Source organism: Ambystoma mexicanum, chromosome 5p, assembly GCF_040938575.1.
Source record: "Ambystoma mexicanum isolate Mex_15411 chromosome 5p, UKY_AmexF1_1, whole genome shotgun sequence".
NCBI lineage: Eukaryota > Metazoa > Chordata > Amphibia > Caudata > Ambystomatidae > Ambystoma > Ambystoma mexicanum.
In genome coordinates this window covers 977,259,998-977,332,086 of record NC_090930.1, presented here as the reverse complement: position 1 = coordinate 977,332,086, position 72,089 = coordinate 977,259,998, and positions in this window count along the sequence as shown.

Genomic DNA, 72,089 nt, shown 5'->3' with positions numbered 1-72,089 from the left:
AGGAAGGTGATGCTCTATGTTCGTGGTTCAAGTGCACCAATGAGGGATAAGAATGGAATGTGTCTACAGTTTCACACCAGTCAAAATTAAATAATGTACGTTTTACATACATGGGATTACAGATCAAAGACTCAGTTGTCATTCCAATTTTTTCTAAGATGGCCTCTGATCGATCCCTTAAGGAAGTCAATGTACTCGAGTGATTAAGGTTTCTATCTAGTAGGTGATACAATGTGTTTGGTACTCCAGTTTTAATTTTTGCGTACAGAGATATGCAAGCCCACTGTACCCGAGCCCACATTGATACAACATCCAATTCAAATCTAATTGCAGAGATTGGGATTGCATTTGGCATATATAGCAATCTTCTAAAGATACGGCCCTCAATACGATTAAGTGACTCACTCACTCTGTCTGGAGCCAGTTTCAGGTCATAGATCAGTTTGGGAATCATTTTCCTCTCATAGAAAATCAAAGCAGGCTTTAGAGAGAATTTACCAAACTTTCGATCAATCCTGACCACCTGTGCTTCTAACAATTTTGCCTTATCTAATATAGATTCCATTAAAGGCTTAGAGCCCGGGTAGGCTGAGATGTTAAAACCCAAGTATCGCACAGACTCAGCCGATTTCAAAGGAGTGTCACCCAACTTACCAATAAAGCCTGATGTCTTGCCCTTTGCTTTTCTAAAGGACAGAATTCGAGTTTTGGCGGGATTAATTAATAGACTGTTGGTTTTAGCATATGCTTCAACATTTCTTAAGGACCATTGCAACCCCACCTGCTTATTAGTGTCTGCAGTGGGTGATCGCGCAAATGGAGTGTGGGTGAAGGTAGGGTTCCCAGGAGTGACGATAGACAGTGACCGCCATGGTGGAGCCTCATTTAATAATGTGAGGGCACAGGTGTGGGATGCAATTCGGAGAACCTTCCCTGATACCCCTGACTTACGCTCGGTGATGCAATGCACCATGGGGGACGATGAAGATGCTGTGCAATACATTCTTCTGTTTCAGGACATGTGGAGGGCGGAGACAGGCATCCCTTGGGACCATTCTACCTCCCTCTTTTACTTCATAATTAAGAGAGGCCTCCCGAAGGAGGTACAGAAGGCCTTGGATAAAATTGCTGGGATAGAGGGTTGGCCAGAAATATAAAGCATTATAGTACATCACTTTAGGAGGATCAACGAAAGGGAGAAGGAAATTGCACAAAAAAGATTAGCAGACGATGCAAAGCTTGTACAAAATAAATTGGTGAAGGTCGCAGCAGTAGCAACTGCCATCCCCCCAGACAAGCAGGGGGACGGGAGGAGGGGCGGGTAGCATTACAAGTGAGAATGACAGCAACTTGGGCAGCAAACAGACAGGAACAATGGACTGGAGAGGAGCAGTACGGAGGGCCCCAATAGCAAGGAAGACATGGAAGAGGAAGAGGTGGGTACCGAGGACAGAGAGGAGGATACGGAGGACAGAGACCCCAAGGGGGGTACAAGGAGTATGTTGGTTATGTGGGAGACTCCAAGGGGGGTACAAGGAGTATGTTGGTTATGTGGGAGGTTGAGCCACTTTGCACGGGAACGTTGCACTTGTCCCATGGCATATTATCAAAATACACAAGGGTTAAACAACGAGCAGCAGTATGGCCATCCCCACCCAGGCAGCCCCTATGGATTACCTATGGGGGGATACAGACAAGAGGAATAGGTCGACACCCACCATATACCAGAGCAGAGAACACTGCTGCAAGGGATACAGCAGTGATTAACACGTCAGAACCAAATGGTAAACACACACAGCAACCCTTTCATCACTACTGCTAATGGCGCGCCAGCACCTTTTCAAGGGACGGCCATGGCAGGGGAAAATGTTTTTTCTTTTCCGGGGACAAATACACATCCAGACTGGGACAGCCCACAGAGAGCACTTGCGTGTCCAATCTTATTGACTACCCTACGTCCAGGTGAGGAACCACTGGTGGGGGCAGAGATAGGTAATAGACAGTTCTTCTTTATGGTGAACTCGGGGGCAGAAAAATCAGGCCTAACGGAAGGCCAGTTTCCGCCGTCAGACCGGAAGATGGAAACACAGGGTTTTTCTGGGGCTGTGGTCACGGTTCCATACACTAAGTATTTTGTCATCACAGTGGGTGGGAAGACAGTGCAAGCACCCCTATTCGACCATGATGACTCACCGATTAATTTGCTGGGGTGGGACCTTCTTAGCAAGCTCTACATGACTATCTCCTTTACAGAAAGACGCATAGTGTGCTCGACCCCGGGAATATGCCCCCTCAGGTTGATGTAGTTAATTGACACAATTGCAAATGAAATAACTGTCAGGGGAGTGTCTGTTGATGGAGACATGTTTGTGTATGGAATACAGGTTCTGGCAAGAGAAGTGCCAGAGATAACTCAACAAGAATGGAGAATACCTTATGACTTTGTTTTCTGCCCCATAGCTGCCCCTGAGGTGGGTCCTGGGACCATATTGTCCCTAGATTGCGCTCTGCGATTTAACAGATGAAGAGCTATTCACTGATAATGATGGAGAGATAATAATGGAATATTGTATGCCATGAGAAATAATGTATCAGCACAGACAAGTGACAAATCCTCTCATGGCCATTGTCAGTGCACCCCCAACATTTTTTGATGCAGACATGTAGGGCTCTTGCAAGAGGTGACGCCCGTTAAAATCAAACTCAAGCATGGTGCAGTGTTGCCCCGAGTGAAAATATACCCCCTGTCATGAGAAGCAGAGGAGGGGATAAAAGAGACAATACATGCATTATTACAATAGGGCATCATTGTGCCATCAAATTCACCTTGTAATATGGCCATTTATCTGATTAAAAAAGCAAAGGGCGGGGCTTGGAGGATGATACAGGATGTATGCCCACTTAATGACGTCATACAGAAAGAGTTTCCCCTTGTGCCAAATCCCACATCCATTTTGTGCAGCATTCCAAAATCTGCTACATGTTTTACAATGGTAGACTTGAAAAATGCTTTTTCTCAGTACCATTTGATCCAAGCTCACAATACTTGACTGCCTTTACCCTGGCGGGAAAGAGATATGAACATTGCAGGCCACCCCAGGGTTATTGTGAAAGTCCAAGCATTATGAATAGAACCCTACATGAGGACCTTGGCGTAGGGCAGACTCAATCACATTGTTAAATTTATTGGCACAAAAAGAGTACAAGGTAGCCAGAGAAAAGTTGCAGTACTGCTTAACTGAAGTATTGTACTTAGGCCAACTGATATCAAAAGATGGCAAACGGATACTCCCAGACAGAGCAGCAGCAGTGCGTGCCACTATTAGACCTTGCACAGTAAAAGAGATGCAGAAGTTCCTAGGCATATGTAACTATTGCCGGGCATGGATACTAGGCTATACATCATACACAGGGCCCTCGTTACAGGCACTAAAAGAAGCACAGCGAGAAACTCAACAATTACATGGACACAAGAAATGAACACCGCCTTTGACACATTGAAAGAGCTCATTTCCACCGCCCCAGTCCTAGCTACCCCAGACTATGAACGGGAATTTTACCTGTTCTCACACTGTGATGGGACTCTTATGACAGCGGTCTTGACCCAAACGTCATTATTAGGGCACAAACCTCTGGCTTACTACAGTGGCACGCTCGGCACTGTGATGCAAGAACACTTTGCATGTGAACAGGCTCTTGCGGCCGTAGCCTTTGCAATTAACAAAAGCGCCACTATTGTGATGGGATGCTCGGTGCCACTGTTCGTTGAGCACTCACTTGCTATTCTCAAGAGATCCAAGTCCACACTGACAACACAAAGGGATACAGCATACGAGATTATACTCTCCAGCTCCAACATTCATATAGTACGTTGCAAAATAGTTAACCCATCTACATTTATTACTGAACCATGCACAGTGTAAGACATGCAAAATCATAGTTGTGCAACATATGAAGGAGAGGGCGATGACATTCCCAAAGCAAACGAGAATTCCCTAGAGGAGGGTGAGGTGTATTTTTTGGATGGGTCAGCTTCAATGTGTCCAGAGACAGGGGAAAACACGTGGGAGCGGCAGTTGTGAGATTGGAAGAGGGGGAGTATGAGACACTCGTACGGAAACGGTGGCCAATTCATTTTTCAGCACAAGTTGCAGAACTTGTAGCATTAATTGAAGCATTACACACAGCAAAAGGGTGTATGGTGACGATATATTCTCATTCGGCGTATATGACCACAACAGTATACAGTGGGTTGTCAAGGTGCAGAAGAAGAGGTTTCAGAAGGGCAGATGGGCCCCAGTTCAGCACGCAGAACTCTTGATAAAGCTCATACAAGCCTTAGCAGAACCATCAGTAGTGGCCTTAGTGAAGTGCCAGACCCATACCAATAACAATGATATCATATCATTGGGAAACGCTGTGGCAGAGCGGCTGATGCCACTGCAAAAGAGGCAGCATAGTTTCAAAAACTCCAAATAGCAGAGTTAATATTGAAAAGAAGTGTGCAGGAAGAGAGAGATTTGGGATAGAATTCAATGCCAATTTCACAAATAATAGATTTACAGAAAAGAGCCCCAATCGAAGAATAAGAACCGTGGTCAAAGAGGGGATGCAACAGTCCGCGATAGATCTCCTGTGGCACCAAGACAGCACAGGAAAAGTAGTGATGCCATTAGAGCTTTTACAACTTGCATTTCAACAGTTGTACTTCACAGCACGTACGGCAAAACAACACATATCAGCAGATATACAGGAAGATTGGTTTGTTCCACAACTGCAGGAACACATAGGAAGATTGACAATTGAACGCACAACATATAAGACATACAACTCTGGAATGACTTTGAGAACGCAGCGAGGAACATTGCCGCGGCCCATCGTACCCTTCCGTGAATTGCATATTGGTTATGCAGACATGGGGGAAAGGTGAAATGGAGCAAGATATCTCATTGTGGTGCTCTGCCCCTTTTCACGCTGGGTGGAGGCAGGGCCATGCGCCCACCCATATGCGAAATGTGTGGTGAAGTTTTTAGTAAGAGAGGTTTTCCCGCAATGGGGCGTTTGTGATGTCATACGCTCTGACAACACAATGCACTTTGTGAACGACCTATTCAAAGAAGTGACGTCCGTACTAGGAATAAAAGACAAGTTATGTTCCATTTATCACCAGCAAGTGAACGAGGGTGTAGAAAAATCAACGTCCTCTTTAAAAGTAGGTTGTCAAAATTGTGTCAGACCCTTAAGAAAAATTGGGTGTATTGTCTACCCCTAGCGCTGTTTCTATTGCATACACAGCTGAGTAAAGACCACCATTTGTCCCCACACAAGAAAGTAACAGGGAGATGCATGCAAACTTCAATCTCTCCAATTCTGCATGCATTCGACGCACATAGAACAGCCACGATATTGGGTGAAGAGTTCAAAGATTATTTGACCCAGCTCACACATGCAGTAAGAAGCATAGCAAAGCAGGTTGCACCCCCTTCACACGAGAAAGTAAAACTGACACAAACACTGCAGCAGCAGATAGCCCCAGCACACAGCTAATGCCTGGGGAATAGGTATATATTAGAAGTTTTGTAAGGAGATGGAATTCTCCAAGATTTCATGGCCCTTATGAAATAGTCTATTGTACACCATTTGCGGGGAAGTTTAAGATCCTGAAATATTGGATAGACCTCTCCGATGTTAGAAGAGCACACAGCAGTACAGTGCCAGAAGATGAAGAGCAAGGGCAACAGAGCATAGCTGTACCCTAAGGGGAATTAAAAGTAAGTCGGTAAAAAAGGACATAGAGGGAAAAGAACTGCAACATGTGTAAATATGAAAGATATGTAAATAATGACGGAAAAAGCAAGATATTATGATGTTTATATAATCGCCAAATGTATACGTATGAGTTGCCTCCCTATTTCACCTCCCTTTTCGTCTTGTCTCTAAAAACTGCTTTTACTATAATTTTCACCTTCCCTGCTATCTCCATCCTCAATGTCTCGCTGTCTTACTGGTTACGAGACGCCATCCTTTTTTCTCTGAGGGAATATGAAAAGGTCAATTGATGTAAATGAATGTGTACTTAAACCATTATATCTCACTCTGTAGGTACAAACATGGCAGAAAGGAGGGCCCTCAATGACAACGCTACAGCTGTAGATAGCAGTAGGGGAAATATTAGGGCCACCAGGACCTATTCCATGAGTGTGGCTTGTGTTTTACGGCTATTGTATTCTCATTAATATTGTTATGTTTAGGACTGTAGTGGGCAATTCTTTTATTACTGAAAGCCTAAAAGAAGGGGGCAGGGGCTACAACTGGTACAAGAAGGTACCCAGCTAATCTGGGATGGTTTTAAACTGATTTGGGCTCACAATGTTTCCACAAACCTCACTACTGTGCATAAAAATATAACTATTAAGGTGCCATTGGTTGAATACTCAATAATCAAGGAAGATGACAATGAATTTAATGTATATAATAAGGACAATTCAATTCCTGATGTGTTACTATTGCCACACGATAATGTACAGACAGCCTTAGAACCTACCTCAAGCGGCAATTACATGCATTTCGGAACTCAAACCCTCACCCCACTTACCTACCCTACCTCACATTATTGGCAGCCAAGTTACGAACAAAGTGCAAAGATGATTGCTGGCATTTTCCCTATTCGACAACAGAGGATAATGAAGGTACATAATAACGTAGGGGGGAGAAGCAGGAGAAAAAGGGGGGCAGGGTGAAAAATATATGATGCATACTATGGTCTTGGCCTTGATGCAGTAGAAGATCGATGCCACCCAGACCAATCTAATCGATGGTATGCTGACATGAGTACCATGGCTAAACAAGCAACTAACGAGAGTTGCTATGTGTGCTCCTTGACACCCCACACCTCGGGAACACCTAAAATCTTAATACCCCAAGAAACGCCTATTGCAGATGCCCAGTGTCTTATTCATCTTGCACTGTGTTGAATTTGGAGTACCTTCCAAGCACACACTGGGCCTCCATACCGGGTTCCAGGTCTGAGTCCTGCGAAAGGGGACTTACCAGGCCATTCCAACCTTGGAGGGCCTGGTAAATCCCTTTCGCGGGACCCAGTACTTCCTCATTCCCATTTCAGCCCCCATAGGGCTCAATGGGAATGGGGAAGGTGCTAACAACGGGCCTGTTAATAAATGGGGAGGGTGTTAATAATGGGCCCGTTGTTAGCACCCTCTACTGCTAGCAGGTCCCACTGCAGACCTCGGAATAGGGCAGCCCGTAATGAATGGTGCCAGTCCCGTACCAGCACCGTTCATTACGGGACCACTAGGGTCCTAATGAGGCCCATTGTCTCGTCACAAATGCTTGAAAATTAGAAAACCTGCCACAGCAAGCCCCAAGGAGTGATCTGCATAAAGGAACAATTTTTTGTCATAAAAGGGACAATGTTCGCAGAGAATATATGGCAAGAAGAAACAGTCATGTGTAAAGCAGAAGCATTGTGAGCACTATCTGATGAAAAATGTCAATGGGTTGAAAAAATATGCGCTCCAACCTGCTCTCAGCACATTGCCAAACTGACCTGGGTAACAGCTCTCGACATCAACATTGAACGTGAACTACAATATGAACTGTGTTTCCACAGAGAAGGGAAAGTGCCCATGGGTGCAAACAAACACTGCAACAAGACACTTATCCTGCCTGACATGAAGAAAGGAACAGCAACTTTAATGGACTCTTACTGGGTATGCTGCAAACAGGCATACTTGCACCTCCCGCCATCATGGAGAGGTACTTGTGCCCCGGCCATGCTGCCTTTCACCCTGATGGTAATTCCTGAGAGCCATATCCAAGGGGAAAGGGTGCCAGCCAAGATGTCTCTAGCACCACAGTCAACAACCGAAGAACTGCCTACGTATGTCGTACTGTTGGAAGATCAGCTGCACAACACAGAGTCTCGAAAAAGGAGGGCCTCGAATTACATCTCCACAGACTCTTCTAAACTCTTGGTGCAAATACCTGACAAATGTAAGCTTTTCACATCAGCAGAGACATTCTTTGCATCACTTATACCAAGTATCCAGGCTCAAGCAAACGACAAGTGGTTTCAAATAATCCGCTGGGAACTGATCCAATTGGCAAATGACACTGAAGAAGGATTCAACGTCATCAAGGTGGAACTTAGAGCCCTAAGGTTGATGACCATGCAGAATAGGCACGTGCTGGACCTGCTCACATCAATGGACAGTGGTGTTTGCCAAAAAATTGGGAGCGCATGTTGCACGTTTGTGCCTTCTGCCGATGCTGACAATGAGACATTATCACACTTGATAACTGCAGTACATAATCTCGGTGAAAGGATGAAGAATGAGGGTGGCGTACAGTCTAGCAACTCGTTCGACGCACTTTTTGAGTGGGAACCCTCGTGGCTTGGGTGTAACGCTCCCTGATTCCCACGGAGGCGCGGGTCTTGGCAGGAAGCTGTCTGTGACTCGAAAAGTGATGTGCAGGACTCGATTGGCTTCTGGGGTCGAACCTCTTCGCACTGTGTGTCGGACTCGAAGAGTGAGGTTTCTGCAGGTGAAAGAATATGGGGGTTAATGGTCTGGGTTGTTGAATGTCCCTCTCTCTCTCTCTCTTCCCAGCTTTTTCGTAGACCCCCCAGGTCAACGTGCTCACCTTATATAGGTGAATGCTGGGCTCTCCATCTGCGTCTGGTGCAGGGTGCCGTTGCCAGTTCCTTCACTGGTGAAACATAGGCCTCTTGAATTCAGAGGATGGTTACCGTCGTTATCTGCACGAGCGGTGAGTTTCTGGACACCTTTTGTCTTTATAGTCTTTAAACGCGTGGCACGTTCATATGCAGACTCTGTATAATGCTTTTCCCTTATGTATTGCAGGGCTCTTGAGATGGAAGATGAAGGAAGCGCCTGGAAGTTCGTAAGTATGGCAAGCGCTCTAACTGTCTCTTTCCTTGCAGCTTAGTTCGTGTTAAAGAGAGGCCGGAGTATTTGCAGGCGTTTTATTGCGACGAGCGTGATGGGCGTAAGTAAATACCTGCTTAATGTCTTTTCTTTTGCCTTTCAGATGTTGGTTTGCAGCGCCGGAGTCCGCGGAATGCCAGTAAGTTGTTAACGATATTTTGTCTTTACAGGCGGCGATGCAGAACGAAGAAATCCGGAATTCACAGCGTGCCGGTAAGTATGGCAATGCTTTTGCCTTTGCAGGTGGAGATGCGGCGTGAAGAAGCGGCCGCAGCCGATGGATCAGGTGAGTAAGTACTGCGGGTAAAGTTCACCTTGCTAACCTGTTGTTTCTGTTCTTTGCAGGTGCTGATGATGTCTGGATACTGAAATGGTAAGTAGGATTCTTGCAGGTCCAGGATCAGAAGAAGAAAAGCCGGAGCAGACTCGGTGAGCGTTCTGCTGCAGATGCAGAATAACGCGAAGCACGCTTCATCTATCGGGTGTGGTTTAAATAGCCTTGGAGTGATGAGGCGTCTTCTTCCACGGCCCCGCCTAGGTAATAAAAGAGTTCCAGTTTCCAGAAGAGTTCCAGTGCTGTATCCAGGGAGTGGAGCTGCCCCACCCAGGTAAGAAAGTAGTTCCTGTTCTTAGATAGCTTCTAGGTGGCTGGTAAGTAAGCAGCATGGTCTGCTGCAGGTAAGTCCACCCAAGCTTCCAGTGCCGGGACCAATGGTTTTGATGATCCTGGTGCCACCGGCGCCAGGACAAGGTCCAAAAGGTCCCAGTGGGACCGGCTGGTGCCTAGGATTAGGGTTAGGGGCCTGCTTCCAAGGACGTTGGGCTGGTCCTGGCTCCTTGGAAGCAGTGATCATGACATTGGGACTGTCTTGAAGCTACTTATGCCCATCGTAGTATTTTTCCTGATTTTTTGTGTGTGCCAGGTAGGGCTTTGATGTTGTGCAAAATCAATCCCCATCAGTGCAATGATGATGGTGACAATGGGCAGTCCAGCAAAGGTGCCACAGGTTGCAAGAGATGCCCAAGTACAAACAGGGGAGAACCCTGAACCTAAATTTCGAATGAATGCAGTGTATAACACAGGAGACAGGGTAGACGACCTACACCATACCACTATTAAAGAACTACAATGGTACAAAGAGGTATGGATGGACCTGGCTGGGGATGGGGGTGCATTTATATGACATGCCCCCCTGACAAGACGCCAGAAGAGGACAAAGCTTGAGATCTGTCTGTAGGGCCTGGATGCCCATCGACGGGACCCCTGCCTGGGATGAAGCAGTGTTAGAGGCAGAAGAACGGAAATGTTTAAGGGCCCTAGCATCCTTGTTACTTTAGATGTAACAAAAGGGGGGAATGTAAGGGAGGATGGGTCTTTTTGACCCCCCTACATCCCGTATGAAGTGGAAGTTATGCTCATTCAATTGCTGGAGATGTCCCTATGTCCGGGTTGCCGGCCACAGAGCTTGGAAGCCATTGTATGACACATAACAAACTCAATTTCGTCAGTCCCTAGACTACATTTTGTATTAGGCCAACTCCATCTTTTGTTAGGCCGCACTGCGATTCCGAATAAGCCCTCTCTCCCCTCTTCCAGCACCGCGTACAGTTAACCCAAGCACCCCCACCCCAACTCCCCTGTCTGCGCTGCAGCTGTCCAGTTCTCACGGAAGGTTGGGCGCAAATGGTTGCAAGGTGACAATGTATTTCTTCTCTTCCTCTGAGATCATTGCCCTGTGTGTGACCGGGCCGAAGCCTGGCTTGTGAAAACCATGTGTCTCCACAACCATGCCCCAGCTCCTTCAAATCTCCCACCTTTAGGAATTATTGCCTGAATAACCTCGGCCCCACTGTGTTCCTTTCATGTAGCAGTTGGTAGGACCACTCCTCATACGGGCCACCTTAGATTGTCCCCCATATAACTAATCTTGCGTGATCATATTTTCTCCCAATACTAACACCTATCAGTCCTTTCATTTGAACCATGAGACACCAGGCAAATTAATCTCAGAATGACGCATTTAGATAAGGCTCCTGGACCACCGAGTTCCTGTCCCCACTGAGGCCCAGGTTAAAAATGTGCACCTTTTGCTACAATTTATAGACAATCCTTTATTATTTGCATACGTTTTATGCCTTATACCAATCCCTGCATGTCAGTAATTACTGTGCAGTTTAGATTAGTTAGACAATCGACGGTGTGGACTCAGCCTGACCTTCACCCCTCCCAGATGAGCCCAGCTGACCCACATGCCACAAGAAGCAACAAGTTCAGCATCAGCCAATCAAGCAGCACCAGCGCTGTATGGTGTATAATGTATTAGCTGAATGAACCAATGAAGTGGCACCATGTAACACATATAGAAATCGTCATTGATGACGTGTATTGTGGTTAAGATTTCATGTTTCTGTATTGTTGGCAGAGCGCTCTCAGAGCAGCAGAGTCCTCTGCATGCCTCACTTTACTATTACATAAAGCATACTTTGACTCGCAATCTTTCTCCTGGTCTCTTTCCTTACTGGGGTACGTCCATTTGTTCTGAGTTTTGGGATTCGCATTTTCGGGGAATGACCACTTTCAGTAGCGATAGTAGAGGCATTACTGCAACTACCAAATTCATTACAGTTGTCGGATTAAAGTGTTTTCCTTCCTTAATTTGCAGTAAAAATGTTGAAGCTGGTAGATTTCAGAGAATGAGCCAGCCCAAGAGATTCCAGAATGGCACAAGGGGTGGGGATTAAAATGTTGGTTCGCGATATGCATATGCACAGTTATGCTTTGTGTCTTTTTGTTTCTCATGATTCACCTTTTTTATACTTTTGATCCAAATAAGGCAGAGCAGAAGTCTGGTTGATTCTCCATACTCCAGGAACTCTTGTGGATTTGCCCATTACAGATGAGCCGAGTCCCTTATGTTGTCTTCTCATCATACTGCTGCTTTAGAATTGTTTCCATGGGCTGCTAACATTTTGAGAGGGAGATACAGGAGAAGTGTAATAGACAATGATGGGATCAACACATATCTAGATAATTCAGTACAAGTGGGTAATAGCATGTGGTATCAGCACATGAGAAGGGTAGGAGAGAGAACATCTAAGGAGAGCTGCTATGTGTGTTCCCTGATACCATATGCTATGGGGACCTCCAACATATTCATAGCTACAGAAGTACCAGTGCAAACAGCTCATTGCCTGACACATCTCGACGCTGCCAGACAAGAGGACAATTCCAAGGCAGCATCCCTAGTACAGATAACTAAGGAGACATCTCAAAGAGAAGATAGCTATGTGCAAGACTTAAAGACAATAGAGAAACGAACGGCCTGGAACAAATGGATCACATATCAGGATGGAAGATAACAAGATGCTAAATTGTCAAGGCAAGAATAAAGAAGAGATACAGAGATGCTGGGAAAGAGGTCAATTGCAAATCAAAGGAACAATGCTGACTCCAGAAGGATGAGCTGATGGCCTGATTGTGTTTAAAGCAGCAGCATTAACTGGATATTTCAAGACAGTTATAGACACTGCAGAAAATGAATGCAAGGATCACTGGTCGAAGATTACGAAATTATTGACATGGGTTGACGAGAAAGGAGGACCATCACAGATACTACCTTTAAAGCGTGCATCCTTGTGTGTCAGAAATAATGGTATACGGAAGGTTGGAGAAAATCACCAGTGTGGCTAAATATTTGATATATCAGGTATGAAGGAAGGGGCAGTCATCTTGATGGATCATTATTGGGCTTGTGGGTCCAGAGCCTACATGAAGCTGCCCAAAGATTGGGGAGGAATGTGTTCCTTGGTATTGATCCATGTTCCAGCGTTAGTGATTCCTCAGAGTGACCTGAACATTGGTGAATGTCCAAAAGCAGCTGCCCATCTGAGGAGAAGATCACTTGAATGCCTCAATCGAACAAATAGGGAGAAATATTTCTCAGCAAAATCAATAGAAACCTTTGATGCTATTCCATACGAGCACAGACTGTTCAGCAAGACTGCTTCAATCTTCAAGACTATCTTTATGCCTGGGATCCAGACGATGGCCAATGCAAAGTGGTTGTAAATCACTCTCTGGGAGCTTTTGCAGACAATCAACACTACCATAAAGGGATTCAGTGCTATCAGGGAGGAGTTGAGGGCCATCCGACTGATGACCCTCCAGAACAGATATGTCCTTCATATGATCACAGAAATGGATGGAGGAGTTTGTGCCAACATCGGGCAATCATGTTGCAGGTTCATACCTTCTCACGATGACGACAATGGGACCTTGACAGAGGCCATAACTTTGTTGACGAACTGCACAATCAGATGGAAGATGAGAAAGAATACGTTCCGGAAGATAGCTGGTTTGCATCTATCTTCTCATGGGTTCCACAATGGATGGAGAATATCTTCAAGTTCCTTGGACAGTGTTAGTGATGGTGATGCTTGGATTCTGTGTGATCAGGATAATAATTACACAGTGCAAGAGGACAGCAAAGAAGGCAGTAGGAATGAAGATCATGATCGATGTCGAATCAGGGTTTGGACCCAATGAGTTGACAAATGAAGAGATCAGAAAATATTTAGAGGCCAGCATCTTAGCACCTGAGGGAACAAAGTTCCTGCATCCAAGAAATCACAAGAAGTATATGGGGCAATGAATCTATTGTAACCCGAATGGACAGTGAAGCTACATGACCTCTATTGTTGATGAACATGTAAATTCAGCAGGATCCCTGAAGGGAGTAGTGAAGATCTGTACTCCAAAGAAGCACTTCTTCAAGAGAGGATACCAAGACATGAAGATCGATGAAGGAGTTATTGATGAATCAACGAGAGTGACAAGTGTAGAGGAGCAGCTGAATGCCTCTGCAGGAAGTCCCGCCCCCATCGTTCCTATATGTTGGGAGCCAGACATCGCAACATGCAGAGCACCAGTGATTGTGCCTATTTCACTGAGAGCCTTGAAGAAAAGGTATTCATTGAGAAAACCACAAATGATGTATCCTCGTAGAGATGACAATCTCTTGGAGGAGATCCCTGAAGGAATATAAAAATGAGAGAAAGAGAAGATAATGATGTCACACAAAGCAAGCGTGACACACTGAGAAGAGTGGCTGAAGAAGAGGATGTATGGCCCTTATAGAATCTGAGGACGAAATAACGAATCGAGTAAACTTTCACATGCAGAATGAAGATTGCACGTGTCAAGATCACTGCAGAAAATGCAAGCTGTTTTATAACTGTACAGATACATTAACACAAGTAGACTAAGTGATCTTAAAGAATAGCTATACGTAGTGAATAGACTGCAGGTGATGCCACCATTATATAGAATTCTGAACATCAGTGTCATATATTTAGTAAGCTCAGACCCACGGAGAAGGAAGGTTCGGAAAGCTGTGTCACAGCAACATGAAGAGAATGGAAAGGCCTGGAAGAGCTGTCTGGCCTGGTGTCAAAGGATGAAGTAGCCATTAACTGGTTATCTATCTTTAAAGAACAGGAACCATGAAACGTTGAATCATCTTGTGTCAAGGTGCAAAGATAGAATGCCATAAGTGCAAAGTTTTTTAATTGAAGACAATTAAATGCTGAAAAACAGGCCGAAATACGGTCTCCAGTCACGTGAGTCAAGGATGGAAATAGGAGTTGGGCATGCAGAGCAGAACTGTGATAAGAATGTTATATTCCCAGAAGCAAGGATACTTTGCAAGACCGAGTTCAAAGACAATCTGAATGGCCGAAGGCATGAGCGATGAGACATTTGTGCTAATTGGGTGGGGAGACACAGTCAAGTCCACCCACTGACACCAGGGGTACCAGCTTACGTGCTGCTAGTGAGCCAAATGTTCCAGAAGGGTACAAGCGTGCCAACAAATTTTAGAGGGCCATTTAACTAAGGGTCTTATAGTTTGAGAGCCAATGATAGACTGTGTACTTAATAACTGATGAATATTACTTGCACTACGGGTGGGCATAAATTGTCCAGCTGACTGTAGAAACCCAATCACAAGCTATCCCTATATAGAAAGTACACTTACATGTTCCCCTTAAGCCAACACAACCACTCATAGGTTTTTATAAGTTTGTCACGTAGTATGATGTCACGTATGACAAGTTTTTGCTATAAAAGTTTACTTTTTTAAAAAATGTGTTCCTTTCTGAGTTGGTCTTATTATTTGGTGCAAGCATTATTCTGCATCCCATCAATAGATGATGCGTTACTGATTTAAGGGCCTCCTGAGTTCAAATGCTTCAAGGGTTGACAAATATGAATTATTTGTATATAAGTAGCACAGGTTTTATGAAGGTTGTGAAGAATCCAGATGAGAGATATGGTCTAAAAAAACGTTTTGGTATGCCCACCAGCAAAACTTACATAATTAAAAAATTCCTCTGCAACAATGCAAATACATTTTATCAGGTCTTTTGATTGAGACAATTTTTTGGGTTGACATGTTAACTTATACACTTATTAACATACAAATCTCCAAATCGCAAGTTATTATAAGTGAAATAGAGTTTATTGAGTGAGAGGATTAGAGTTACAAACCCATGGTGCATGTTGATAAGTCTAATTTCACAGGCAATGAAATGGACAAATGTGGGCCTTAGTGACTGAGGCCAGCAGTACATTGACAAGGTGAACTTTAGTTCATTGAATAATGAGATATGAATCACCAAATTGAAGCGCATATCCAGAAGATTCTTTATGTTCCACTTCTTTTTTAGGCAATCGAATGGATAACTAGGATACCAATTTGAGGTGTTCATTTTGAAGTAATTATTTTTTTCGGGCAACTGAATGGACCAATTTACAGTCCTCATTGATAAACACTCCATTATTTCATCGATTAAAGGGTGTTATTTGGTGAGAAATGCAGCAATTTAAATAAGTCCACAAGGTGGTTTGAGAATGTATAACATAAAGTGGAAGTAACAGTGGATTAAAGAGCACAGTGAGATACTAAATGATGGCATGTAGCCGATCACTGTTTTCTTGATGTGTGCCTTAGCGCCGGTTTGACCAACTTAGGGTGCTCATTGATTAACAGTTCAGTGATCCAATGATGAAGTGTGTTATTTGGTGAGAAATGCAATTTAAATAAGTCCCCAAAGCGGTTTTAGAATGTATAGAATAACGTGGAAGTAAAAGCACTGTGAGGTATGAAATGATGACAGGTAGAGGATTAGCATTTTTCTTGATGGCTGCCTTAACGCCGGCTTTAGCTACAATATCAGATGCTTGAAATTTTGATTCTGTTGAAATGATAGGCAATATTGTGAGAATCAAGAGACACGTTCAGGAGATTGTTGTTTTATGGTAATTGGGGGCTTGCTCACGTGCTCTGACACGCCATATACCGAGACTTTAAAATGAGGTGAAAAACAAAATGCCACCCTTGCACCATGCGGAATGCCGCCCAATTGTAAATGCTGGAACATTATAGGTGAGCATTGGGGGACACATACCGCTTAAGATTGGATTAGATTTGTATGGACTAGATGTTATCAGTAATGAGGTGTGGTTGAAAGATGGGAGACTTGATAAGAACAGTATGGCTTAGGTGCTACTACTAAAAGGTTTTGTTAAGGGAAGAGTTTATACTGTAACTGCAGTATTGTAAGTTATGTGGTTGAGTTGAATGGGGCTAAGTAACCACTGAACTGATTATAGGAATTGCATCTCAGGATTACTGTGAAAGAAGTCTATCTTGTGATTGATTGGAACGTTGAGAAATCGGTTTGGAGACAGAGGCGCTGAGAGAGTAGCTAAGGACTGTAATAATTCCTTTGTTGATACTATAACACGAGTAAGGAAGGTAATATTAAATTTGATCTAGAGATTTGTATGATATTTGATTAGGTATCAAGAAGTGGAAATAATTGTGAAGACTACTGACTTTACACAACCGTGTTTAATTTGAAAACACTAGGTAAGGAAAATGCTTTCCAAGAAAAAAAAATGCTCTTTTGAGAATCTGGGTGTTATAAAAGCAGTTAAAAGGCATTCAGAGAACTAATATTGTCTGCACATTATATTTAATTCAGAATAGGTTGGGAGGTTGACACAAGAAGAAGTAGGAAGATTAAGAAATAAGCAGCTTAAGAACAAATTAGAAAGTCTTTATGAAAGATGTCCTTATGGTAATTATTGATATAAACAATAATAATCCAATTGAATTTCACAAGGATGCGTGTTAAATCACAACAGGGGTGGGAAGTAATAAGATACTGCCTTCAAATAATTTAATACAAATAGAGTGTTGGGGTGGACACTAAAATAGCTTTAGGTTAAGGTAGTTATAAGCCAATTTGAATAAGGATATGGTTAAAATGATTTAGATTTGTATATGGAATGTAACGAACTAAAGGGTTGTGGACTAACAGTGGAAATGTATTTGTCTTTTCTCTTTTTTCATGTGCTTTACATTTATTATTTCTTCACTCCTCTACATTTTGACACATCGCTGGCTTGCTACTGGTCTGCATTTAATTTGATTAATTTAATTTAATTTGATTTAATTTTGTTCAAGGTCGAAACACGTGTCGGCGATGTCTACATGATAAATGGAAATTAAACAATATCCAATAAATACTAACATATTTGAGTTGATAATTTTGATTTGTTGCGATTCATTTAATGGGTACGGGCGCAGAGGGTTAGCACTTTGTAAAGGTTTGAATCTAAAACAGGGTTAACAACAGTCTTTCCAATTGTCATGTAGGAGGGTGATGGGTTCTGGACCATAATGGGAGTCAATCCCAGTGAGATCCCACTGCAGAGATCGCTAGGGAGGGTCTTGCTGAGCTGGCTCACCTCCCTATGGTGGCGACCCTCACCATCTAGTCTGATCCTGATGGGTGTATCTGTATGGAGAAGCATCAACATCTTCAAAAGCCTTGCTGGTATGTTCCAACTCATAAGCTTTTTCCATAAATGCCTCTAAGGACAGAATCAAATGCAGCTGTGAAGTCTATAAATGCTGCATACACTTTTGCATTCCTTCTTTCCCATGTATATTCAATAGAAGATACCAACACCAACAAGTTGTAAGCCATATTTGAGTGTTTTAAAAAAGCCCATCTGATTTGAAGGCAAAATCCTGTTTACTTCTATCCACTCATTCAATCCGATCAGCAAGACTTTAGCGAGTACCTTTAACGGTACATCTATTACTTATATTTAGTTGTCCCGAGGATTTCAGCGCCCCTTGATTCCAGTTCCTGTGTTCCCTTATGTTTTCCCACAGAGAAAAGGCGGGATTCCCAAGAATCAGTGAAAATGGACCCAGACCCAGGAGTGTCCCACATATCAGTTTTGCTTTATTCCAATATACTATTGAATTCTTAGTTGTACCCAACAGGGAGCCCCACTGCAGTGCTTCGTTAAATCCAAGAAAGGCAATTGGGAAAGGGGTGTGTTAATCATCACATGTTCAATTTCTCACCATTTAATATGGGATTGATCCCTCTTCCAGTAAAAAGAAACTGCAAAATCTGTGCTGCTAGGTTATATCTATTGATGCCTGGGACACCCAGACCTCCATGTCTAGCATATCTCAGCAGCACTTTTTTAGATACCAGATGTAATGAAATATTTTTTGTTGCAAGAGGAGTAGGGCATGATCAGAGATTTTGATTGGGAGAACCTAGCACATGTACAGACGTCTGGTACAAGATTCATATTCATCGCCGCAACTCTCCCCAACCAGGAAATCTCTTGGGATTCCAGCTATCTAGGTCCCCTATAAAGTCTGCAAACAATGCTTGAAAATCGAACTTATATAGCGTCCTCGGTGAGGCAGAGACGTGGACACCCAAGTAATCAAAGCTAAATTGGTCCATTTTATAAAGCAAATCGGGTTTAGATTCTTCATCCTCTCAGGGGGTAATAGAGACACATAAATCCCTAGATTTGTGATAATTAATCGTGAACTCTGAAAGTTCTGGAATTCCTTCATGAGGGTAGATGACAATGTGATCAGCTCAGTTATTGTAACCATAATTTAATCAGCATACTGTAATATTTTGTATTCCGCTCCCCCTATTCTCACCCTTTTGATTTCTTCATTCCCCTTACAAACCTATCAAGTGGTTCCATTGATAGTGCGAATATGAGGGGGGACAAGGAGCAATCCTGGCTGATCACCCGAGAAGTTGGCATTGTTTGTGTTCATTTACCATTTAACCAAATATTTGTGTTTGGAGGTTTGCCAGGAGCATGGTCGGAAATAAAACAGTCCAACATTGATTGGTTGGAGTAATTGCCTAATCAACCCCCAGTCAACTTTGTCAAACGCGCTACTAGAGTCGTAGGAGATTATGCCCATTTTACCTTTCCCCCTCAATCCTCTCTCAATTAAATCAAGGATCCTTCTAATTTTGTCATATGGGCTCCTGTCAGTTTGTCTTAGTGAAGGGAGTATTTTTGTCAGTCTAGTGGCCAAAACTGTCCGTATATATTTTGGAATCATTGTTCATCAAGGCCTATTAGAATCACATTCTTTAGAATCATTCTGTGGCTCGGCAATAAATATAGTGGAAGTCTCCTCCATAGATAGAATGATCATACCAGAGGCAAGGAATTAATTAAATGTCTTAATCATTAGCCTGATCAAATGAGCGTTAAAGCTTTTACTAAACAGAATAGTAAACCCATCTGGTCTTGGGGATTTCTCTTTTGATATCAAATGTCACTTTCAACCTCTTCTTCCCATATTTGTCATTCTATCTTTTCCTACTTATTCAAATTATTATTATGGTATATATTGAGTGCAGACCTAGCTTTGGGAAGCAATGTTATTCTGGGCATTGCTGCTCTAGCAATATATTATTTTGTGGTTTCTGATGTCCTCTTTCCACCTTCCATCATCGAAGCAAATTTCTTTTGGAGTATTTCTGCTTTTGTGTCATCGTAATGTGTTGCCCCCATATCATCATGCAGGGTCCGAATGTTTTGTCGTGTTTGTAGTTTTGTTAAATTCCCTCGCAATATTAAAACTGTTTTGTTTTTTGATGGATTGGGATGTTCTCTATTGCGATATGTGTGTCCATTTTTGATCTGGCTACTCTCAATTCTCAAGTCGATTTGGGGCATCCTCTTTGTGCGCTTTTTTTTAAAGTTTCACCTCTTCCAATAGTTGTTCATGAAGCCGGATTTGGGCTTTTGTATGTAATGCCAAGTAATTTATTATTTTTCCCTGTATCATCACCTTCATTTTTTCCTAGATACAGGCTAATGAACTGTCCCCTACATCATTATCTGTAAAAAATTTACTTATAACTTCCCCAAGTTTTGATTGTATGATAGGATTCTTTAAGATGGGGTCATAAAGTTTCCAAAGGGCAAAAGATCTGTCTCACCAAGAGAGATAATTTCACTGGTGCATTGTCAGAGAGCACCATAATTTCAATCTCTGTGTCAGAGATGAATGGAACCAGGGCAGAGCCAGTCAATACCAGATCTATCCTGGAGAATCCCCTATGTACATGAGAGAAATATGAATAGTTCCCATTCCCCTCATTCAAGAGCCTTCATGCACCAATTATTCCTAGTTCTCTTACAAATCTGGCAAAAGCTAGTTGATGTTTCTAAAATCTCCCCTAGTAGGAGGGGGTGATTTTTCAACATTTGGGTTAAGGGTTAGGTTAATTTCCCCAAAGATTACTAATGTGTCTTCATTAGATGCTGCAATTGTTGGAAGTATGGTTGAGAGGAATTGGTCCTCTAAATCATCTGTGCCGTAAAATATGATAATTCCTGTTGTATTGATTTCCTCTTCATGAGTGAGTTCAATCCCTGAGCATTGCACGTGAAGGAGTTGAAGTCTTCCACCCCACTCCTGGTGTTTCAGGTAATTCTGTCATAGTCAAAGCTCTGTCTTCTCGCGGCAATTAGTCCATCGATGTGGCTAAGGTGAATGTCATTATGAGTGTTATACAAAGATGAACTGAACTTGCTGCTGGCATAGCCACTGTAAAACCCCAAAAGTAACACCCTAACATCCTTCTTCTGGGTAATCCAGCTCCATTGGATTGTGTTCATAATTACATTTTTGAATTAGGAGCCCCTGATTTCCAAAGCTGCAATTGCCTGAGGGCAGGGGTTCGAACATGAGTTATGGACTTTGTAGAGTTAGTATTCACAGGTTACTCCAATGTAATCATCATGTTAAGGCCTGCTTCCCATTTTCTCCTTTGTTGGCGGGTCATTGGGCTTCTGGGACTTATTTATCCTAGAGTTCCGTATTTTATGAGATAGTTTTTCTTGGGGTCAAGTTTAAGCATCCACAGTGAGAGACTCTACACATTCTTGAGGGGGGAGAACTGGTTCAGTCTTTTTCATTGATTTGATTGTCAATTTCTTCCCCTCAAATCTAAATTCCAGAATAGTTGTGAAGCCCATCTGTATACCATGCTCTTTTCCCTCAGTCATTCTGTCATAGGCCTTAGGTATTTCCTTTTAAACAGAGTTACAGCAGCCAGATCCTGAAATAGCTAAATTTGAATCTCACAGGAATTCTTTACAGCTTTCAATATGTTCTCTTTCATGGAATAGAATTGTACACAATGGGTCATTTTGCAACTAATCCCTTTCGGGTGGAGTCTTCAGACACGCTCTGTGCATCCTATCCAATTCCATGATACCATCATAACGTAGGTTGAGGATGGTCCTAATTAGATCGTGAAAAAAAACCTTTTAGTTCCTCATCTGGAAAGTGGCCTGGGAACCCTCTAAACTGAATGTTGTAATGTCAATTCCTGTTTTCTGCATATTCTTGTTTAGCTTTGAGTGGGCCACAACAGGCCTCCAGGACCTCCAAGAGATGGGCCCATTAAGCAGTTTTGTATTTTGTATTTGTATTTTATTTAGTTTTATATAGCGCTGTAAACCAAAGCGCTGAACATAGGAGTAAAAACAGTACAAATAATGAAATTAATGCTTAAAACAAAAAGTAGTACAGCAATTGCAAAAACCTTCGTCAATCAGATAACAGAAGATAGGATTTTACAGTGACCCGAAAAGATGAGTAAACAGAGATAGAACGAAGAGTAAGTGGGAGCAAGTTCCAATTTAGAAGTGCCAAGGGAGAGACAGAACGGAAACATGATTGAGCACAAGCAGGACGTAGAACTATAAGAAGATAATGAGACGCCAAACGAGGTGAACGAGAAGGAAGATGAAAAGAAACAAGCAAAGAGATATAGGGAGTATCAAGACCATGAAGAGTTTTAAAAACTAGACATGAAAAGTTATTTTAGACGGTGATGAAAAGAAAGCCTTCCAAGTTTAATGAGAGAAACCAAAATAGTCACGAGGAGCAAGCAGACAAAGAGAATGGATAGAGGCATTGAAAACTGATTTAAATGGAGCTAAATGAGAAATAGGAAGTCCAAAAAGTGCAGAAGAACGACAAAAAATCAGTGAAAAGATTAGAGCAGACACCAATAACTTTGTGGCATTAAACATCATGAAAGGGCGAGCTTTGTGAATGCTATATAGATGTAAACGACAGGAACAAGCAGATAATGAAATATGATGCACAAAAAAAAGATCTGAGTCAAAGAAATTACCTAGGTTATGAGCCGCTGATGAGACTGGTAACTGAGCTGGAGGAAAGGATATAAACGAAGGTGAAATAGAAGATGAAATATTAGAGGCAGGAAAGAACATCGCCTCTGTTTTTGCAGCATTAAGAACTAAAAAGTGATCAGACATCCATAATTGAATAGCTAAAAGACAAGCGCTAAATTTAAGGTGAATATCATCTGTGAAGTGATGAAATGAAAGAAAGAGCTGTGTATCATTAGCGTAGAAGTGATGTGAAAACCCAAAAGAAGAAATAACCCCTGCTAGCGAGGAGGTATAGAGAGAGAAAATGAAAATGGCAAGAACTGATCCTTGAGGAACACTGCAAGTGAGTGAATGTGTTTGAGAAGAAACCCCCGCCCAGGAAGCCAAGAAGGTTCTGTGGGATAGATAAGATTGAAACCAAGTATGATTTTTTGCATATAGTAGTTTCCAGCTCTTCGATATGTTTCTTGGATTCCTCCAGCCGCCGATCGAAGGCAGTTAGTGTTCAAGATATTTCGGCGCTACTGTTTTGGATTTCACTTTTGATTTCAGGCAGTAAATATTGGAGATCCAGTTTAGATTCAGATAGGGTTTCTGACTGTAAATCACTACATTCATTGTGTACTTATGACACTACTGCTTCCATTTTCTTCCCTTTATCATGTCTCTGAAAAAGTGTGGCAATGTCAGCAGAATTACCCCTTTCAATGTTTTGGCCATCTTTTTCAATTATGTTTCGTGTTGCAATCGATGTCACAGGAATTCACCTGGCGTCTCTGTCTACTGCTTCTGAGATGGCGCTCATTTAGATAGGTTGCATTCACCCCTGTGGCGAATTAGACAAAGAGAGCTCAGCGGAGCAACACCTCCCAAAGATGATCTCAAGACCACCCTGTAACACATTCAAAAGGCTCACTGAGCTACAGAAATCATGGTGTTGTGAGAAGCAGGAAAAGGGTAGTAAGAGAGGCCAGACCATTCAAATTTCCATCAACCACTTCAACGCCGATGCCCAATCTTCTTGTCACACCCTATAATATTGAATATCATCATTGTACACCGCCCACAGAACATCGAGCATTAACTATCATCAACAATCTCCCGGCGAGGACCTCTTATGGGTCACAGGCCAAGCAGCCACAGCATCATGAGTATCACATGCAATGCTGGTCTGAGACTCTCATGGCCTCCATCTTGTGTTTCCTGTGGCTTTGCTCCTCATCACCTGGAAGCTCCACCCTTCGCTGCATCTAGTCAATAATCAGTGCTAATCTAGGACCTGCAGTCTCTGCTGAGTGTGGTACACATCAGCAGGGATTCTGCAGTGTTGACCAGGGGTTGTTATAACCTTGCACTTCCCTGTTGGAGCAGGAAGCACTCTTTGAACCATCTTTCTCTGAGGCTTCTCAGGCCATGGCCCCATTGACAGAGATTTTAACCCTTTTCAGCTAATGGGCTATCCAGAAGTTGGTCTGTGTAATCACACCTGTCCCCTGGCTTGCTAATCCACAGCATCACAATTGTGAGTTTGATGTTAGGTTTTACTGTGCCACAATGGCTACATACTCGTCTGTGATGGTTGGTTGGCAGTTTTAACAATTTAGAAGAGTAGAATGCTGAATATCTCCACTACTTTTGTGCTAATATTAGGAAGTGTATATTGCTTGATTATTTTGTTTTTAATGCTCATATAGTAGCTCTACAAGAGAATACATTTAAATACACACTAAACAAGAGACTGAGAGCATTATTCATGTTTTTCAATGTATATGTATGAAAGACAGTATATTGCAAGTGTGACCACTTGTTGGTTTTGTGATATTGATAACACTGCAGGAGTTAGGGTTGAAGAGGAACAAACTGTGGCACTCTAATGGGTTCCTGACTCGTCCCACCAGCATTGGAAGAGAACTATAAAGTGCTTGTGGAGGATAGCTGTTGTCTGGCCATGAGCAGCGAGCAGAGCTGATAAAAACTGAGACTTTATTATTATTATTCTTTTAATGGTATTTATTGAGTGTGGCCCCAGCTTCGAGAAGCTACAGAGTGCTTTACCGAGGTATACAACAATACAGATACATAACGGAGCACTTTTCAGAGGTAACAACAGAACAGATATACAGCAGGAGATAAGATACTGAGGGGCAAAGAACAGGGGTACAGCTGTACAGGGTGGGGAGATGGCCTAGGTATTGAGGAGGAGAGATTCCCTGAAGAGGTGGGTCTTGAGTTATTTTCTGAATTGTAGGAGCTTGGGGCGGGTCTGATGCTGATGGGGAGGAGGATCCACAGTCTTGGGGCATACGCAGAAAAGGCTTGTTTTCTGGTCCGATTTCAAGTCTGCATGTGTCCTGGCTTCTGGCAATGTGCTGACCACCAGAGATGCTGAGTTTCTCTGTGAGGTAGCTGGGTGACTTGAGAGTGACTACCTTACAGATGATGTAGCAAGACTTGAAGGAGATTATTCTGTTCAGTAGGAGCCAATGAAGGTCGATGAGTGCCGAGGTGATGTGCTCGTATCTGCATAGACCCTTGATGAGGCATGCGGCTGTGCCTAGGATACTTCTCTGGGCAACAAGGGAGGAAGTCACTGAAGATGGTAGATGGGATTGACTCTCTACTAAAGAAATGCTCCTGTCTTGAGGAAGGCCAAAACACTTTTTTGATAAAGAGCACTAGAGATGTTGAATGTTGATGAGACTAGAATTATTTAGCCTTCTCTTTTGAAATCTTACCAGGTCTATTTAAGACCACCTTAGATGAATGTGACTGAGAAACGATATGCATAAGTCTGTTAGATCTGCAGGAAGAGAAACATGTTAGAAATTCTGAAAGTTTCTAAGTAACAGTTTGTGTTTTATTAATTTTGCTGTACCAACATCAAACTGCAGAAGATCAGTGCCATAGTCTCTCATTAACCCAATTTTGTTTCAATTTCATGATTCTTTCTCTGCATATTTCATCAGGAATGATGTTGTTTTTATGTATTCTTTATTTATGAATAAAGGTATAGAATACATTTACAAAGGAAAACAAATATTTTTTCGTGGCGGAGATAATTTATTGATTAAGATTGGTAAAAGATGTTATTAAAGTGTTGCTAGCATAAGACATTTGGGCGAAGAGAGGGGTAATCAGTTTTCCACTTTATTTTCGACTTTACCTTGTATGTCATGGCCTGCCCATAGATGTAGCCAGCACCAAAGTGCCCCCCAGCGCTTAACCCAGGAAGGGGTCACAACAATCGCCCCCAGATGAACATTCTCTACCTTCACCTCCTCCCACAATCCCTGACGCCATAGCCTAAGTACTACTCAAAACAACCCTCCATCGCACACTCACTCACACATCATCTCACTCACAATCACTACACATTTCCCACACACCTTGCCCTGCACATTGTGTGTTCCTATTTATCACTTAATTGAGTTGTCAATGGTAAAAATGTCTTGACACAAAAGGAGAGGGTAGGCAAAGAATCCTGTTGTGTGCGCTTAGCACGTCCCAACACTAGATATTAGGGGTTGAGCTACGCTACAAGGGTCAAAGTGTTGGGCATGCCTACTAATGCCCAGTAATGTGTAAGAGTTTGATGGGTGATGGCCTGCAAATCGCGCTCCTCCTTAAATTAATACAGTTAACTCTACTTAATTGTATAAATGTATGTACATATATAAGCGTTCAAAGTCAATAAAGTATACAGTGTTTATTAGCACACTATCAGCTGACACGTGTTTCGACATAAAAGTCATTCTCAAGGCTGACAAGACCATTACAGAAATTATTATAATCCAAAGTGAAAAGAATAATAATGCAAAACAATAAAAGAAACATAACATCACACATTAATGTCACAAAGTATCATTTGTTCAAAGTAAAACATATAGGGTTCACATACCCAGTTATTTGGAGAAGAGACGCACGTACATTTGATGCAAGGAAGGGAGAAGAGAAAACAGAAGGACAAAATGTGTCATGAGGAAATAGGCAAAACCAGGCCCAAATATGCTTAAGGTGGTAATGTCACTGACAAGAATGTCAATCTGTCACTTAGTCAAGCTGACTGGCAAATTGAACTCAATCACTGCACGTATCCTTCAACATGCGGCATGCTTGCATATGTGGAATCATTAGAGAGCCCATAACTGGGCAAGTATGTACTTATGACACGACCTCTTCTACATTTGACACAGAGTATGCTCACAGATATACATTTCATTCGGGACCAGGTATAAGGGGTGCCACATAATGCAACCCTTATAACGCAATGTCCCTCCAACTGAGACCCTGCAAGACCATGGGGGTCATTCTGAGGTAGGCGGTAAGGGGTTAACAGCGCTGGTAAAGGTGCCGGTGCCATCAACCCCTTACCACCTTATTACTAGTTCTGCTCACGGGACCCGCTAAGGCCTCCTGGTTAAACCAGGCGTCCTTAGCGGGTCCCGCGAGCAGACCAGGGTGCTAACAACGGGCCTGTTATTGATTAACGGGCCCGTTGTTAGCACCCTCCCCATTCCCATTGAGCCCTATGGGGGCTCGCATGGGAATGGGGATGGGTTCCTTGAATGAAGAATTACCGGGCCCTCCAAGGTCGGAATGGCCTGGTAATTCCTCATTCAAGGAACCCGGACCTGGTACACAGTAAGGGGGTAGCCATGCCGCTAATAACAGCATGGTTACCCCCTACCTCGTAATGACGCCCCATGTCTTTTAGAGGGGACACATTCCTTGACAAAACCTGAGAACACACTCACAATCCAAGTAACATGTTTCTCAGATGTATAGAAGTTAGTGCAGGACATATTCCAGATCATTTCACCAATTCTGATGTTGTAAGTGTGGTTTAAAGTAGCCACCATACAGAGGACAAGCATATATTGTTCATCAGGCACTAAGCCCATTGTACATATGCTCCACACAGCACAGTTGCAAAACAAACGACACATAGCTGATGTTGATGCAGGCCTATGGTGAAAGTCGAGAAGCATCAGTGAAGTTACTCCAGAGAAGGCTCACACAACTCTTGGCTCACAAACCTTGGGGTTCATGTATCAACCACATAGACAATAGTCAACGTGTGTGCACTCAAGTCACTTGTGCACCTGTGTACTTTGCAAAGACTTTCAGAGTGCCTCGTGTCTGAGACAGAGGGTGATGTGCTTGACTACTGAAGAGAGAGTGTTAATGCAAGAACTCCTTATAGATGTTCTGTTGCATGGTGTATGAGGCATACAGAGTATGATGGGTGTGCTTGTGCCTGCATATAGATTGGTGCTATGACTTCAAGTTGATGAGTTTTCTAATGCAGTGTTTCATGTGGGATCTGCCTTGAACGTTTGCTTCAATTGCTGATGATGACTGTTCATTTGGTAATTGTAGAGGATCAGAGTGTAAGGCCCTGCTCACAGTAGTGTTATGCAGCACACAACATGCCACAGTAATGTGCACATATTTGCCCTTTAAAAAAGCACCCTCTTGAATGGACATGGCATATGAAGAAGGACATCAAGATGCAAATAGTCTGCTCAATGCTGCCCTCAATGAGAGGTGTGCAAAGTAAATGGGAATGTCCATATGACATTGGTAGAGTTAACTTAGAAATTGGGGCTAGGGGTGGGGGAAGGGTGGGATGAGGGCCCTGGGGTCACACTTAACAGATTCCTGGCAAGGGAAGATGGCAGAGTCCCGCTCCGAGGATGCTCACAACGGGGGCTTTACTGTGTGATAAAGACCCTGTTCTGAGCCTCCTGATTGGCTGGGAGGGTGCCACCCCACCCTCGCCAGGTACTAATATCTGTGAATGATCTTTCCCTTTATAACTGACTGTTCGTTTTCCCCATCTGAGCCTTTAAATAGTGGGTCATATGGTTGTTGCATGCAGAGTGGCATGCTGGAGGCGGGAAGAGATGCCGGCAGGCACTGGAGAGGCATGCCAAAGCAGTGGACGATGCAGGGACTAAGGCAGGACGGGAGTCAGAAGAGATTTCAAGGTAGGAGTGAAGAACTTTGATGGACAGCATTGTAGGGGTGAGTGCCGAGTTGGCTGAGGTGAAGTGAGTAATGTGGACTATTCAGCAGTGTTTTTGATGACATACACAGCAGCAGTCCCTCACACATCCTCTGTGATGCCGCTCCGTCAAATATTTTGATTGAGGTAGACCACTTAGTGAGAGGCAGCTCATCCAGATACCAGAGTATTCACTTTTTTTGTATTTTGTATTTGTTTAATATTTGTATTGCGCGCCGAACCCTGAGGTAACTGGTGCTTGAAAAACTTAAAGGTTACAACATAGACAGACATACAGATTACAATCAATGAAAAGGACACATCAACAATTAGGACCCTGGTTACAGGTGGGTCAGATAGTGGGATATGGGAGATAACGTACAGTAGTAAATTACACAGGAGGCGGAGCCGTAGCATAGATAATGGATGACTAGCCAAGTGAATACATATTACTGAGGAGGCTTGTTAGTTATCCAGTTTTTTATACTGGCTTTAAAAGTGAGAAAGGAGGGTTTCCTGTCTGAGGGGTTGGGGATATAATTCCATCGTTTGGCAGCTTGAACTGGGATGCTGGCTCCTCCTGCTGTTTTTAGATTGTATCTTGGAGCTACTAAGTTGTGGGAATGAGATGATCTGGTAGTGCGTGTGGTTTGGTGAATGCACATTTTGTCTGCCAGGTATTTTGGGGCTGAGTTTGTGAGGCATTGTGCGTGATGGCCAGGGTGCGTAGAGTGATTCTGTCATGGATGGGTAGCCAGTTAGTGTTATGTCTGTGAGTGGAGATGTGGCATGATCTTGGAAGACTAAGTGTTGCTCTCAGTGCGTTATTCTGGAGTACCTGGAGTTTGTTGCAGTAATCAATTTTCGATAGAGCAAGTGCTCTAGCCAGAGTTAAGCAACTATTTGTGGATAGATAAGATTTGCAGCTATAGATCAGTTTATTAGTGTAGGACGTGGAGGATGCAATACTGTTGACCTGTTTTTTGAGAGAGAGAGTTGAGTCGAGGTATACCTCCAGTGTTTTTATCTCTTTGGAGACGTTGATTATATTGCCATCAATGACAAAAGAGGAGTATCTAGTGTCGAGTTTATTCAGACGTGTCTGAGTACCCACAATCATCAACTCGGTTTTATCGTCATTGAACCAAAGGCTGTTGCTGGCCATCCAGTCTTGGATTTCAAGATAGATATTGTTTAGCAATTTGGAATCATGGTCGTAACAGCCAGCGAGGGAGATAAGGACTTGAGTGTCATCTGCATAGTTAGTGTAGACGACACCCAAGTTGTCTAGGCGATCGAAGAGTAGCTTTGTGAAAATATTGTATAATGTGGGTGACACACAGGATCACTGAGGGACACCACACAATATCGGATCTGGGTCTGCTGAGGCAGAGGGAGAGAAGACTCTGGTGGTCCGGTTTGATGAAAAGCATTTAACCCAGTTGGAAGCATCCGTGAAGAATGCTGCCGCTGTGGTAAGGTGTTTGGTGAGAATTTGGTGGTTGACGAGGTCGAAGGCTGCAGATAGGTCAAGTAGTAAGAGGATTGCTAGCTTGCTTTTGTCATTCACCTCGTCCATTTGGTGATGGGCCTGTAGTTAGTGGGGACATTAGGGTCGAGGTGGTTTTTTTTTAGTAATGGTAAGCTTCCTTGAGGTTGTTGCGTACCTGATTGGATGAGAATGAGGAGTTTATCAAGGTGGTGATGAAAGGGGCTAGGTTTTTTTGTTCCATCCTTGATGATGGTGGCAGGGCAGATATCGCCCTGGCAGTGGGATGGTTTTAGGCTTTTTAGGCTTTTTATGATGTCTTCAACTTCCTTGGGAGTTACTTGTAAGAAGGAGAAAGAGGTGCAGGGATGACATGTTTTATCTGGGTCAGGGTGGGAGTGCTGGGAGCCCGTGGTGAGGCTTGCCTTTTTAGCTTTGATCTTGTTTTGGAGTAGGGTGATTTTATCTGCGAGGGCTTGCTGTATTTTAATGCACCATTCTGCGTTTTTGTTACAGTCATGTGTGGGTGGTGCAGGGTATTCAAGCTCTTTTAGTATGCTGAACAGTACCTTAGTACTGCATTTGCCATATTGGATTCTGGCGTCGTAGGTGTCTTTTTTGGCAAAAAGGATGGCCGCTTTGTAGATAGCGGATGGTGATGTGAATGCAGTTTTGTTAGAGATGGAGGGTGCTTTACGCCAGGTGGATTCTGCTGATCTTTTTGTGTTTCTGAGACTTTTAGTTTGGGGGTAAACCACTTGTTGAGGTGGGCCAATGGTTTGGCTTTCCTGAGTTTGAGAGAGGCTGCATTGTCTAGAGCATATTTAAGAGTGCTGTTGTAGAGGTTTACCAAGTTAAGAGGGTCGAGGTTATTGAATTTAGTCTTGTTAAGGATGTCGCTAATGAGGGGCTGGAGGCTGTCTATGGTGATGTCACGACAATTTCTGGATAGTGATGGGGTGCTAGTGTAGCTTTGGCTGCCGAGGGTCCACGGATGGAGAACAGGATGAGGTGATGATCTGACCAGGGAACAGGTTCGTTTTGGGTGATGGAAATAGAGCAATTAAGGTCAGAGACCCAGTCCAGCGTTCTGCCTTTGGAGTGGGTGGGTGTTGTGATTCTGTGTATAAAGCCTAGGTTAGAGATGGTGTTGTCCACGGCTAGGGCATCATGGTCGTTAGGGTCCTGGAGGCCAAGGTTTAGGTCTCCTAGGAAGATAGTTTTGGATCCAAGTTTGGTATGAGTGGAGAGGAGGTCCAAGATTTCGTCCTCGAAGGAGGGCGAGGGGCAGCGGGCCCATAGACAAGATGAGGAGTATTGAGTGGGAGGGTGTCAGAGTTAGTTTCACCGATAGGAGCTGTGCAGAGGGGAAGCTGGTGATGGCATGGCTCTAAGAGCTAGGTGGGATTTGGCAATGAAGCCACTCCACCACCTTTGCCCGAGGTTCTATCAGCTCTGATAATGGTATAGCCTTCCGGTAGGGCTAGAGAGAGTGCACAACCTGCTGCCTGGTGAAGCCAGGTTTCTGTAACCGACAGGAAGTCTAGGCTGTTTGAGATAATGAGGTCAGCGATCTCTGTGGCATGAGCCACAAGGGAACGTGCATTGATGAGGGCTCCTTTGATGTTGGAGGATGGTGGCAAGGAGATTGGGTCTTTGGGGGGCGAATTCAGTGGGGAGCGTGGGTTATGGGTTGTGGGGGTGTGGTTCTGGAAGGGGGGATGTGCTGTAACGCTTCTGGTGTTAAGATGAGGGATTTTGGACTTGACGGTGACTTTGTTGTTAAGGAAGTGTGTGCCTAGTCTTTGGTTCCGAGTGTGGACTGAGAGTGGGATGAGTGCCATAGGTTGTGTGGCAAAACAGTGTTACGATTCGAAATGGCTGAGTGGGTCAATGTTAGCTATGTTTGGTGGTGCTGCATTAGTTGGTCTAAGTTTAGGTGTGGGTAGTAGAGGTGGTAGAATGTGTGTTGGTGTGACTGAGTGAACTAGAGGTAGGAATGAGGCCAAGGCCAGCGTGGCTCTGTGGAAAGAGGACATAGTGACATAGTGATTTGTCAGGAGTCTCACTTTGGCTGATTCAGGAGATGACAAGGTGTGCAGGAAATATACAATAGGCGTGTTCAAGAGCTAACAGCATCGGACGAGTATATGCAATAGTCTAATCCAAAAGTTAACAAGGTGGGTCAAATGTATTTGATAGGCTAATTCCAAAAATTCACAGGTGGGGCAAGTATATATGCAATAGGCTAATCCCAAAATTAACAGGTGGGGCAAATATATATGCAATAGGCTAATCGCAAAATTAACAGGTGGGGAAAATATATATGCAATAGACTAAAAAAAATGTTAACATGAACAAATATGTGCAATACATTGAATCATAGATTAATAGAATGGGCCAAATATATACAGTAGGCTGGATCAGGACGTTGAAGGACGTTGAAAAGAGTGTGTAAAATGATCGCAGTGGAAAAATATGAACGAAACAGCAATAGGCAAAGTAGCTGCAGTAGGCAAAAATGTTTGTTAGCGTAGATGGTGGTAAGCTATTCAGCTGAGTAAGTCCAGTAGCAGGCGAGTACATGGGGTACTTCAGTTGGTTCGTTGCATGCTCCTGAGCCAGTAGGTGTATGGGTTAGGAGTATTGTGCAGGCTAGCTGCATGCGCTGTGTTTAGCTCGTTGTTATGTCCGTGTCTCCGCAGCCCTGGGCGCTGTGAGACCGGACAGATCAGAGGCTAGGCCGCAAGGCCTCTAGGTCGCAGCTCCAACGGGAGCCGAAATAAACACATGCACACAAGATGTAGGTCTTCCCCGGACTGCCTCCCATGCTCGGAGGCGGGGCTTTTATTGGAACGCCCTGCGTCACTGCGTAGCGGGACGCAGGGTGGATGCAACATTCCTCCTTTATTTCAAACAGGATTAACGATAAACACAAATACTATAAACTTCAATTCAAAACCAATGTTCAACTGTTCATGTCCAAGGACCCTTCCTGCTCACGGTCCACAGGGGGCCGACTACCATACATAGTCTTTGAGCCTGGCGGGCGGTCTCGTGGCAGTTCTCAAACTATATCACCCTCCTCGGGGACTGACCCCCGCTGTCCCATTAGGTGGCTCACCTTCTCTGTTCGGCTCCCCCAGGTCCGGTTCGCTCGACTGCTCCCACGTCCTGTCACCCGCTGCTGCCTCATCCTAGAGGGGCACGGGTTCTTCTTCATTGGACTGAGATTCTTCATGTTCCTGGTGGCCCTCGCCATCAGTCCACAGATTGCGTGGCACCGCCTTGAACCATGACGCATTTCTTGTCACCTGGCGGCGCCCTCTCGTTACCGTCACCATGGTCCCTTGCCTGCCACTCATGGTCCATGGGAGCTTGTCGTATCTGGTGTCCAGTTTTGACTTTGTTGGGTTACGCAGCATGACTACTTGGTCTCCCACCCGGGGATCAGACGGTCTTGCCCTCCTCTTAACACTCATGTGTGCGTTGGCGCTTGTTCTCCTCCTCTCCGTGCGCTCCTTATCAACTTCGTCCAGGGTCCTGCTGGGGTGATGTGGAATCGAGGATTTTATGACTGTGCCAAACATAAGGTCAGCTGGTGGGACGCCCGTCGTGCCGTTGGGGGTGACCCGGTAGTTCTGCAGAAAACGGTATAAGTCAATCTTCCACGGGCTGGTGTTCGCCTTTGCGACTCTTAGTACTTTGTTTAGGGTCCTCATGAATCGTTCTACATCGCCGTTCGCCTGAGGCCACCTTGGCATGATGTGATGGTACTTCACGTTCAGTTCGTGCAAATACTGTTTGAATTCCTCCCCCGCGAAGGGGTGACCATTGTCGCTCTTGATGGTGGTGGGTAGACCATGAGTTGCAAACTTTTTCTCCATGGCAGGGATGACCACCTCCGCTGCAGTGGATTCCATTATTTCAGTGGGTTCCGGGAATGTTTGTCAATAGCCACAAGGAGGTAGAGGCCTTCCCGTAGTGTGCAGAAATCGATGCTGATTGCCTCCCACCGGCTATGACCACGTTCCGCTGACTGTATGGGTTCGGGTTCCGGCGGGGCCCCGGTTATTTGGCAGGGTAGGCAGGTACTTATCAGCTTTTAAACCTTCTCGTCAATCTGTGGGAACCACACCCGGTGCCTGATCCGAGCTTTAATTCGTGCCATCCCTTGATGTCCTTCGTGGGCCAGTGCCACTATTCTGTCTTGTATGCTCGGTGGGATGACAATCCGAGTACCCCTAAGCAACAGTTCACTCTCTGTGATCGACAGGTCTTGTCTGACGGTGAACATCCCAGAGAGAAACACCTTCGCTTCGGCGGTCCTGTTGTGCGTGTTTTTCATGAACGTCTTCCAGTCGCCTGAGATGATGGCGTCCTTCACTAGGTCACAGCACGGGTCTTTGTGGGTCTCAGACTCGATGTCCTCGATGCTAACCGCCTTCGGCCTCATGACTCGCACCACCTGGCATATGTGCTCCTCGGTCTCTTCGGCTACTTGGACTTCTTGTGAGATTGCCGCTCGAGGATGCCTAGAGAGAAAGTCCGCCGGGTTCCCACTTCCCGGCTGGTAAGCCAACTCAAAATTGTACTGCTGGAGGTGCAGCAACCACTTAGTGATCCTTGCCGGTGGGTGTGACGACGTACCCATGAAGATGGGTAATAGGGGTTTGTGGTCTGTGATCGCCATGAATCTCTGTCCATAAAGGTATGGATGAAAGTGACGACACCCCCATAGCACGGCAATGGCCTCCTTCTCGATATGAGAGTAGCGCTGTTCTGTCTTTGTGAGAGCTCTTGATGCATATGCGATGGGCCTCTTCTCCCCCTCCTTGGTGAACTGCATAAGGATGGCCCATAGCCCTACCGGGCTCGCATCCACGAACAGTTCCGTCGGGAGCTCGGTGTCGTAGTACGCCATTTTCGTGTCGACGGACAGGGACTCCTTAATGCTTTCGAAGGCCTCCTGGCACTCCTGCCCCCATTCCCATTTGCCGTTTAGCTTTGTCAGTTCATGTAGGGGCTCCGAGAGAGTTGCCAGATTTCGGATGAACCTCCCGCAGTAGGTGGCCATGCCCAGGAAGCTGCGCACTTCAGTGGGTGTCATTGGCGGGCTTGCCGCTTGAATGTCTGCAACCTTCTGGGTGTCAGGGGAGATGTCTGTACTGCTGAATTTGTACCCAAAGAATGTGATTTCAGGCTTGAGAAACTCACTTTTCCTTATGTATGGTCAATCCAGTGTCTTCTAGCCTGCCCAGTAGAGTCTGGAGCCTCTTGAGATGATCTTCCCTGTCAGGAGCGTGAATCAGGATATCGTCACTCACATTGAGGACACCGGGTATGCCCCGGATGACTTCTCGGATGGTTTGTTGGAAAACTTCAGCCGTTGACGATATCCCAAAACTCAGGCGTTTGTACCTCCGCAGCCCCAGATGTGTTGAGAAGGTCGTGATGTAGCGAGAGTCTCTGTGAAGTTTTAGCTGGTGGTACCCCACCTTCAGATCAACTTTGGAGAACACTCGCGACCCTGTGAGGTCGGCCACAATTTCGTCAAGCGTGGGTGTGATGTGGCGCTCCCGCTTGATAGCGTTGTTCGGGAGACGCATATCTATGCAAATCCGGACTTTTCCGGGCTGTTTGGGCTTTCTTGTCACCACCATCAGGGAAACCCATGGTGTAGGCCCAGTCACCTCCTCTATTATGCCGGCTTCTTCCAACGCTTTGAGTTCTTTCTCCACTTGTTCTCGCATGTGGAATGGTGTCCTCCTGTGCCTCACTGCTTTCGGCTGTACCGATCCATCAATGTGCATTCTGATGGTCTTCCCTTTCAGACACCCTATCCCCTTTTGTAGTTTGGGGTAGTGCTTTAAAATGTTCTCGACTTCTTGCACTTCATCGATTTGGCAGATGAACTTGACCAAACCCAGATCCTCTGCTGCGTGCCCACTCAAAAGGCATTCGATCCCCGCCTTCACAACGTAGATCTTTGACCAAAGTTTGTTTTCGCAGTGGACTATAGTGGTGCGGAATCTGCCAACGACCGGTAGGGGCTTCCTGCTGCCGTACGCAAACAACAGTGTGTCCGTGTCCTTCAGGTCCGGTTGTGGTCGTAACGTCTGAACATGCTTAGAGGCATGACATTCACGGAGGCACCCGTGTCAATGGTCATCCATACTTGCTGATTCTGGAGGGTGACCAAACATTTGCGCCTCCTGACATTCTTTCTCTGTGTCGCCTGCCCTTGATCCAACGCAGACACCAGGTAGACATTCCTCCCTTTTCTCCACTGTTCCTTTCCGGGTTTGTGTGGTGTGCCTGAGACATCATCCCCTTCTTTCTCGGTCGATGAGTTGGTGGTCTCAACTCGCCTTGCGCTGGCCTGCTTCTTCTTTTTGGTCCCGCTCTTTTCTTGAGGGTTCTGCGGGGGCTGCACCGGGGTGCCCACTGATCGGCATACCTTTGCATAGTGTTCCTTTCTTCCGCAGGCCGCGCACGTTGTACCTTGCGCGGGGCAGTTTTGCCGTCCGTGTCGCGGACCGCCGCACTATCCGCACTCAGTGGGACCTGGGACACGTGGCTGCCACCTGTTTTGTGCGTAGCTGCCGCCAGCTGTTGGTGACATGGGACACCATGGCCGTGGTGAGGGCGGGCTGTAATTTTTGTAGCGTCGGCCCCATGTTGGCAGCCCTGGTATGTGCCAGTTCTCTTTCTCGGCCCAGTTCGAGAATTCGTGTGAGGGAGATGCCTTTCTCACTAAGCACCATGCGTCTCAGCTTTTCAGAGTGAATGCCATTGATGAGTTGCCTCCGGATCTCTTTTTCAACGTTTGTGAATTCACACGAAATGGCTAGCTTCCTCAGCCATGTGTGGTACGCGTCCAGAGTTTCTTCTTCTGCCTGAATGGTGGTGCAGAATATGAACGTCTCATAGTCCGGATTCAACTGCGGGAGGAAATGTGCCGTCATCATCAACGGATAGAGATTTAAATATGCGTAGTACATCGTCCCCCACATTTAGCAGCAGGTGCGACCTCATCTTCCTGGCAGTCGTGATGTCCTTGCATTCCATTGCCATTTCAAATTTCTGGATCCATAGCTGCCACCTGGGGCCGACTGATGATGGGTCGGTGAAAGGGTCAAATGGCTGGATCATACCCGAGAGGTTTCCTTGCGGGCGAGACTGTGGTGATGGCGTCGACAGGTTTGCCGCCATTCTGGCCAGCAAGCCGGGTCTGGGGGTGGTTGTGCTGGTTGCCATTGCTGTGGTACACTAACCTCACCGCAGTGCCGGATCTTGGGCGATCCTTTACTCCTGATGAGTGTCAGCAGTGGGCCTCCTCTGATGTTGCCTGTGGTTTCAGACCCATGGATGGTGGAGGAAGAGTCTTGGTGCTACCCCTTGTCGCTGGACTGCCCTTGTGTCCGTTTGGGGCAGGCTGAAGTTGCTGAGAATTTTTTTTTTTCCACGATAGCAAATAACAGGAAAGAGGGAAAAACAAATGTTTTCGTAGTGCTGCCTCCCCCACCGGGTGTCCAAAAATTCAATTGCGATGGCCGTGGGCCATCAGCAGCGTCGAGCGCATGAGCTCCGTGAGGTTCTCCTCGTCGCCATTGTTATGTCCGTGTCTCCGGAGCCCTGGGCGCTGTGAGACCGGACAGATCAGAGGCTAGGCCGCGAGGCCTCAATGTCGCAGCTCCAACGGGAGCCGAAATAAACACACGCACGCAAGATGTAGGTCTGCCCCGGAACTGCCTCCCATGCTCAGGGCGGGGCTTTTATTGGAAACGCCCTGCGTCACCGCGTAGCGGGACGCAGGGCGGATGCAACACTCGTGAAGGATGCAACACTCGTGAAGGTGCACTCTTCGAGACTGTTGCCTTAGCGTTGTTATATTGGGCAGGCGTTATGAGAGTAGTCTTATTTGTGCCACGTGGAAAGTCTGGGGAGAACTAAAAGGCTGGAGGTTGGATTACTATGAAGACAGTGGTCTGTGGTAGCAGGGTTCAGAGTGCGTTTTGCAGTAGTTTCAGGAAAAGTTTCGAGGGGATAATAACCTGTTAAGAACGAGAGTATTGCTTACCTAAGAAAGGGTGACTCGATGAGCCAGTACGCCGGCACAGTCCGGCAAATGGTGGCAAACAGGCCCTTTTCCTTGGCCTTAACCACCAGGCCGGCTTCCACCTTACGGTTGGCGCTATTGGCTAATCGTTTCCTCCTTCGCATGAAGGCAATTTGCCCTTCCTTGCAGATGTAAAGGATACGAAAGTCAAACTACTGCTGGTAGGAGAGACCTCAGGAAAACAATCATAGGGCCATTGTTAGTAGCTTAAATTATTTTTTTTTAAAACCACATGCCCTTCCCTTGAAAGATGGAATTGGAATTGTACTTCCGTTTGTTGAAGGCATAGGCGCCCCTGACAGCTTGGGCCCTGTCGACTATTATATGTAGGGCTTTGAAAATACATCAGAGGGTATTACAGGAAAAAGATGCCGTTAGTAATGAGGCAATGTGTTGCCGCCTGCTACTGAGGTGGCCAGAGTTTTGTGAGTTCTATGTCATGGTCCCCCTTCAGGGGTTAGCTAAGTTTTAATATTTTAATCTCCTTTTGTGTCTGATTTGAAGCTGTCTGTGTTTAATATTTTGTGATTGTTGTTACTTTTATGGATATTTATATCCAAAGAAAGTTTTATTGACTGACTAACTTCAGTTGGTTTATATCTGGGAGATTACCTCAGACCCCCTTTGTAAAGTTAGGTGGCCCCCTCCTCCTAGTGTTATACTTTGTGTGTACCATTTATTATCTTATACAATAGGCATACATGTTCAGCCTTTTTCCTGTTGAATTACACAGACTGTACTTTTTTATGGGACATGTTTGTGTGAAATTCAAGAATAGTGCACAATTATTACAAAGACCAAGGGAGAGGCCAGGTTACTTGGGCCATCCATTAGCTGTATGGTACAATGCAGGACGTTGTGACATGTGATGTGAGCATCCAAGTATCATACTATGTAGTCTGATTATGTTCCGTGGACTTATCAAAGCCACTGACATGACCTTACCATGTCAGTGACTCACACATGCACATATGGGTTTTGCATGCAGAATGGTCTTTACTGTGTGGCAACACGTCCACAAACTTGGTGCAATATTTAACAAGTGAGAGCGGCTAGGTATTTCCTAAATGCAAGCAGAGATCTCACAATGATGATAAGTATACACTCACAGAAGAGCCCGCCATTTTGCTGTGCAGAGATATAACTCTAATGTGCAATGCCTATTTAAATGCATGGTTTATGATACTCGTGCTGCACATGTGTCACAACAATGCCATGACAGCGACTGTAAGTGATTATGAGATGTTAAGAAAAACATGTGACACATAATGTGATATGCAGGAGGCATATAATAACTGAGGGGGTAGGGGTTTGCGTTTCTGCTGTGAGATAATGCTTGAAGATATTGGGGGGCTTGGCTTATCAATGTAGTATATCGAGATAAACAGATAAACCTACAATTGCTCATCCGCATGCTATGGCTACTCTTTGGATGACAGCCATAGCAACACGCTGTATTGCTGTAGCAGGCCTGGACTATGCTGATTTTTGAGTGTTAGGGTAATTGTTGTCAGGCAGTGGCTTACAGTTGTTATTGGAATCAGGCCCAACACTTATGTTGGGTAGGGGGATATCATTACCGAGTCACCGATGGTGAGAGGTAACAGTGTGGAAAAAGTAGGTAACATTGTGACTAGAATCTTCTGAAAAGAGGGAATGCAATGGTTTACCGATGTGTTTCATGCTGCTAAGTGGGATGTGAATGGCGTCTGCATGGTGTGTGACTGTATGGTTAACACAGAGATGTGATGGTTGTGTCATTTAATTTAGATGAGTACTCTGCTGGCAAGAGAAAAGTGAGAAGAGGAGGAGGGATGGATGGTGGTAGACACGCAAGTATGGCACATGGATCAGTGTGTAAGGCCCTGCGCACAGCAGTGTTATACAGCACACAACATGCCGCAATAATGTGCACATGTTTTGCCCTTTAGAAAAGCACCCTCTTGAATGGACAAGGCCTATGAAGCAGGACATCACGATGCAAATACTCTGCTCACTGCTGCCCTCAAAGGCTCTTTGTGTTGTGTTGTACCTCTTCTGAGGCATGGAGGTAGGCTTTCAGGTAGGGGTCACGAGGTACAGTGAGTATGCAGCATCACCTGTTTGGAAATGGGTTCTTCATTGTTGTATCAACCTATTTTTTAAAGTTAACATTTTGGATTTTTATCGACTCAATTTAGTCGACCTATTTTTAATGGATACATGCGAATGGCTGGACTGTGGAGATGGGCAGAGCCTCTAAGTTGGCCCACTGAGACCCATATCCCGATAAAGTACATATTCTGTCCGATATTTGTGTACGTTGTACGAGTTTGTCATTGCACAACTGTTTTTATTCTATTCAAGTGAGACTGAGTGTCCAAATAAATGACAAAATAAGGCCAGTCTGTATGACGAAGTTTCATCTGCAAAGTTGGGGTCTTATAGCTCTTTTTTTACCTAGTGATGCCAAGCTACTAAAAACACATGGCAGAGCTATACCCCATGGATTTTGCATATTGGTGGGAATGTGAGAGGGTCAGTGGCACCACTCATTTATATTAACTCTGGCAATCCATCTAAGGACCATTAAACAATACCATAGAGCAAGCCTACTGCCACCCCAGTCATGACTATCTATGTGCACACAGCAGGAAAACCTCCCCCAGCCACCTCCCCAGATCAGACTTTTTGCCTTTTTTCCATATTAACTGTCTTATCCAATCTCTTATTAAGCCCTCACATTTCTTCCTTTTGCCAGTCTCACTCTTTCATCCATTTCTTTCTCATTTTGTTTCCTTTCCTCTTTCATATGTTTGTGCAATCCTGTCCCAAGGCTAAACCTATTATATGTTTGTATTATCCCTTTATCATTCCTTTATGCTTAAACCAAAACAGGCACCTTCGCACTGCATTCCTAAGCACTGCTCAATTTTCCCCGTTTCTCCTCAGAGCATTAGGTTACTCTAACCTTCCTCTCTGACTAACTATCGCCCAATCTTCATCCTTTCCTGGGCAAACTCTTGGAAAAGCTGGCCATCTCCCAGCTTAATCTACATACTGAATCTGTTGGTTGCCTCCATGACCAGCAGTCTGGATTCAGAGCTACCAGAAGCACAGAATCTGCTCTCCTGAACCCCCGTGAAGACTTGCTCTCCAATCTTGACTCTAATATCCCTTCTGTCCTCATTCTCCTTGATCTATCCTATGTTTTTGACACGGTCAACCATGCCATCCTGCTCAATCGTCTTTGCGACAACCTTGATATTACTGATCAGGCCCTGGCCTGGTTGACCTCCATTCTCACTGACCGACCCTCTCAGGTCCAACTGGGGTCTTTCCTCTCTTCTATCTCTCTGTCTACTTGTGGTGTTCCCCAGGGGTCTAGCCTCTCTTGCTGGTACTTCAACCACTACCTGGTACGTCTTGACCACCGCATCACTACTTTCTGCTTCAATTTTCAAAGTTATGCGAATGGCACGCAGCTCTCTTTCAGGCTCCTCTCAGCCACCGCTGCTTCTTCTCTCATCCCAGACTGTCTGGCCGCAATTCAGGAATGGTGTGCTGCCAATGATCTCTGCCTTAATGTCAGTAAGACTGAGATCCTCCTCATTGGGACATCTGCTTCTTCCTTTCCTCTCTCTCTCTGACCGTCCACTCTGCGCCCTCTTCCTGCTTCTTCCTGTGAGGCTAAGAACCTTGGTTTCATCTTTGCCTCCACCCTCTCCTTACATCTCTGACTTCTCTAAGAAGTCAAACTATCAGCTGCACCTTCTCAGAGGTATTCTTCCGTTTCTCCATAGCTCTGGTCCTCTCTAGGCTGGACTAGCCTCTACTCTTCGATCTTTACAGCTTATCCAGAACAGGACTGCAAGACGTGTCCTTGGCCTAAGCCAAAGGATCATATCTCTTCCCTCCAGCTCTGAAATCTCTTCACTGGTTCCCTGTGACTGCAAGGATCAACTTCAAGACCCTCTGCATTGTTCACAAGGCTTTCTGGGGCATGGGATCAATCTACCTCCAACTTTCTCTTCCAAAACATCTTCCTTCTCGAGCTCTCCGCTCATCCACCTCCAACTCTCTGAGGGTCAGACGTTTCTCCAAGCAGAGAGTTGGGGGCAGATATACCTCCTCGGCTGGGGCCTCCCTTTGCAACAGCCTCCCTGCCTCTCTCAAACTTGAGCAGAACCACCTCCGTGTCGGAAGCAACTCAAGACCTTCCTTTTCGCTTCTGCTTTTTCTCTTCCTCTACCTTGCTGATGCACCTGACTGATCCGCGCACTGGTCACCTGGTCATCCTCTGAACTCGGGCCCAGGCTCCTGCATGTCCAGTTGCCCTCACACTGCCTCCGGGCTCCGCAGCACTTAAGGGTCTGTATCTGCAACCCTACAGTCCCTTCTCTCTGCACTTAAAAGCAACCTGCTGGCTGAACTTGTGAGTTAACAGCGCTTCCCCCTTGCCATGCCCCCAGGCCTAGTAAGATTGTTATTATGTCCTCTCCTGTTTCCCCCTCCTTGTCTTGTCGCGCCTAGAAAGACTTCTGTACAGGCGTGTTATAAATGACACATCATATCATATCATAACATGTGGCCTAGCATGTTCTCTGTCACTTTCCCTATGAAGTGCAACTGGTTGCATTTTTGCTGAAAATATCCCCCCCTATGGGGCTCTCTCTCCCCATCATGTTTTATGATGACTGCCTTCCTGAGCTTTTAATGCTCACACCTTTACGTAAGGGAAAATCCTTTGTTGAGTATAATGGGTTAGAACGAATCTTTTTTACACTGTTATGCCCAACACATTTTCATTCCATTCTTTTCAATTTCTCTTTAGGTTTGCTACAATAAATGAATAACAGTTCGTGGAACTCAATATCATAAAACAATTGTATTATTTATTGCTATATTGTTTTGACTATTAACTATTTCAGGTTCTCCTTTTCTTCTTTAACAGCCTTTCTTTGCATTCTATGCATATTATTTCTGGCTGATTCAATTTTTACAAATATGAATTATATAAAGTCTATTTTTATGAAAAGACAAACCTTTTTTCATTACAAAACATTATACAGACATCAATCTGAGCAAAATCCAGAATACATTCCTCACTATCACCTTATATTGTGATTCCTCTACACACCTAAGTGCCAACATGTAAAATTTGCATACAGCAGAATCTCTAAACACCTACACATACAATTTGTATATAACAGGGTCTACGTCACAGAGAATACATGTGTACATTTTCACTTGTATGGTGTATAAAGCTTGCAGAAGGATCCTGGCGATCCCTTCTCATAGTCTGACATTTCGGCGGAGTAAAGATTAGACTGCATTCTTCAGGGCCTCTTCTTGTACCTTAACCCTGAAAAATGAAAAAGTTTTCTTGAGTTCCAATTTGCATCTAAGTTTAAGTATATAAAGCAACTTGCCTCGGAACATGCTTGGCATCTCCTTTTTCCTCTTTTCTGGATTCTGTGCTCCCTTTCAATCCGGTTCCTGTGCCACTGCCAAGCACTGTGGAAAGAAACCAACAGGGTGCTGTGATCTATTCTGGAGCAGGTTCCCACCGTTCTTTGCTATTTGTTCATGTAAAATCCCTTGAGGCTAAGCTTAATTATAAATGTGCTTACCCAATGGTCGTTTACATTTAGCTGCTAAAGTGCCATTCTTGAAGCAGGTTTCTGTCACGCTCACCTGATTCCCATGGAGGCGCTGGTCTGGCTTCGAGTGCTGATGAAGCGCAGGACTCTGAAGATGGCCTCACTGGTTCGCAGGAATATTTCCCTGTGCGTGAAAAGGGAGTATTACCTACTGACGGAACAATGCTCAAGTCTCCCACTCCCTTCCAACCCTCCACGATACCCTTCCTTGATTCCCCGTGAAGTCTCACCTTAGGGTCTGGAAGGATGAGTTCTCCATCCTGCTTCTGATGCAGGGGCGCGTTGAAACCCAGTTACTTCACTGGATTGAGGTTTGATGGGAGTTCAAATAAGCTTGACTATTCAGGTAAGGCGCTGTAAGAGTTATGTAGCAAGTTCAAAAGTTCAAGCTTAATAATAATGTTCTTTGTCTTATTGCAGCAAGCGCTAACGCTTCTGTCTTTTTCCCCTTAGGGGCCGGGGTTCGGAATGCCGGAGATATGGCGCCGACCCAAAGTGAAACGTGCAGTTCCAGTAAATGACAGGTAAGTTCTGGATGAGCGTTCGGGTAATGTCTTTGCATTCGCTCATTCAATGTCTTTGTCTTTTTTCCCCATAGGGGCCGGTTCCGGAATGCCAGGATGCGGCAGGACCCGAAATGAAATGGGAATGACCCAACAGGTAAGTCTTAGAAGGAAACTGAGCTTTTCCTATTCCCTTCCTTCTCTCACCTTGTGTTCTTGTCTTTTTCTCTCTAGGCTCTGGGAAGTGGCTGCGGATCCGGACGATCGCTGCTGAAGATGGAAATGCCCTGGAAAGGTGAGTGAAATGCAGCGCTGCAGCGATCGAAGCGAAATGCTTTTAAAATGATGTCTTCCCTTTCAGGATCGTCGCTGTGAAGTCTCCGTGATGCAGCTTTAGCAGGTAAGGTCTTCTTTCTCTCCAATTCTCTTTTAGCAGGTGACCCAGGATGCTGACAGGCGTGGCTGAAGTCCAGATGCAGGAGCTGACACGGTGAGCGTCCAGCTGCGAGGAGCAGAACAACGCGAAGCGTGAGTTGCTGATCGGGCGTGGTTTAAATAGCTCTGGAAGAAGTTCCAGGTATCCTTCCACCGATGAGGTATGTATCCTTCCCCGACCACACCCAGGGGAAAGTAGTTCCATTCAGGCCTCAAGAGGGCCTGGATGTAGCAGCATGGTCTGCATCAGGTAAGTGCACCTTAAAACACTTGAACACATGTCTAGCTTTATGAGCCTGGCGCCTAAGGCGCCAGGACAGGGGTCCAACATGAGCCAGGCGCCTAAGGCGCCAGGACTGTGTCCAAAGGGCCCCAGCTTGGGCCCGCTGGCACTTCCCTGGGGGAAATGAGGCCTGCCTCTGGGGTTGCTGGGTCGAACCTGGCTCCTTGGAGGTAGGCATCATGACAGTACCCCCCCTCAAGGCCCCTCCCAAGGTTGTTCCCTCCGGGGGTCTTGGCTTGTTCGGAAATCTCCGGTGGAACCTTTGTATTAATCGAGGTGCGTGAACATGGTTACTAGGCTCCCACGATCTCTCCTGAGGTCCATATCCCTTCCAGTCAACAAGATAGAAGAGTTTGGACTTTAACACCTTGGAGTCTAAAATGTCTTTAACTTCGAATTCTAATTCCCCTTCAATTTGAACTGGGTCTGGAGGCTTGGACAGTCGGGTCCCTGGTTGTACTGGCTTCAAAAGTGATGCATGAAAAACTGGATGAATACGCATGTTAGACGGTAAATCCAGTTTAAAGGCCACGGGATTGATTATAGCCTTGATGGGATAAGGTCCTATGAATCTGGGATTGAAGGTTCGCGGGCCCTTGAGGGGTAAATGTTTTGTTGCTAGCCATACCTGATCTCCAACTTGGTAAGGAGGAGTTTTACTTCGGTGCAAATCAGCGTTTTCTTTATACTTTTTCTTGGCTTGCTGTAAATGAGTTGCAGCTTCTTTGAAGGCTTGGGTTATTGTGGAATGCAGATGATTTACTGCAGGCATTTCCAGGGTCAGAGGTGGATCTAGATCAGAGGTCCGAGGATGGTGACCATACAAAGTATAAAAAGGAGTTTGTCCGGTTCCAGAATGCACTGAATTGTTGTATGCATATTCTGCGATCCAAAGGATGTCTTTCCAATTTAACTCGGATTGGTGTAACATGCACTGAAGATATTGCTCGAGAGTCTGATTGGTTCTCTCGGTTTGTCCGTCGGTCTGGGGGTGGTGGCTGGTGGATAGCCGCACATCTATTTGTGCTAGTTGGCAACACTTCTTCCAAAAATGGGAGATAAATTGACTTCCACGATCCGAGACTAATATGGAAGGGAAACCATGTATGCGAACTATAGTCTCCAGAAATTCCTTGGCCAAGGTGGAAGCTGAAGGCAAACCTTTTAAAGGGATAAAGTGGGCCATTTTGGAGAATAGATCCACAATTACAAGAATAGTGTTGTAACCAGCACAAGGAGGCAGGTCAGTTATAAAGTCCATTGACAAGGTGTGCCATGGTGCCGGTGGAATATCCAAGGGTTGAAGTAGGCCGGCTGGCCTTTTCTTTTGTCCCTTGTTTTGGGCGCAAATTCCGCAAGACAATACAAAAGACTTTATGTCTTTTCTCCAAGAAGACCACCAGAAGTGGCGTTTGATTTTTTCCTCCGTTTTACCGATACCAGGGTGTCCTTCCATTAATGATTCATGATGATGGGCAATAACAAGTTCTTGCAATCCTTTACTAGGCAGAAACAACAGCTCCTGGAAGTAGGGTAAGTCATCCTTAACGGTGTAATGAGGACCCTTTTGACTCCATTCCAGTAAGGCTGAAGAGTCTAGAAGTTGTTTTACTTGCGTTCGGATGTCCTCAATAGTTTGCAATGAAGTTAGGCCTAAGATTCTTTGTTCAGGTATGATTGGCACAGGTTCTAAACTCGAATTGGGTTCTTCCATGCCAATCCGGGATAAGGCGTCCACTTTACCATTCTTGCAGCCAGGGCGATAGGTAATTACAAAATCAAATTCCGCAAAGAATAGAGCCCATCGGAGTTGTCGTGAAGATTGAGCCTTGGCCGTCCTTAAATACTGTAAATTTCGGTGGTCCGTAATTACGGTGATGGTGTGTCTTGCCCCGAGAAGGTAGTGACGCCAAGCCTTGAAAGCAGATTTAATAGCCAGTAACTCTTTGTCGGTAATTGCGTAGTTGATTTCAGGAGGAGAAAATTTCCTGGACCAAAAGGCCACAGGGTGTAGTTGGTTAGTTTCTGGGTCTCTTTGTGATAGGACAGCTCCCATGGCCGAACTGGATGCGTCGGTTTCCACAATGTAAGGGAGATCTGGGTGCGGGTGCTTCAATATAAGTGCAGAGCTGAATTTGGTTTTCAGGTCCTGAAAGGCTTGTTCGGCCTCAAGAGTCCATTCAAAGTGTTTGTTTTTCTTTAGGAGAGCTGTGATGGGTTGGACTGTTCGGGAAAATTCCGGGATGAATCTTCGATAGAAATTGGCGAAGCCGAGCATGCTCTGAACTCCCTTCACCGAGCTAGGAGATGGCCATTTGAGGATGGTGTCCACCTTTCGCGAGTCCATTCGGACTCCTTGAGGTGACAGGAGAATCCGAGAAACTCCACTTCTGTGGTATGAAAAACGCATTTTTCGAGCTTTGCAAATAGTCTGTGCTGGCGCAATTTCTCAAGAACTGCCCTGACATGTTTTCTGTGATCGGATTCTGAAGAGGAGTACACCAGGATGTCGTCGATATAAACAATGACACAGACGTCGATAAGTTCCCGAAGAACATCATTCATAAAGTACTGAAAGGCGGCAGGTGCATTGCACAAACCGAAGGGCATCACCTGATATTCCAAGAGCCCAAATTTGGTGCGGAATGCAGTCTTCCATTTGTCGCCTTCTTTTATACGCACCAGGTGATAAGCTCCTCGGAGATCTAACTTGGTGTACACACAAGCGTCTTTCACCTGGTCGATAAGCTCAGGGATCAGGGGCAGAGGATAACAATTCTTAATCGTTATTTGATTTAGGGCGCGATAGTCTATACATGTTCTAAGGTCGCCCTCTTTTTTCGGCACGAAGAACAGAGCTGAGGAGACAGGAGACTTGGATGGGCGAATAAAACCATTGGCTAGGTACTGATCTAAATACTGACGCAAATGTAGGTTCTCAGGTTCCGTAAGAGCATAAATCCTACTACAAGGTAGTTGAGCATTGGGTACCAGATCGATTTGGCAATCATAAGACCGATGGGGAGGTAACGTGTTAGCCTGTTCCTTCTGAAAAACGTCCTGGAATTCTTGGTATTCTGACGGTAGCTGTACAGGGGTGGAAGTTGCTGAGGCTAGACCCATAACTGGACTTCTTGGGTAACAAGTTGGTTCACAATCAGGAAAATTTATCTTCTTTGCTCGCCAGTCAATTCTGAGATTATGTGTTTCTAACCAAGGAATTCCAAGAATTACTTGAAATTGTGGGGCCTTGTTCACATCAAACACGATTGCTTCCCGATGTCCATCCTGACCCGCCAGAGTCATTTCAACAGTGGAATGCGTTACCGGCCCTGAGGCTATTTCGGTTCCATCTACTGTAGTAATGACATCTTGGGTTACTTTCGGGCGGAGAGGGAGCTTAATCCTGGAAGCCAATTCACGGTCTATGTAATTTCCAATAGCTCCACTGTCGATGTATGCTTTTATAGCATGCAACAGCTGAGGCTGTTTTGGGTCCAAGAGCACCATTGGCATGACAAAATGCGAGGTCAAAGAGTTTGTTTTCAAGCTCGGCAAGTGGACCCCTACGCTTGTCGGGCTAGGTCGTTTCCCGAATCAGTTGTCAATAAATCGTTATCAGTGGCTCCAACCACCTTCTTAGGTGGTTTAACCGGACAATTTCGAAGAAAGTGACCGGAAGTCCCGCAATACAGGCAAAGTTGCATTTGCCACCTTCTCTCTCGTTCCTTCTGTGTTAATGGTCCTTTAACACCACCGATTTGCATAGGTTCGGATACGTCGGTACTCTTGGAGTTAGCGTGGGTTTTAATCGGTACTCGGGTTTCGTACTTGAACCGATCTGCTTTTCTATTTTGAAGTCTGTGATCAAGTTGAACCACCAAATCTATGTAGTCTGCGCAGACCTGGGGTGGATCTACTATCTGAGCTAGAACATCCTTAAGCTCTCCGCGCAGGCCTCGATGAAACAATGTGATCCTTTTGTTTTCTGGCCATCCAGTTTCCACAACCAGTCTATTAAAGGTGGCAACGTAGGACAGAAGATCCTGATTACCTTGTCGTAAGGATAGCATTTCGTTATCAAGGGCCTTTCCTTGAGAGTGTCGAGCAAACAATCTTTCCATGCTGGCCTGGAAACCCTGAAAATTCTGGAGAATGGGATCATCCTGATTTACCAATGGAATAGACCAATCGGCAGCACTGCCACTGAGGTAAGATAGTATAAAGGCTACCTTGGTCTGGTCGTTAGGGAAGGCCCCGGGTCTGCATAGAAAGTGTAAACGACATTGGTTCATAAAGCCGGCATATTTCTTGGGATCCCCCGCAAAACGTTCAGGCGGGGCCAAAGGCATGTGTCCGGGTAGATTGATTTGTACCGGGTTATCCAAACCCATTGATGTGGAAGTATCTCCGGAATTAGGTAAAGGAGTGTGCCCTGCCTGGGCCTGCAATAACCTTTTGGCCAGGTCATCTGTTCTTTCCTTGGATAGGATCAGTTCTCTTTTGAGAGCGTTAGTCTCCTGGCGGGCTGAGTGCACTTGTGCCCGTAATTCCCCCAAAAGCTGGACTAGCTGATCTGTCTCGGAAGTCTCCATAGCGCCCGGGTGGGAAATTGTGGGTAGGCTTCGCGTTCTGTCACGCTCACCTGATTCCCACGGAGGCGCTGGTCTGGCTTCGAGTGCTGATGAAGCGCAGGACTCTGAAGATGGCCTCACTGGTTCGCAGGAATATTCTCCTGTGCGTGAAAAGGGAGTATTACCTACTGACGGAACAATGCTCAAGTCTCCCACTCCCTTCCAACCCTCCACGATACCCTTCCTTGATTCCCCGTGAAGTCTCACCTTAGGGTCTGGAAGGATGAGTTCTCCATCCTGCTTCTGATGCAGGGGCGCGTTGAAACCCAGTTACTTCACTGGATTGAGGTTTGATGGGAGTTCAAATAAGCTTGACTATTCAGGTAAGGCGCTGTAAGAGTTCTGTAGCAAGTTCAAAAGTTCAAGCTTAATAATAATGTTCTTTGTCTTATTGCAGCAAGCGCTAACGCTTCTGTCTTTTTCCCCTTAGAGGCCGGGGTTCGGAATGCCGGAGATATGGCGCCGACCCGAAGTGAAACGTGCAGTTCCAGTAAATGACAGGTAAGTTCTGGATGAGCGTTCGGGTAATGTCTCTGCATTCGCTCATTCAATGTCTTTGTCTTTTTTCCCCATAGGGGCCGGGGTCCGGAATGCCAGGATGCGGCAGGACCCGAAATGAAATGGGAATGACCCAACAGGTAAGTCTTAGAAGGAAACTGAGCTTTTCCTATTCCCTTCCTTCTCTCATCTTGTGTTCTTGTCTTTTTCTCTCTAGGCTCTGGGAAGTGGCTGCGGATCCGGACGATCGCTGCTGAAGATGGAAATGCCCTGGAAAGGTGAGTGAAATGCAGCGCTGCAGCGATCGAAGCGAAATGCTTTTAAAATGATGTCTTCCCTTTCAGGATCGTCGGTGTGAAGTCTCCGTGATGCAGCTTTAGCAGGTAAGGTCTTCTTTCTCTCCAATTCTCTCTTAGCAGGTGACCCAGGATGCTGACAGGCGTGGCTGAAGTCCAGATGCAGGAGCTGACACGGTGAGCATCCAGCTGGGAGGAGCAGAACAACGCGAAGCGTGAGTTGCTGATCGGGCGTGGTTTAAATAGCTTTGGAAGAAGTTCCAGGTATCCTTCCACCGATCAGGTATGTATCCTTCCCCGACCACACCCAGGGGAAAGTAGTTCCACAGGTAAAGTAGTTCCATTCAGGCCTCAAGAGGGCCTGGATGTAGCAGCATGGTCTGCATCAGGTAAGTGCACCTTAAAACACTTGAACACATGTCTAGCTTTATGAGCCTGGCGCCTAAGGTGCCAGGACAGGGGTCCAACATGAGCCTGGCGCCTAAGGCGCCAGGACTGTGTCCAAAGGGCCCCAGCTTGGGCCCGCTGGCACTTCCCTGGGGGAAATGATGCCTGCCTCTGGGGTTGCTGGGTCGAACCTGGCTCCTTGGAGGTAGGCATCATGACAGTTTCCTTAACACCCCATGCTTCTTGGTCAACTGCTTCTGTAGTTTGGACCGGCTAGCTCTCAACTGTTTCTTTGGAGCCTATAAAACATGTATATAATACATTTGTATTGATATCTGTTATCTCTTTGTAACATGTTCCCAGTTATACAAATGACATACCAGTGGGAAGATACGGTAAAATGTCAATTTCCGTGTGGGTTCATCTCTATTCACAGAGGAAGCAGTATACTTCTAGAGTCCCCCGCAAATGTGAAGCCCTGGCTGTTTAGAACCAGGAAAATGCTACACGTGATAGGGGCCGAGAATCTTATCTGATTGCAACCCCCACACCACACCCCCAAACCCCACACTTATGGCAGGCGACATTTGTACCATTCCATGTGCAGTTTAGATTTTACTCTTGCACTTTATTACAGCTCAATACAGAGGTGAGGAATTTTCCGTTAACTGTCCTCCATAATATTTCTGTTTATTTTTAATGGGTGTATGAAGTGTGTGGATATATGTGAATGACTTGACTGTGGACCTGGACAGAGCCTCTACATTGGCCCACAGAGACCTTAATCCGGATAAAGTATCAATTCTGCCCTATAATGTGTATGCATATATATATTATACGGCCTGCAGTAGTGGCCGTGTAGTTATGGTTAAATTGCTCAACCCGTAGGAAGAGCAATTTTTGGGCAGTTTATGACTTCATCCCATCCTATAGGTTTCGTATGGGGGGCCAAAGTTATAGGGGGTCCCAAAATGTGTGGTTTTTCCCATAGACATCTACAGCTGGATGGATTTTCACCAAATATGCAGCAGGAGTTGTGGTTTGGTCCCGAAAGTATGCTTTTATAAATTTGGTGTAAATCCGTCCAGTAGATTTTTTAAAAACCGTCAAAAAATAGGTACAAAAAAATTAGTGATATCTGGGTTCTGTCCGCTGACTTCCCCGTTCGGTCGGTGGACGGGCCTCCGATTGGCCCAGAAGGCGATGTGAAGTCCACAGACATGGGACTCGCCAGCTGATTGGATGATGAAAAGCGTGAGGTGCGTCATATTTGTTGGAAACACCCACCATGTTGGATTCGTGGGCAGCGTCCATTGTCCACAAACATTGCAGTAAAAACATATTAAAAACATAACATTGCACTTGTCAAACCGATGAAACAATCTCTAGGGTGGTGATGGGTGCTGGGGATGGGATGAGATATGGCCATAAAAAGTCAAAGAACGGGCTGTTTTTTATCTCGGATGTCTGCAAACAGTTTGGAGGCAGCCCTGTTATGTTTGGGAACATCTCCGATGTTCAGGGGCATCCATACATATTTTTGCCTTAAAGGGTTGGTGAAAAGCAGTTTTTGGATGGCGTATAACTTTGGCACCATTCAACAAATGTGTATGAAATATTGTCATACCATTCTAGACGCGACCTTGAATGGGTGTACAAAGTTTGGTGCTGTTTTGCCAAGAGGGAACAAAATTAGAGGGGCAGTCCCAAAATATTTGAAAGGCTTATAGATTTGGTGCCATTTCACAAATCTGCAGAAAAGTTTACAAACAGATTTAAGACCCAGAATTGAATGCTTTTGCAAAGTTTGGTGGAATTTTGTGAAGAGGGGGAAGAATTGGAGGGGGGTGGTTAAAATGGTAATTTCTTTGCCGTTTGACGAATGTGCACAAAATATTTTAGAAAGATTATATACACAACCTTCATCTTTGCAACATTTGAATTAATTTTGTCAACTGGGAGCTAAGTTATATGACTATTTTATGTACTTACATTTTGACCCTTTTCAAAAAATAAAATATGCATGGATTTGCAGGAAGGTTGTGCAAGGAGCATTGGCAAGGTGTTACACTCACCTGGTATCCACAGGGACGCCACCCAGCCGGGTTACTCGCTGGTATGCTTCTCAGCTTTGCCCGATGTGGTCTGCGGGGAAGGTTCTGCCTGAAAATACAGGAGGACTGTGTTCAAGACTGACCCACTGGGCTAAGTATCCTCCCTCCACCCCCGTATGATTTCAGTCCCTCTGGCGCCCTCTCCTCACCTTATGGTAGAATTAGGCGTGCCCTCCGTCCTGCCTTCTTTGCAGGGGCGCGTTGTCTTTCATGGGTGAGTGTGGTCCAGTAACTTCACTGACGCCGGCCCGTTTGATATTGTTCAGGTAGGCTTTATTGCTGTTCTTTAGTTTTATTGCTATCCTGCATGCCTTTCTTTGTTTAAAATGTCTCTTTTTTCTCCCTTAGGTATCTGGAGCTTCTGCACGGCGAACTGGCTTGGTTGAGCCCCGCTGGTAAATGATGGCGCATTAAGAGCGCTATGATGTGGTAAGTAAGCGCTATGCGCAGCGCTGCGAAGTCTTGCCTTTGCTAACCTGTGTTTTCCTTCCTTGTAGGTCGCGGTGTTCTTCAGCGTGAGTGGATTATCCGGAGTGGTGCCAGCCGAGAGGCGACCAACCAGGTAAGCCTTTTGAGCAGTTCGTAATTTGTAAATGTCTCCACTGCTTTCTTTAATGTTGGCTCTATCTTCCTCTCAGGTCGTTCTGTCCGGGAGGCGTGCAGATTCGAGGAAGCTGTTCTCAGTAGCTGTGAGTGTTTAAAGATGAAGACTGCAGGTAAGATGCTGCTGCTAATGATGTTCCTTTTGTCTCCTTGCAGGTTCTGCTTCTCCGAGGTTCGAGGGAATAGCTGGACATGGTGAGCGTCACGTTACAAGCTGCAAAGTAACGTGAAGTGTGTTGTCTTGCTCGGGTGTGGTTTAAATAGCCCCAACAAAATAGTCCAGGTAAAGTAGTCCCTAGGCTACCACACCCAAAACGACTGCACAGCTTGGTTCTTACGAACCAAGCTATGTGGATGACTCCATGTTGGCTGACAATACAATAAAGTAGTTCCCAAGCACATTGTTTTTCATGGTGTATGAGCCTGGCGCCATGGGTGCCAGGACTGGCCCCATGAGGGCTTTTGAAGAGGATGCCAGGCTCTAGAGGCCCGAGTCCTGACTCCACCTGGCCAATGGGTTTGCCAGAGGGGGTTTTGGGCGAGGGTCGTGACAGCACTCCCCCCTAAGGCCCCTCCCATGGTGTTCCTTCTGTCTGGCCCAGGTTTGGTTGGGAAGTTCCGATGGAATTCCCTGATTAGACATGGTGCGTGGATATTCTCACTGGGCTCCCAGGATCTATCTTGTCCAAATCCTTTCTAATCGACGAGATAATATAGCTTTGTCCTAGAGTATTTAGAGTCCAAGATATCTTTGACCTCGAATTCTGGTTCTCCGTCAACAAGTATGGGCTTATGTGGTGTCCCAATCCGTGTGCCGGGTTGCAATGGTTTCAGGAGGGACACATGGAATACCGGGTGGATGTGTAGATTAGGTGGTAAATGCAGTTTCACAGCTGCTGGGTTGATAATTGCCTTAATGGTATAGGGTCCTAAGAATCTGGGATGAAAGGTCCTGGTTCCCTTGATGGGTACGAATTTAGCGGCTAACCAAACTTTGTCTCCTACTTGATAATCAGGGGCCTTTTTCCGGTGGGTGTTGGTCGGCGAATCTCTTTTGTTTTTCTTTGGCATGAATAAGGTGTTCCTTTGCCCTTTTGAAAGCCTAAGTAATGGTTGTTTGTAGAGTCTTTACCGCTGGCATTTCCAAGCTGGCTGGAAGGTCTAGTTCAGAGGTACGTGGATGTCTGCCATAAACGGTATAGAAGGGCATTTGTCCCGTGCTTGATTGCAAACAATTGTTATATGCATATTCGGCTATCCATAGCAGGTCTTTCCAATTCCTTTGTTTGTGATGCAGCATGCACCGTAAATATTGCTCGAGTGTCTGATTGGTTCTCTCAGTTTGGCCGTCCGTTTGGGGATGGTGACTGGTAGATAGCCGAACTTCGATCTGCGCCATTCCACAACATTTTTTCCAGAAGTTTGAAACAAACTGGCTGCCTCGATCAGAGACCTGAACCAAAGGGAAGCCATGTAGCTTAACCACACCCTCCAGGAACACTTTTGCTAAAGTGGCTGCGTTGGGGAGGCCTTTGAGAGGAATAAAATGGGCCATCTTCGAGACTAAGTCCACAACTACAAGGATGGTGTTGAACCCTTGGCTTGGAGGTAGATCAGTGATAAAGTCAAGGGAAAGAGTGTGCCATGGAACTGGAGGAATGTCCAATGGTTGTAAGAGACCAGATGGTTTTTGTTTCTGTGATTTATTTTGTGCGCAGACACCGCAGGACTGAATATACTGAATGATGTCCTTACGCCAGGTAGGCCACCAAAAGTTCTCTTTCACCTTAGCTAGGGTTTTGGCAATCCCAGGATGCCCTTCGATCAGTGAATCGTGATAGTTTGAAATAATATACTGTTGTAATTCCTTCTTGGGTACATATAGGCGACCCCTAAAAAAGGGTAGATGGTCTTTGATGGTATATTGTTCTCCTTGAGTTTGCCATGCAAGGTAGGCATCAGGATTCATTGTCCATTGGATTTCTTTTCCTAGTTCTGCTTGTGTTAAGGCTGTCGTGATACCCAAGAGTTTGACTTCAGGTATAATAGGTACTGGGTCTGGAGTTGTATATACTATTTCATCTATGCCCATGCGAGATAAGGCATCCGCCTTTCCGTTTCTGACTCCTGGTCGAAATGTGATTACATAATCATATTCGGCGAAGAAAAGGGCCAACCGTAATTGGCGTGAGGACTAGGCCTTGGCTGTTTTGAGATATTGCAGGTTTCGGTGGTCTGTGATGACTGTAATGGTGAGTCTGGCCCCCAGAAGGTAGTGCCTCCAGGCTTTAAAGGTGGATTTGATAGCCAGGAGTTCCTTGTCCGTGATGGCATAATTAATCTCTGGTGGTGAGAACTTTTTCGAGCAGAAGGCCACAGGATGTAGCTGGCCGGTTTCCGGGTCTCTCTGTGAAAGGACAGCCCCCATTACGAGACTGGATGCATCAGTTTCAACGACATAAGGGAGGTCTGGACGAAGATGTCGCAGGATTGGAGCGGAGGTAAACCTTCGCTTAAGTTCCTGAAAGGCTTCTTCTGCTTCTTCGGTCCAAGCAAACTTTTTAGTGTTTTTTCGTAATAGTACTGTGATTGGGTGCACAACCTGAGAGAAGTCTGGGATGAACCAGCGGTAGAAATTCGCAGAGCCCAGCATGCTTTGTACCCCTTTCAGAGACGTCCGTGAAGGCCATTTCAGAATGGCATCTACCTTGTGCACGTCCATTCTGCTGCCTCCTGGAGTAAGGATAAAACCAAGAAATTCTACTTTGGTGACGTGAAAAAAGCATTTTTCAAGCTTTGCAAACAAACAATGTTGACGGAGCTTGGTGAAGACTGAACAAATGTGTCTTACATGATCTTGATCCGAGGCTGAGTATACTAAAATGTCGTTTATGTACACTAAGGCGCACACATCAATTAACTCCCTTAAGACGTCATTCATGAAATATTGGAATGCCACAGGAGCGTTGCATAACCCGAAGGGCATGACTTGATATTCAAACAAGCCGTACTTAGCATGGAAGGCAGTTTTCCATTCATCTCCTTTTCTGACTTGGACCAGGTGGTACGCTCCTCGAAGGTCCAATTTGGTATAAATCTGGGCATCTTTAACTTGGTCTAGCATCTCAGGGAAAAGTGGCAAGGGGTAGCGGTTCTTCACAGTGATCTGGTTCAATGTGCGGTAGTCAATACAGGTTCTCAAGTCTCCTTCCTTTTTCGGTACGAAGAACAAAGGACTGGCTGCGGGGGACTTCGAAGGACGGATAAAGCCGTTTGCAAGGTACTGGTCTAAATAGGATTTTAAATGAAGGTTTTCTGGTTCTGTGAGAGCGTAGATCCTGCCACAAGGGATTTGTGCACCAGGAACAAGGTCGATCTGATAGTCATAGGGTCTGTGCGGCGGCAATGTATTGGCTTGGTCCTTTCGGAAAACATCCTGGAAATCATGGTATTCACTTGGCAACGTATTAGTTGCTCCCAGGGTTGATACTGTCGCTCCGGGAGTCATGGGGATACAGATGTCGGTTTCTCCTCTTGGTAATAGCAGGCAGGGGAGCAGTCACTGGGGAAGGTTAATTTTCGTGCCCGCCAGTCTATCAAAGGGTTGTGAGCAACCAACCATGGGATCCCTAGTATTAGCCTGAACTGAGGTGCCTTGATGAGATCGAATAAAATAGACTCACGATGTCCGTCCTGACACAGCAAGGTTACCCTGGCTGTGCACTGGGTTACTGGTCCGGAAGCGATTTCTGTCCCATCCACGGTGGTTACCTTGTCCAAAGTTGGCTTAGAACTCAAAGGAAGCCCCATCTCTGCTGCCAGTTCTTGATCAATATAATTTCCACCTGCTCCGCTATCGATGTATGCTTCAACGGTGTGCATTCTTGACGACTGTTGGTGGTTAATTAGGTTCACTGGTATTGCAAAGTGCGAGGTCAGCAACTCTTTCTTCTCACTCGACAAACTGACCTCTACGTTTGTCAAGCTTGGTAGTTTTCTGATTCCTTAGCTTCATCCTTCTCTGTGGCCCCGACTCTTCTTCTTGGGGGTTTTACTGGACAGTTCTTCAGGAAATGTCCTGGTTTCCCACAATACAAACAAAGCTGTTGTTGTCTTCTTTCGTCCCGCTCTTGTTTTGTTAATGGAGGCCGTATTCCTCCAATGTGCGTGGGTTCTACAGCATTTTCAGGTACACGGGGTGTGTTTTCCCTTGGTCAAACATACACGGTCCGAGGGTCCGTTTTAGACCGGTCTGCCTTTCGGTCCTGCAACCGGTGGTCTAGCTGCATGACACAGTCTCTGGCTGGATCAACCACCTGGGCTTAGACGTCCTTTAATTCGCCTCGTAAGCCTCGATGGAATAACGTGGTTCTTTTTTTTTCTGGCCACCTACCTTCGGCAACCAGTCTGTTGAAGGCAGCAGTGGAAGTTAACAAGTCCTGATTCCCCTGTCGGAGGGACAAGAGTTCATTGTCTACTGCTTGTTCCTGGGTATGGCGAGCAAAACGTTTTACCATTTCTCTCTTGAACCCCCCAAAGTTATGTAATAGAGGATCGTCATGGGTTACCAACTGCACCGACCAATCTGCTTCACTACCACTCAGGTATGATAAAAACAAAAGCTACCTGAGCTTGGTCGTTTGTAAATGCTCCAGGCCTACAAAGAAAATGAAGGCGGCACCGATTGATGAATGCCGCATACTTCCGTGGGTCTTCTGAGAACCTTTCTGGTGGTGCCAGGGGCACTGTTGCAGGTAACGTGATCTGTACCGGAGTGGGTGGTATAGCGGGGTTTTGCATCGTTGGATTGCATCCAGGTAGAGGCGTCTGTCCTGCCTGTGATTGCAAGTATTGCCTGGTAATCTCTTCAGTGCGTTCTCTGGTCACTATTAGGTCTCTCCGGAGGGCATTAGTCTCTTGTCGGGCAGAATGAACCTCAGCACGAAGCTCTCCTAGTAATTGGGCCAATTGGTCCATTTCTGATGTCTCCATGGTGCCCAGGTGGATTTGTTATGGTAGGCTTCACGTTCTGTTACGCTCACCTGGTATCCACAGGGACGCCACCCAGCCGGGTTACTCGCTGGTATGCTTCTCAGCTTTGCCCTGATGTGGTCTGCGGGGAAGGTTCTGCTTGAAAATACAGGAGGACTGTGTTCAAGACTGACCGACTGGGGTAAGTATCCACCCTCCACCCCCGTATGATTTCAGTCCCTCTGGCGCCCTCTCCTCACCTTGTGGTAGAATTAGGCGTGCTCTCCGTCCTGCCTTCTTTGCAGGGCCGCGTTGTCTTTCATGGGCGACTGCGATCCAATTACTTCACTGACGCCGGCCTGTTTGATATTGTTGAGGTAGGTCTTATTGCTGTTCTTTAGTTTTGTTGCTATCCTGCATGCCTTTCTTTGTTTAAAATGTCTCTTTTTTCTCCCTTAGGTATGCGGAGCTTCAGCGCGGCGAACTGGCTTGGTTGAACCCCGCTGGTAAATGATGGCGCATTAAGAGCGCTATGATGCGGTAAGTAAGCGTTATGCGCAGCGCTGCGAAGTCTTGCTTGCTAACCTGTGTTTTTCTTCCTTGTAGGTCGCGGTGTTCTTGAGCGCGAGTGGAATGTCCGGAGTGGTGCCAGCCGAGAAGCGACCAGCCAGGTAAGCCTTTTGAGCAGTTCGCAATTTGTAAATGTCTCTATTGCTTTCTTTAATGTTGCCTCTATCTTCCTCTTTCAGGTCGTTCTGTTCCGGGAGGCGTGCAGATTCGAGGAAGCTGTTCTCAGTAGCTGCGAGTGTTTAACGATGAAGACTGCAGGTAAGATGCTGCTGCTAATGATGTTCCTTTTGTCTCCTTGCAGGTTCTGCTTCTCCGAGGTTCGAGGGAATAGCTGGACACGGTGAGCGTCACTTTGCAAGTTGCAAAGTAACGCGAAGTGTGTTGTCTTGCTCGGGTGTGGTTTAAATAGCCCCAACAAAATAGTCCAGGTAAAGTAGTCCCTAGGCTACCACACCCAAAACACTAGACCGCATAGCTTGGTTCTTAGGAACCAAGCTATGTGGATGCCTCTATGTTGGCTGACAATACAATAAAGTAGTTCCGAAGCACATTGTTTTTCATGGTGTATGAGCCTGGCGCCATAGGCGCCAGGACTGGCCCCATGAGTGCTCTTGAAGAGGATGCCAGGCTCTAGAGGCCCGTGTCCTGACTCCACCTGGCCAATGGGTATGCCAGAGGGGGTTTTGTGCAATGGTCATGATACAAGGACTTAAAAGCATAGTTTTGCAAATGTGTCTGTGCCTTATTTTTTGAAAAGTGTCATAATGTAGGTACAAATAATAGTGATATACCACTGGTGACTGAGGTATAGCCAGGGGCCATGAGCGATGGCCATATTGTCCGAGTCATGGCCTGTGGCCATGGGCAGTGGCATGATTGTGGCCAGGACTTTTATAATATGACAACTGGCCATGACCATGAGAGACAGGCAATGGGGTTAAAGTGGGCATGGCCACCAGGGACTGGCTATGTGGTGAAGTTTTGTAGTGAAGTTTTTGAAAATCGGGATAGGTTTGAATGGGAAAATAAATTCTGCCCATAGCCAAAATTCTGGTGGTGGCTACAGTCTGAAGTTCTGCACAGGATTGCATCAATATATCGCTGTGACTATCGCTGCATAGATTCCGAGACAATGCTAATCAGCAGATAATTATCAAGCACACCGAACCTGGTGCCAATGTGGTCACCAAGCTACCCCTTGAAATCATTACCCACCCTTATTTGTGACCATAGTGGGACAAGATATTGGGACTGGATGCTGGACTCAATTCTACAACCTTGCAACAACAACTGGCTCACATTCCATATGCCTTAAGAAAGACTCTAGAGAGTCGAATTACATGTCGGCTGAGTTTTAACAATAAACCTAGTATCAAGAACGGTTTTGAAGACTGCTTCATTATGACAACAGTTACTTAATGAATAAACAAGTGCTAAAATGACTAGCTCTTAGTCTCCTATTCGAAATCTAACACTTGAAGAAGGAAGGGCTCCTTCACAAAAGAACCTCATCACCAGCAGCAGGGTAATTTGTTTAAAGTACTAAATCAAGCGCAGTCTACCGCCCTGCAATTACTTGATAATCGTGTAATCTGATTTGATTATTGGGGCTTACAGCGTGGCCAAACCCTAGGTTTCAATGGGAAGAAATAGTTTGCTTGCGGCTACAGCCTGAAGTGCTGTACAGAATGACAACAAACCTGCGCAAGGGGCATCAGTAAGTACCTGAAAGCATGCTTTTGCAAATCTGTTTTGTGTTTTATTTTTCCAAAGTGCCCAAATGTAAGCACAAAAAATAGGGATATAAGTTTGGTGCAAGGACAATCGGGCTGGTCGTCGGCAAGGATGAATTCCTACTCTGAGTTACTAATTGATTTACAAATTGGAGCATGCGGCATGGCTGAAGCTCTAGTTACAAATGGAAAAACAAATTCTGATTGCGGCTGCAGTGTGGGGTGTAGGACGGAATTGTAGCAAACTTGCACGAGGAGCATCAGAAAGGACCAAAAAGGATGCTTTTGCAAATCTGTCCTGCTTTTACTTTTTTGACAGTGTGGAAACAGAAGTACAAAAAATAGTGATATAACTTTGCTGCCTTGGGCAGTGTCCCAGAAAATAGTGACATAAGTTTGGTGCATGGATTTTGGGCCTGGCACTCAGCAAGGACGAATGCCTACTTTGATTTACTTATTGGCTGAAGCTGCAGGTTTAAATGGGAAAACAAAATCGGATTGCGACTGCAACCCGGAGTGATGGGTGGGATTGCAGCAAAGTTGTGCAAGGAGCATCACAAAGGACCAAAAAGGATGCTTTTGCAAATCTGTCCTGCTTTTTATTTTTTTGACAGTGTCGAAACAGAAGTTCAAAAAATAGTGATTTAACTTTTCTACCATGGGCAGTGCCACAAAAATAGTGATATTAGTTTGCTGCATGGATTTTGGGTCTGGCCCTCAGCAAGGACAAATGCCTACTTTGATGTACTTATTGGGGCATGCAGCATGGCTGAAGCTGCAGGTTTAAATGGGAAAACAAAATCGGCTTGCGACTGCAGCCCAGAGTGCTGCACGGGATTGTAGCAAAGTTGCCGGCATGCAGCGTGGCCGAAGCTGGAGGTTTAAATGGGAAAAAAAATCTGCTTGCAGCTGCAGCCCAGAGTGCTGGGAGGGATTGCAGCAAAGTTGTGCAAGGAGGCTCAGCAAGGACCTGAAAGGATGCTTTTGGAAATCTGTCCTGTGTTTTACTTTTTTGAAATTTTCGAAACGTAAGTGCAAAACATTGTGATATAACTTTCCTGCTGTGTGCAAAGGTCCTGAACTTTGGCAAGGACAATTGTGTACTCTGATTTGCCTTTTGGGGTATGCTCTGATGATAATGACTCACATAAGTATGCATTGCAAAAAATATGTTTGCTAAAGGAGGTTTATAGTTCTTTCATATGTTAAAAGAGGAATTATTAATAACTTATATACAGTGATGTACTAGAGGGTGCTAGAGGGCCGACCAAGATGGCGGCTCCTCTGCGAGCTCTGTGAAGACTCCCGAAATTAATCCTGAAACATTCTCCTTCCAGTGTGTGATTTGGCTCCTAGTAGCACAAAACTGCACGTGAACTAGTGGAGATGGAGCAGTGAGGTCGGGAGTTGTGCGAACACTGCTGAGAACCCGACTCGACATACCATGCAGCAGACAGAGCGTGTCATCTGGCGGCACCAGGCCGTGAGCGAGCTGAGCTGACCGCCATCATTGCTGGAGCCGGAGCATGGCAGGCCCCCTTGTGGGAAGCTGCAAAACCCCACCGACAGCACAGGCTGCCCGGCACCCCCCAACCCAGGACAACATGTAGCCAGCAATGCCCGTGACAACCCCTGGAGAGGCGTCAACCCAGAGTAAGGGAGAGCCCAAGGGCGTCCAGAAGAGATGCGCCCCCGGTCCATTGAATGCTAACCACCACAACTACATCGATCCCATGCTGCAGTGCCCACCAGTCAGTAGTGCCAACATCGGATCCCCCCCTGACCGACCCACACCTCACGGAGCAGGCTCCGGTACGAGCAGGGGACGTATTAGCGCAGAGGAGGTTCCGGGCCTGTGGCGAATAATGCAGCGAGCATTCCAACCAGGGGACCACTGGAGAGCAGCCTACAGCAGCCAACATCGCCCCGGGGAGCAGATCTCAGTGGCAAAGAGAGGTGAGGAGAGATCCGTTACCCCCCAGGCCGTTTACCCACTCCTCCCCCCTCCCAACAGAGCCCGAGCAGGCTGAAGCGGTCGGCCTACTACATAATAACATGCAACCCTACCTGGTGTTTGGGCCCTTTCGCGGCTTCCCTTAAACTGCACACAGAACGTGCACAATTCAACGGCCCTGCACGCCCCAGATACAAGCCTATGAGACATGCCCTGAACGAGACCCTACTCCTGCCACAAACAACGGCACCAACATCGAAGCTGCCATCACACAAGAGGCAGCGGTAGGGACCCTAAGCAATCCCTGACATCTGGAGGGAGAGAAAGGGTCACGCCACAGTACACCCGGCGCCTACAACCAACAGCACGACTCAACGGAGCAATAACTGGTCACGAGGTACATACCAGAGGGGACTGAGTGATATTCACCACAACGTATAAACTGTTAAAGATCACTAAACTATACTCAGGTAGCAGCTAGACACATATAAGAAAACGCAACACCAACCAGCACTGGGCTGAACTGCACTGCAAATAGGGGCGACCCTACCCTACACATCTACACAACCTGACGACAACACCCTACTGCAGTGCAAATATCGACCCGCACGCCTCAGCCCACTCCCCGCTACCAGCCACATAGCACAAAGTGCACTTTTGAAAGATCTCGCCCTGCAAACCAAACACTGAGGGGAGACACCCAAGACCTCCAGCTACTCAGTAATAAACCTTGGACCATCCAACATGGGAAAAACTGACAAATCCCAACAAAAGCTTAATTCTCGATCGAGGTCCGGTCACCCACTACCCGACCCCACCAGAATTCTCTGTTCCATGCCACATCAGATTGCCAAAGGGCCATCAGCCAACAGACAATAAGAGGACACAACATCACAAGCACAGGCACAGAAGGTACCAGAAACTCCATCAAAGAGATAGAAACCAACCAAAAAGTTCAACTTAGCCACATGGAACATTAGGATAGGCAACCAGCCAACCAAAACACGTAAAATAACTAAAGTCCTGTGAAGGCACAAAATTGACGTGGCCCTGATTCAGGAAACTCACCTTCTCCCTAGTTCCGAAAATAGCTGGGCCTGGGACTGGAACTGCCATAGATATTTTGCCTCCTACTCCTCCTTTGCTAGAGGGATCACCATATTAATCAACAAAAGAACAAAGTTCAGACTAATATCAACAGAAAAAGACCCGGAGGGCAGGACACTTCTGGTGCGAGGGATCATAGAGTGCAAAGAAATCATCCTTGTGAACTCCTACGGCCCAAATACTGATGGACCGAATAACTACGACTGGGTGATGACACATCTGGAAACAGCGGGATTGGCCACAATCATCTGGGGAGGTGACTTAAACACACCATTGGATCCCAAGAAAGATATATCTCATAACTTAAAGGCCCCTCCCTCCAAGGCTAGTCTCCAAATCGCAGAAATATTTGATGCCTACAACCTCAGTGACATCTGGCGGCATAAGCACTGGGAGACCCGCGAATATATATATCACTCATGTGTCCACAAAACTAGCTCGCGACTGGACTACCTCCTCGTGTCCTCACAGAGTCAATGTCACTGGGGGCAGTGCCAAATCCTGCCCAGGACCCTATCAGACCACTCTGCAGTGATCCTTGAATGTAAAACACCAAGTGGCAGTAAAATCAAACCTGGAGCCCTCCAAGACCAAGGGCCTCATCATGAGTTGGGCGGTAATCAGGCGGATTTCTTGTTGAGCATTATTTGCGGTATTGCCAAGCCCCCCGACAGAAAGCCCGCCAGATCACGAGTACGCGTGCATGCACACAGGGACACAGCGTTAACGCAAATAGCGGTTGGCATAGAAATTGGCCAGGAACCCGTAAATCCAGAGCACTGTGCGCTACCTCCGTGCCACGTTGCTATTAGCATGTGCAATTAGCGTGCACTAGTAGCACACGGGAAACGCGTCACTGCCGGGAATGGGAAATAAAGCGGCGGCCATTTTGGAAATCACAATCCGTCGAATACCACAGCCCCTGGAAGCCATCAACCCCCGTGAAGAGTGACAAATGTCATAGGAGCACACTAGGGGCAAGTCAGCCCTGGACAGGGTCAGGAAACCCAAATTTAGTGACCAGGAGCTGGCCGTACTTGTGGAGGAGGCAGTGACCCGCCTGAAGAACTACATGGTGCACAGCAGCGCAAGACAAGCAGGCAGCGTCGGGCGCAGCTCTGTGGGGGAAATCAGCCAGAGGGTGACTGCAGTGGGGCATATGCCCAGGGATGGGAAGGACTGTCGCAAGGGTTTAAATGACTTGCATGTCAGAGTACTTGGCATATTATCCCAGAACAGGAGTGCAAGCATGGGTACTGGAGGAGGGCCACCCCCACCACCACCCGAGCTCACACCCTGGGAGGAGAAGATGACAGTGCTCATCGACATGGGCACCATAGAGGGAGTCGGAGGAGCGGAGGCTGGCACCGGTATCTAGCAGGCTGCAGGTGAGCTCCCCCGCCCCAAAATGCATGAACCTGTAAGGGCCACACATGCAGACCCTGAGTGAATGAATGTGCATGCAATGTGTGTGAGACACTGTAGACATCCATAACTGACCCCTTGTACCACTGTACTGTAGCGCCCCCTAGACTGTACGTGTACTGCATTAATACAAGGGCCAGGGGACAGACATCCGTGGCCATGGCACAGCTACGTGATGTGTGGGTGTGCATGAAAAAACCCCCAGCAACATGGGCAACGTGCATCCCCAGCACGCATGTGATGATGACACACAAACATGTCCGTGCAGTGTCCCTCCACAGTGACACATTCCACCAATCACAACATGGGGAGTGAACATGATGCAAGTGCAATGCATGGTTGCTACTGTCTACAATCCCACTTGAAGGCATGCTATGCATGATACTTATCTAGACCGCCCTGAACTCATACCATACCCTATGTACCCCACAGGCACAAGGCGATCAACACAGGGTGACGATGACGGTGAGAAGGCCACTACATCACGGCGCCCGAGGCAGCGCTCCTCGACCAACACCACCACCCTGGAAAGGGCCTGCCCGGAAGTAACCCGATGCCAGTCCCATCCCACATCACCACACCGCAGCCCAACCAGACGGCTGCAGCACCCACATGGCCACAGGGGGTCAGCGCCTCTTTCACCCCAACCCATCATGCAGACACTTTGATGTAGAGGGAGCCACCAGTGGGTCAGACAGCTAATGATGCACCTCAGCCAAAACTGTTGAGCTCACCCAGACGCAGTGACACAGAAGGAATGGCCCCACCTCAGGGGAGCCCAGAGCCAGTAGTACAGTAAGCACACACCCCACGTGTGCGTGTGTGTTGTGTCCGCACACCAGAGCCTGATGTCGATACTTCATCATATGGTACCCCAGAGGATAGGCACTCGGAACGCAGCCCCATCAAAGCTGCCAACATGTCCCCATACAGCCCCCCTCCCAGACAGCGTACAGATGTCAGCCCGGACCCCGTCACACCCGAGGCACCTATGATCACTGGAGCTGCCGTGATGTCACGACTGGACGTAATTGAGGCCAAACAGGCGAAAATATAGTCTGTGACCAAAGTGCACAGCTGCCACATCAAGGCCATCAGCAGAGCCATACGGGATGCCAATAAGTACATGGCCGGAGACAACACGCAGACCCAAAAAGTGATGGAGGGATGCACCGCGGCCCTGACAGATTTTGGGCAAAGGTTACGAGAGTTGTGCGAGGGACTGTCTGCACATGCAGAGCAGACAAGGGAATCCAACAACCTTCTCCGCCAGCAGCTGCACGTCACCGGAGCCATCCCATTGACCTCTACCACACCCACGGAGGGGTCCCTGGAGCCTTCACCTAGGCCGCGGTCAATGCGCCACCTGAGAACCCGCTCACCAGAGGGTCCCGGACTTGGAAAGCGTCCGCGACCATCATAGATGGACATGGCACCGTTTTTGTGGGCCCTGAGAACATGCACCTACCAGCACTGTTTAGGGGAGTTCAGTGGGGGGTAGGGAGGATTGTGTGCTGGGGAGTTCACTGGGGCTAGGGGGGATTGTGTGCTGGGGAGTTCACTGGGGAGGGGTATTGTGTGCTGGGGCGGTCACTGGGGGAGGTGGGATTGTGTGCTGGGGAGTTCACTGGGGGAGGGGGTATTGTGTGCTGGGGAGTTTACTGGGGGTAGGGGGGATTGTGTGCTGGGGAGTTCACTGGGGGGGATGAGGGGATTGTCAAACATTTAATAAATCATGTTCCAAAATCATACAAAGCATGGACGGTGGTCAGTCATAATCCCGAATTCAGAATCCCGAAGAAAAAAAATCTCGAATAAAAAAGGCCGAAAAAAAAAATATCGAATTTTCATATTTTTTTTTTTGGCTCTAGTTATATAATTAAAATAAGTAAGAAAAAAAAAAAAAGGGGGGGGTTTGGGGGGAAACCCCCCATTTCGAACAAAAAACGTCATTAAAAAAATTCGATATTTTTTTTTTCGGCCTTTTTTATTTGAGATTTTTTTTTCGGGATTTCTAAATTCGGGATTATGAGTATAAACCAGCATGGACATTCATATTTGTGATCATGTGCTCTTTAAGGTGATATTTGTTACAGGTACCCATCAACCGTATCTGAGTCAATTCTCAATCAAGCCCTGTCTGGCCAACCTCCCCTCCCCTACCCCATCCCTGTGTACACGTGCACCAGCTCCGGGCAGATCATCATCTTGACTTCGACCCCAGGATGCCTGCACATCGGATCGGGGGGCAGTGGCACATTCCTGCAACAGCAAATGTTGTGCCGAATGGAACATGTTAGGACGAGTTTGCAGATATTTCAAGGTGCATATGTCAATGCCCCTCTTGTACAGTATAGGTACCAATAGCGTGCCTTCAGCAGTCCAAATGCACTCTCAACACATATATGTTTACATCCAATGCGCAATGTTGTTTGGCCGCTCAGCTTGAGTGTGTGGATGACGCACAGGGGTCATGAGCCATGTGTACTGGGGACATCATGAATCACCTGCAGGGGAGGGAATGCAGGTATGAGGACAAGGTTGGTTAAGTGGGTGCACCAGACTCAGTAATCAGTGACATTGGCAGCAGAATCAATTTTGTGTTGAAGAGGTCCTGCTATCTCATTGCTATGTTGCCATGCACACTGCGTCTTGCAGGACATGCATGGTCTGAGGTCGACATGCAGCTGTGTTTCGATGTATGTGTGAGTCTTCATGTGTATCACACTCATCTGGTACATGTGCAATACTTGTCATGTGGGCACTTCCATTGTGGTGTGTGGTGTGCAAGGGGCAGTATTGGATCGATGGACAACTTACTGTTAACACTGCACCCGTGTCTAGATGTATCAGGTTTGACCCTTGTCGCTGAATGAGGGGACCCTTGCATCTGCATGTGCATGCTACATGTTGTTTGGCCATGTGTCATTGGCATTCCCTTTGGGTGGTGTTGCATTTGCCGATTTACACTATTATGTACACTTATCCTGGCATGTGATTGGCCAATCAGGACTCATTGTTTCACGGATGTACATTGTCGTGGATCAAGCAACTTGTGTGTTGTGTTGTTGTGCATGTGCCTACTTTCGGACACCAATGCCATGACTGTCGGGTGGCCAGGGTGGGATGTCTATGGTGTGTCGGGGAGGGAAGCAACACTGCGACACACACAGGATGCATTGCGGTAGTTGGCCTTCCATATCTGACTGTGCTCCCACATGTCTTTTCCATACACACTGGCTGTGTTCTGATTTGCTCCACTGTCGAAGGGTTCTCATGCAAGGGACATGCATGTGAAAGTTGCTGTGCCAGTGCTGCCTATGTCTTCTGCTGGCATGCATGGATTTCACTGTGTGTCTCCACCCCCCATCAGATGTCATTTGACATGCATTTGGAACTTCATTTGTACTCACCCAGCATCCATGTGTTGAGGGCTCGGTGCCTTTTCATGTACTGTGACAGGGTACTATTGCACTGGTTCATGGAGTCGTGGGTGTATCCTGGATAGCGGGCACAGCAGTGGCTGAGGGTTAGGTCAGGTCTACATGTCATCTGCACATTCATGGAATGGTAATTCCTACATTTTCTTTACACCGCATCATGTGACCTGGTTGCTACTAGTGGTGCATGTGTGCAGTCCACAGCTGCTATGACGTTCATGTCTTGTCCAATGGCGTGGCAGTGGCCCTTCAGCTGGTTCACCTGTGCATGTGTGGCTGCCAATGCAATGTGCTCATTGACATGGAGAAGTAGTGCATCCAGCACCTGTCCCAGCACAGCACTGAGGGTGGATTGGGCCATGGCATGCATCATGGCAATGGTGTGTTGGTTGCTGCCAGTCCCAAGGTATTGTGGCACGTACACAAGCTACACGAGCAGGGGAATTGCAGTGCTGATAGACATACGGCTGCCTATGTCTGCCTGGATTGTGTCCGGCAACTGTGTGTTGGTCGCCATGTCCAGGCTATACTTGGTCATCAAATGCCCATCAGTCAGGGCCCGGGGTGTTGGCCTGACCCTGGGGATGGCTGTCCGCCTTGCTGGTGATATTCTCCTCCTCCTTCTCCTCATCCCCACCACCCCCTGGGCTCCCAGGGCCCTGGCCTGTTTGGCTGGCCTGTGTAGCTCCATGTGCAGCAGGCAGATGTCCACGTCAAGGCTCCCGGCTCCAAATGGCAGCATGGTGTTTGGAAGTGTGTGTCGTGCATGGGTGGGTCCTTTGTAGGCCTCTAATTTGCATTGGTTTCACCTGGGCACTTTTTGCTGTCTCCTGTGGTCTTTTACCTCCAGCATTTTGCTAGGGGTATTTTCGGCTCATTTTCCACCGATAATTCTTGTGTTAATAGCGCCTACGCCAGACTTGTGATGGCTCTGTAATTGCGCAATTCGGTGCCGGCGCTTTTACTGCTTTTTATTTGTACTCGTGATCCGGCAGACCCTTAAATGCAGTGGTAATAGTGTTACCGCTGGATTTAAGGATTATCGCCCAACTCGTGATGAGGCCCCAAGTCTTCGCAGATGAGCTACGAGCCGAGTTGCTGTCCTTTATTGAAATAAACCAAGGTTCTGTAGCATCGGAAGGCACCCTTTGGGAAGCACTAAAATGCTACGTCAGGGGGATATGCCTGGCAAAAGAGAATGGGATGTTGAAGTTGAAAAGGAAAGAACTGGCTTCGAGCGAAGCCTGACTCAAAGAACTGGAACATGAATACTCAACGTCAACTGATCTTCAATCCGTGGCAGCACTCAAAGCAGAACTAGAAACTTTCAGAGTCACAGCTGAGAGAGAAGTGAAATTCTTGACCAGGAACCACAAAATACAGCAATATGGCAAAGGACAGAAACCCAAAATCTTCCTGTCAAGACTTGTGGCAGCCGAAAGAAAACCTACTCTGGTCGAAATGATCTACGACCAAAACGGCAATCTGGTGTACACCGAAGAAGAAATAGTTGAAAGCTTTCGCAAGTTTTATGAAAAGCTTTACAATACATACTACACCGCCGATCCAACTGACCTGGCCCGATACCTAGACAATACCGAACTTTATTGGACGAACGCTGAACTCCGAGAACCACTCAACAAACCTATTCCCTTAGAAGAAATTCTCGAAGCAATTAAAGAACTACCTAACACAAAGGTTCCTGGCCCAGACAGCCTAATAGGTGAATTCTGCAGAACCTTTGCACAACTACTGGCCCCACTCCTACTACAGGTATATGACGAGGCCCTGACAACCGGAAGGCTACCACCAACTCTCTGCATGGCCAACATAATCATCCTCCACAAGCCTGTTAAACCAAAAGAAGAATGTCCCTCATACAGACCTATCTCCTTAATAAACCTAGACAACAAGATACTAGCAAAGATCCTGACAACAAGGCTGCTCCCCCTCATGCCTGCCATGGTACTAGCCGACCAAGCAGGCTTTATACCAGGCAGGAATACATCGTTCAGCGTAAGAAGGATGTTTGGGGCTATGGAGGCTCTCAACTCGGAGTGCCAACCGTCAGCGGTACTGCTCGATGCCGAAAAGGCCTTCGACTCAGTCGAATGGCCTTTCCTCTTCACCATCCTAGAACACACGGGCCTAAGCAAATACTTTATCAAACTAATCGCCTGTCATGGTGCATGCGCCCAGACATCAAGAGCAGACGAGCCTACCCCAGCCACTAGCACCCATGGGGACCTTTAAGGCCCCAAAAGGTTGCCTCAAGACTTACTGGAGTCAGTCCTGGTGCCAGGCTCATATTATTCCACCATGTAAGGCAGGTTGCAGGGTGCATGGAGACACATTCGGTCCAGCCTGAAGGGACTGGGCCATACAATCTATTTTGGGTGTGGCTGGAGGGACTACTTTACCTGGGACTACTTGTGCAGGGTGCGGCTGGAGGGACTACTTTACCTGGGACTACTTGTGCAGGGTGCGGCTGGAGGGACTACTTAACTTGGGACTACTTGTACAAGGCAATATAAAGCACACCCTAAGAACAGAACATGCTTCACGTTATTCTGCACTCCTGCAGAGTAACACTCACTGTGTCTGCTAGATCCAATTTACCCGGTCTTCAGCCACGCCGCCTTGGGAACCACGAACCATCAGCACCTGTGGAGAAGGGAAGAAAAGAGAGAACGAGAACAAGAAGAGCGGCTAAGTCCTTACCTGAGAAGCTCCATCCGGAAGGCTTCCTTTTCAGCCGCTCTCGGAATCGCTGCACCTGCAGAAAAGAAACACCAGCATAAAGAGACAATACTCACCAGGAGACTGCATTCTCCTGCGATCCATCAAGGCGTCCTCACGTGATCGCCGCACCTGCAGAAGGGAAAATCAAGCATAAAGAGACAATACTCACCCGGAGGCTGCATTCTTCTGCGATCCATCAAAGCGTCCACACGCGAACGCCACTCCAGAGTCGCCGCATCTGCAGAACAGTAAGAAAACATCAGGTTAGTCGTGCAAGGGGAAAAGAGCCATTTCTTTAAAAAGACGCTTTCGCGCTAGTACTCACCTGCACGATTTCTGCTCAACATCGCGAGAGGTGTCACTCGTTCACCTGGCACACCGAAAACCGCATCTGCAAAAAGAAACAAGAACAGTAGTGAGAACTTTAGCAACAAAGAACTTCTAAGCAAACCTATACCAAGAATCTATTGGCATAGAGACTTACCTACAGAGTCACATTTGTTCTGAACTCCGTTACAGCCCGCAGGATCAGTGACACAACTAGATCCAGTGGAGAGGCTAACAAACATCAACGCGCCACTGCATACAGTCG